At 41.8% G+C, this 72,089-nt stretch overlaps 1 protein-coding gene across 1 annotated transcript; it reads left to right on the forward strand.

Moving 5' to 3' along the window:
* Positions 1–5,637: 5,637 nt before the first annotated feature.
* Positions 5,638–51,412, forward strand: LOC130293205 (myocardin-like). Its single transcript, XM_056541707.1, has 15 exons — positions 5,638–5,692; positions 6,984–7,121; positions 23,604–23,669; positions 27,294–27,352; positions 30,156–30,231; positions 31,691–31,833; positions 33,408–33,557; positions 34,272–34,397; positions 40,638–40,891; positions 40,971–41,136; positions 42,670–43,329; positions 46,729–46,737; positions 47,850–47,978; positions 48,065–48,122; positions 50,943–51,412. The coding sequence occupies exons 1-15, from the start codon at positions 5,638–5,640 to the stop codon at positions 51,410–51,412; spliced, it is 2,559 nt and encodes an 852-aa protein (XP_056397682.1).
* Positions 51,413–72,089: the final 20,677 nt, after the last annotated feature.

A 72,089-nucleotide genomic window follows, 5' to 3' on the forward strand; every position in this document is an offset into this window, starting at 1 on the left:
CAGGGCGACAGTTTGGAGAGTGGTCTCTAAACTGTGGCCCTCCAGATGTTACAAAACTACAACTCCCAGCATGCCTTGACAGCTGTTTGCTGTCTTAGCATGCTGAGATTTGTAGTTTTGCAACATCTGGAGGGCCACAGTTTAGAGACCACTGTCAGTGATCTCCAGCCTGAACCCCTCTAAATCTTGCAAAACTACAACTCCCAGCATTCAGGAACAGCAAATGGCTGTCTCGGCATGCTGGAAGTTGTACTTGCGTGCCTCCAGCTGTTGCATAACTACATCTCCCAGCATTCCCTTTGGCAATCAGTACATGCTGAGAGTTGTAGTTCTGCAACAGCTGGAGGCACACTGATTGGGAAATACCGAGTTAGGTAATAGGTTCTATTACCTAACTCAGTATTTTCCAACCGGTGTGCCTCCAGCTGTTGCAAAACTACAACCCCCAGCATGCATGTTCTGTCAGTGCATGCTGGGAGTTGTAATTTTGCCCCCCCTCCCCCTCCCATGGGAATGTACAGGTTACATTCACCCTGGCGGCGGATTACAGTGAGTTCCCTGCTTCAAGTTTGAGCTGCAGCCGCAGCTCAAACTCCTAGCGGGAGACTCAGTGTAATCCGCCGTCAGTGTAAATGTAACCTAAAAACACTACACTAACATAAAATAAAAAAAACTACATATACACACGTACACTGCCCCCCCCCTACCACCCCCCTTCCCCCCAATAAAAATGAAAAACGTATCCTACAGCAGTGTTTCCAAAACGGAGCCTCCAGCTGTTGCAAAACAAAAACTCCCAGCATTTCCGGACAGCCATTGACTGTCAAAGCATGCTGGGAGTTTAGCAACAGCTGGAGGCACCCTGTTTGGGAATCACGGGTGTAGAATACCCCTATGTCCACCCCTATGCAAATCCCTAATTTAGGCCTCAAATGCGCATGGCGCTCTCACTTTGGAGCCCTGTCGTATTTCAAGGCAACAGTTTAGGGCCACATATGGGGTATCGCCGTACTCGGGAGAAATTACCTAACAAATTTTGGGGGATTTTTCTCCTTTTACCCCTTATGAAAAGGTAAAGTTGGGGTCTACACCAGCATGTTAGGGTAAAAAAAAAAACATTTTTGTACACTAACATACTGGTGTTGCCCCATACTTTAAAATTTCACAAGCGGTAAAAGAAAAAAAGCCTCCAAAATTTGTAACACAATTTCTCCTGAGTATGGAGATACGCCATATGTGGGTGCAAAGTGTTCTGGGGACGCACAACAAGGCTCAGAAGGGAGAGTGCACCATGTAAATTTGAGGTCTAAATTGGTGATTTGCACAGGGGTGGCTGATTTTACAGCAGTTCTGACATAAGTGCAAAACAATAAATACCTACATGTGACCCCATTTTGGAAACTACACCCCTCACGGAATGTAATAAGGGGTACAGTGAGCATTTACACCCCACAGGTGTCTGACAGATCTTTGAAACAGGGGTCTGTGAAAATGAAAAATAAAATTTTTAATTTGCACAGCCCACTGATCCAAAGATCCTTCAAATGCCAGTGGGGTGTAAATTCTCCCTGCACCTCTTATTACCTTCCATGAGGGGTGTATTTTTAAAAATGGGGTCACATGTGGGGGGGTCCACTGTTCTGGCACCACGGGGGGCTTTGGAAATGCACATGGCCAAATTCTCTCTCCAAAAGCTCAATGATGCTCCTTCTCTTCTGAGCATTGTAGTTCACCCCCATTGCACTTCACATCCACTTATGGGGTATTTCCATACTCAGAAGAGATGGGGTTACAAATTTTGGGGGGTATTTTCTGCTATTATTCCTTGTAAAAATGTAAAATTTGGGGGAAAACAAGAATTTTAGTGTAAAAAATATATATATTTTTTTACATATGCAAAAGTCGTGAAACACCTGTGGGGTATTAAGTTTCACTTTACCCCTTGTTACATTTCCCAAGGGGTCTAGTTTCCAAAATGGTATGCCATGTGTTTTTTTTTTCTGTCCTGGCACCATAGGGGCTTCCTAAATGCGGCATGCCCCCAGAGCAAAATTTGCTTCCAAAAAGCCAAATGCTACTCCTTCTCTTCTGAGACCTGTAGTGCGCCAGCAGAGCACTTTTCATCCCCATATTGGGTGTTTTCTGAATCGGGAGAAATTGGGCTTCAAATTTTGGGGGGTATTTTCTGCTATTACCTTTTTTTAAAAATGTAAAATTTTTGCTAAACCAAGCATTTTTTTAATTTTTTTTAATTTTTTTTACATATGCAAAAGTCGTGAAACACCTGTGGGGTATTAAGGTTCACTTTATCCCTTGTTACGTTCCTCAAGGGGTCTAGTTTCCAAAATGGTATGCCATGTGTTTTTTTTGCTGTCCTGGCACCATAGGGGCTTCCTAAATGCGACATGCCCCCCGAGCAAAATTTGCTCTCAAAAAGCCAAATATGACTCCTTCTCTTCTGAGCATTGTAGTTCGCCCGTAGTGCACTTCAGGTCAACTTATGGGGTACCTCCATACTCAGAAGAGATGGGGTTACACATTTTGGGGGGTATTTTCTGCTATTAACCCTTGTGAAAAATGTGAAATTTGGGGGGAAACACACATTTTAGTGAAAACATTTTTTTTTTTTTTTTTTTACATATGCAAAAGTCATGAAACACCTGTGGGGTATTAAGGCTCACTTAATTCCTTGTTATGTTCCTCAAGGGGTCTAGTTTCCAAAATGGTATGCCATGTGTTTTTTTTTTTGCTGTTTTGGCACCATACGGGCTTCCTAAATGCAACATGCCCCCCAAAAACCATTTCAGAAAAACATACTCTCCAAAATCCCCTTGTCGCTCCTTCGCTTCTGAGCCCTCTACTGCGCCCGCCGAACAATTTACATAGACATATGAGGTATGTGCTTACTCGAGAGAAATTGGGCTACAAATTCAAGTATAAATTTTATCCTTTTACCCCTTGTAAAAATTCAAAAATTGGGTCTACAAGAACATGCAAGTGTAAAAAATGAAGATTTTGAATTTTCTCCTTCACTTTGCTGCTTTTCCTGTGAAACACATAAAGGGTTAAAACACTTACTGAATGTCATTTTGAATACTTTGGGGGGGGGGGGGGTGCAGTTTTTGTAATGGGGTCATTTATGGGGTATTTCTAATATGAAGACCCTTCAAATCCACTTCAAACCTGAACTGGTCCATGAAAAATAGCGAGTTTGAAAATTTTGTGAAAAATTGTAAAATTGCTGCTGAACTTTGAAGCCCTCTGGTGTCTTCCAAAAGTAAAAACACATCAATTTTATGATGAAAATATAAAGTAGACATGTTGTATATGTGAATTCCCCCCAAAAAATATTTGCAATATCCATTTTCCTTACAAGCAGAGAGCTTCAAAGTTAGAAAAATGCAACATTTTCAATTTTTTCATAAAATTTGGGGATTTTTCACCAAGAAAGTTTGCAAGTTACCACAAAAATTTACCACTATGTTAAAGTAGAATATGTCACGAAAAAACTATCTCGGAATCAGATTGATAAGTAAAAGCATTCCAGAGTTATTAATGTTTAAAGTGACAGTGGTCAGATGTGCAAAAAAGGGCTGCGTCCTAGAGGTGAAAATGGGCTGTGTCCTTAAGGGGTTAAAAACTGCAGTGGCAGTTTTCCAAAAAACTGCCAGAAAAAAAAACAAGTGGAAACTTAGCCTAAGGCTAAATTTCTACTTGTTTTTTTTTTGTCCTGCGTTTTTTGGTTTGAGAAAAATGCAAGAAAAAACGCCTGAAAAAACGGCAGCGCAATTTACTGTGTCTGGCGTTTTTTCTTGCGTTTTTCATTTGTGTGGAAATTGCACCTTAGCAGTCTTTTTTAACGAAATGTATATATTTATAATTTTTTTAACAAAATTTATATATTTTATAACAAAAAATTGTATTATTTTTTAATAAAGTGTGTGTTTCACGCTTTTGGCTATTTTTTTTTAGGTAGTACTACTACTCCCAGCATGGAACAGACTGTTCCATGATGGGAGTAGTAGTACCTGTATTAATAGACATATCACCCCGGGTGTCAGTCGTTACACCCGATGCAATCGTCCTTAATATAGCAGAGATGCAGAGCGGCTCTATACAGCGTTCGCATCTTTGCACTATACTCCAGTCAGTGATGTGAATAGTGCCAGGATGCCTGATGAAGCTGCTGTAGCAGTGAAACGCGTTGCATGTTATGAGAATAAACTACCTCCACTTTTAACTTACCTGTCGATATCCTGTGTCCTGCGCCATCTGAAGCCTGCACCTACACTGAAGCCTTCTCCATTACATCCTTATTCAGTCGGCTGGCTGCGGACACCATTTTACCATGTGCTCACCATTGTTGTGTATGTGGCTACACAACTTCCCCAGGTGAGCTGCTATTTGCGTGTATACTATTACCCTACAGGTATTTCTTTTAATACACTATGGAGCACTGTATTTTCTCTTTTTTATACCTACATGGGTGTGTCCACTCTGCAGTATATTGTATGGGAATTAAGTTTGAATATTTTCGCTTGCCTCTCTAGGGTACATTCACATGGGTGGATTACCTGCGGAATTTCCACAGTGTGTTTACTGCAGAAAATCTGCAGTGGATTTTGCTACCATTGACTTTAATGGGTCAGCAGATTTGCAGATTTTTCTTTGGGCCCATTGAAGTGAATGGTAGTAAAATCGGCTGTGGATTTTCCGCAGCAAATACGCTGCGGAAATTCTGCATGTAATCCACCCGTGTGAACTTACCCTTTGCCTGGAATTTCTCTTTATGTGATTTACTCAAACTTCAGGCTAGTAAACTGATAAACACTTTTATTTCAATTCACTAAGCCTCCGTGTCACAATAAATTCTTTTTATCAGACCAAAAATCTGTGTAAATGTAGTTTTAATTGCTAGGGGCTTGTAGAGGGTGTGTGAGCCTATGAGTATTGTATGAAAGAAGAGCCCTGCTGATACAGCATTGCATGCCTGCTGCAGAATTGTGGAGTATTAAGTGTCAAAGCAGATGGCATTTTATCACACATGGAGGGGACAGTCAGGGAAAGGGGGCGGGCAAGAGGCCTTGCAGTACAGAGAGAACTTCTGTATCTCAAAGACAGTGAGAAGGGAGATCCTTTAACGAATGACCACATCCAGCAAATCTCCCTAAGCAAATATAATCTGGGAATCTCTCTGGACTCACTCCCTTCTCCTTTCATTATCTTTTCCTTCCTGCACATTTTCTGCTGACAGGTCACTGATTGCTTAAGGAGCCTTTGCAAAAAAAGACACAATCAAGAAAAGCCAAACAAGAAGTCAAACAATTTAAGCAATTGCTGAAAACAAAGCAGAACTCAAGCTTTTGAAAAGAAAAAAAAAGTTATGAAGGATTTGTGAGGGCTGCTAAAGAAAAAATAACTTTCCTAGCAATATTTATTTAACCTATTTTCCTAAATTTATTGAGTATATTATTTTATTGACATATTTATTTTTCAACTTTTAACCTTTTATTTATTTTTATTTTTCAACCTTGGATTTTTTTGCTTTGTTAAGTTTGTTGTTCGAAGGGAGCAATTACGTCTGTCTCCATACCTTTCATTCAGTCCATTGGGACAACTGGGATTTCACCACCAAAAATGACCTTGCTGGCATCAGAGCGCTCGCTGCTGATCAGAAGCAAATTCCGCTCAGGTAAGATGGTTTTGAAAACTCACTACCTGAAACACATTGTACAAATATAACTTCTCTTATTAGAGTTATTCTGCAATCTTTGTTTATACTATCTTATATGCAGATATTAAAGTGTATTATTTATGTTACTTGTCATTACTGTGCTATGAAGTTTAATTATTACTAAATGTGCAAGCATCTAAAATAATTGCTGTGCCTGCAGTATGTAAATTGTATATGATTTCATAGGTCATTGGCGAAAATTGTTTGCAGAAAACCATAGCTGGTAAATGTTTGCACCTAAAGTAATAGCTGTTTAGTATTATGGCACTGGGTTTAGTTGTATGTAAATAGAGAAGCATTTCTATAGCCCGTCCATCCATTCATTTATCTAGTTAAGCAGTCTGAGCAGATCCTACTATTCTAAGCATCACTGCTCATAGCATTTTGAAATAAAACTCACTGTTTAAGTTGAGTTTTTCCACGTTTTAAGATTTTTTTTAAATCAACAAAATGCTGCTAAAATGTGAGAAGGCCTTATATTCCACATACTGTATATAATAAATGACCCTCATTATAAAAACAAAACAAAAAAAATGTGTATGTTAAATGTTTAATTCATTTACTGTAAAAGAGCTTTTAGTTTCACAGAAGCAAATGTAGTTTGAGTTGATATAGTACATTAACAAATGATGCTTTAACAGCTGTTTTCTGTTGCTTATAGGAATGATGTCTTCCCCCCCCCCCCCCCCCCCCCCTCACCCCCTTAGCTGCAGTTGTCTGAGGCTAAGTTTCCACTTGGTTTTTTTTCTGTCAGTTTTTGGAAAACTTCCACTGCAGTTTTTGAGCAAAAGTCAGAAGTGGATCCATAAGGTAGGAGAAGTGTAAGTCCTTCCTTTATGTGTCCTATTCCTTTTGAATACATTTCTGGCTTATGCTCAAAAACTACAATGGCAGTTTTCCAAAAATTGCCAGAAAAAAAAACAAGTGGCAACCTAGCTTTATGTTTCTTTCCAATGAACCTGGGCTAAATGTAACATCATTCTACGGCTGTGCACTAACAATCCTTACTGAAACCAATCATATAATTCCACTTAGTTATTATACACTCAACACAGATATCATCATCGTCCATTGAGTGAATAGTTTAATGTTTAGGAATTTAAAGGCCTATTAAAATTACATGCTCTACAAACTGAATCTAAAACTGATTTGACCCTCCTAGTGAGTGTCTCAAAACAGATTTCCTTTATAGATGGGGGTCACACTAGCCTAATATAGACATATTTTTACATCTCTATTATGAACTTAGTGACATCACCGCTGTTTTTTGCTAGCAGCGGGAACCAGCTAGCAACAGCAGCGGTAACGTCACTAAGCTCCAAGTCGGCCCTGGAACAGAAGATACAGCGGAAGATTGCAGGAGAACCACAGCATGGAACTGGACCAGGTAAGTATCGTTGTGATCAGTGTCACCTGCTCTACCTATATGTACTGACAGGCAGGGCCATCGTTAAGTGATACAGACAGTACACCAGTAAGGGGCCTGGGCCCTGCTGTACCCCCCTGCAGCAACAGAAGCACAGAAGCAGGAGACCGCTGTGTCTCCTGCTTCTGGACGTACAGTACGCAAATTACGTATATAATGTATGTACAGGCTATAGCATTTTACGGCTCCTGTACATACATTACGCAAATAGCATATGCACGAACGTACATTGCGCAGCAGGCCACATGATGATGTCATTTCATCACGCAGCCTGCCGGAGAAGTCCCGCGCCGCTCCGGAGGCTGCTGACAGCCTGGCCTCAGTGCAGTGGATTTATTTTTTATTTTTTTAGAAAATCTACGTGGGGGCAATTTTTAACTATGTGGGGGCATTATTTACTAACTCGTGCATTTTTGGTACATTTGGAAAGAAGTTTTTTCAGTTTGGTGGAAGCCATTTTTAGGTATCTCCACAGATATTTAATTGGGTTCAAGTCTGGGCTCTGGTTTCAGCAACTCAAGGACATTCACAAATGTGTTCCTAAGCCACTCCTGTGTTTTGTTGGCAGTGTGCATCAGATAATGAGGCTGCCACACCATGATTTACACTGTCTCCCCCCCCAAAAAAAAAATAAAAAAATGTGCATTAGCTTATAAATGTTTTGTGGTGTTTTTTCCCTTTACAAGTCACGTGATTCTTTGATCATGTGATTCAGGGATTTCTATTGAAGAATGTATGGAATAATTTTAGAAAAAAAACATTTTCACTTGTATTTTTCTTTGTGCTCTTTTTTCAACTTTTAGCGATTTATTGGAGAAAAAACTCCACAAACTATATAAAAAAAAAATGCAAAAGCTATGAAAAAAACTGCCACTAACTCAGTGAAGGGAGGAAAGAAAACATAAAAATCAATGTAGGTATGGTGTTGTATATTTCCATATTGACTCCCAGCATAACATCTGGAAGTGGCATTTTTTCAGAATTTTTTTTGTAAAAAGTCGTGTTGTCCATGGCTATTTTTTTCCCCTTCCAAAAATGCCTTGTCTGAAACCACCATAAGACTAGGATTCCACTTTTCACAGAAAAAAACACCAGAGAAAAACGCCAGTGCAATTTCCTGCATCTGATGTTTTTTTCAGATGTTTTTGCATTTGAGTGGAAATTGCAAAGGATGTGATAGGGATGGAAAAAAATGTATTTAACGCCATTTTCAGTATTACTCCCAGCGTGGAACATACTGTTCCATGATGGGAGTAGTAGTACCTGATACTCCTGACACCCGATGTGATCGTCCATAATATAGCAGAGATTCGGAGCGGCTCTATACAGCTCTCTGCACTATACTCCGGGCCGGCCAGTGATGTGAATAGAAATTGGCAGCCAATCCCTGCTCTCAGAGGGAAAGATGAATGAGTGATGTTCTATTCATATCACTGGCCGGTCGGAGTATAGTGCAGAGATGCGGAGCACAGGAGAAAGCCTCTCCACATCTCTGCAACAGATAGGACAATCACATCAGGTGTCAGGAGTGACACCTGCTGTGATCTGTCCTTAACTGCAGGTACTACTACTCCCAAGATGGAGCACACTCTGCTCCATGCTGGGAGCTGTAGTACCTGCATTAATAGACAGATCGCAGCGAGTGTAACTTCTGACACCTGTTGCGATCTGTCTATTAATGCAGGTACTACAGCTCCCAGAATTGAGCAGAGTGTGCTCCATGTTGGGAGCAGTAGTATTTGCAGTTAAGGAAAGATTGCAACGAATACAGCAAAAAAAGAATAAAGAAAGCTGCAAAAAAGTGCACACCCAATCAGTATTGCATACCTATACAAAGGTCTTTATTGAGTACAAAAAACCACAAATATGAATAAAGTAAGACAGCATGGACATTTAAAAACAATTAAAATACTCAAACATAGAGCAAAACCACAACATGGAAAGGGGCCATGAACCCCCTGCCCAACCTGTCCTGCACAAATATTGAATATATAGCTACTACTCCAGGTTGCACATATGTGAGAAAAAATTCTAATACTGAGCCAAATAATATAAATGACTACCCAAATGCATGAGAAATAGTAACACAATAAATAATCATATTGACAAACCACAGACAGAGGAGAAGCTGGAAGCAGGTGCAGGACAGGACAGCCAGGACCCCACGCGTTACGTCACTCCACGGTGACTTCCTCAGGGGTCCACCCCCAGCAGCGGGACCCCCGGAATAACACTTTAATAGTTCCTGCAAGGAAGCATATACAGTTTATACCCTTACAATTTCTTCTTTCTTGCTTATTCTTTTACATTTTCTACAATCTTGTTATTTAATTAGTTTCCAATAATCTAATGCTAATAATCATTCCCTAAATAGTCATAAAACAGTGACACATACATTAAACTTATTTATGTGAGAAGATTGAATGTAAATATAATTGTATGTACAGTAGTAATGTAGATTGGGCTCACCCCTCTAAACATTTTGGTAAAGCTCTTTTCACATAGCATACCACTTTTTTGAGGTGTCCAGCATATATCTCTGCCATATAGCTATGACAGATGTCAGATTATGGGATCCGTCATATATAGATTTCCATGGTAGAAAAAAATGTACATTGTGGGCAGACTTTCATTAAAGTCAATGAGGCTTGAATTTTGGCAGAATTCTGTGTTCTTAGAAGACAAATTCTGCAGCAATTCCCCCGCAATGTTGCAATTCCATTCATCATGCTTTGCTGAATGGAATTTCTGTGGAATTGCAGAAATTCTGCCATGTGAACACAAACTGTGGCTGATAATTATGCAGAAATATAGAATCCCTTCCCCTTCATTCCCCTATACCCCTCCCCTTCACCTACTAAGGGGTGCTTTCTTATAACACTGAAACCAAAACTCATATTGATTGATATTTAAACTTACTTTAGATAAAACCAGATTTTTTTTTCATTTCTTGCAAATTCCTTTATAAGTTTTAGTTTAACCCCTTAAGGACCAATACAAATAAACCTGTACGCCCCTGAAAGACCAGGCCTGTTTTTTCAAATCGGGGATTTCTGTCTTTATTAGAGAATAACTCTGGTAACGTTTTGCCAATCACGATAATTCTGACATTGTTTTTTTGTCACAAGTTGTCCTTCATGTACATAGTAAAAGTAAGCCAATATCATTTGTAGTTTTTTTTTACAATGTAAAAAATCATGAATTTTTTTTTTTTTATTATGATTTTTTGCTATTTTAACACTAATAGGTTGCATTTATTTATGCTTTCTGACCAAATAGTTTATGAAACTTATACTTTCAGATGTCTACTTTATTTTGACGTCATTTTTTTGTTTTTAATTAACATTTAAATTAGTTAGAAGCCTAACAATTTAACTTGAAATTTAGAAAATTTAGAAAATGTGAAAAGTACATCTTTTTTTATGTGCTATGCAAGGTTTTCAGAAATTAAAAGGTAGTAGATCATAGGAACACCCCCCCCAAATGACCCCATTTTAAAAACTAGACCCCTCAAGGTATTCGCTAGGGGGTACAGTGAGTATTTTAACACCATTTTTTTTTGGCAGGAATTATTACAAAGTCAGTGTTAAAAAAATCGAAATTTGCAATTTTTCACAAATGCATCATTTGGGGGGCACATTTTTTGTACATCACTTCTGATATTGAAAGAAATGCACCCTATATTTTATTTAGCTGCTTATCCCATGTTCGGAAATACCCCCGCTTAGGCCATATATGGTTCCTTGGCCGCGTGGTAGGACTCAGAAGGAGAGGAGCGCCATTTGGCTTTCAGGGCAGAACAGTACCCCCACCCCCACAAGTGATCCCATTTATATACCGCACCCCTACAAGTTATTGGCTGGACCAGGGACCTCTCTGATTGGTCCTTGGTCGGCTGGCAGTATAACGTGTCTGTCTTTTACAGTTAAGGCTCCTGATGGATATATCCGCCATGTTGTGGGAATAAGCACCCGCTCATGGCGAATATATCCATCACTGCTGCGGCTGGGTAGCTCAGTGTGTCCGCTCATGACTGCCGGCGGGAAATCCGCCGCTATGAGTGGACACACAAAGCTACCCAGCCGCAGCAGGGAGCTCATTACCGTGACTGCTGCATAATGTGTAGGATCACATGGTGGACATCTGCAGCATATTACATGCTGCGGATGTCCGCCAATGCGATCCTACATATTATGCATTTTTTTATTAGATTCATTTAATAAATGTATTTTTAATATATATATATATTTATATATATATATTTTTTTTACACTTTTATAAAATTTTTATTTATTTTTACAATTTTATTTTATTTATTTATTTATTTTTACACTTTTATTTTATTTATTTATTTATTTTTACACTTTTTAATGCTTTGGAATACTTAGTATTCCAAAGCATTGCAGTTATATGCTACCTGCCAGTTTTCACTAGCAGGCAGCATATGAAGACGTGCCTCTGGCACGTCCTTTCAGGCAATGCCCAGGGCAGACCTGGGGGTCTTTGTAGGACCCCTGGCTGCCCAGGTATGCAGCAGCACCCCGCGATGCTCCGGGGTGCTGCAGGAGAGACAGAGGGAGCCCCCTCCCTCTGTCAGAACTCCTTACAGCGCACGGTCACTTCTGACCGCGGCTGTAAGGGTTAAACTGTCGGGAGTGAAGTGAACTTCACTCCCGGCAGTGCGGCAGGTCCCGGCCAGCCGCAGCCACACACAGCACCCCGCGATCGCGATGCGGGGTGCTGCTGAGGAGACAGAGGGAGCTCCCTCCCTCTGTCATAACACTTACAGCCTGTGGTAACTTCCGACCGCGGCTGTTTACCGCGGCAGTTTACTTCGGTCCTGGCAGTGCAGCAGGGTCCCGGCTGTGTGATACAGCCGAGTCCCTGCCGCGATCTCGCGGGTGCACTGGGCAGCACCCACGAGAATAATGGACGAGTATAGACGTCCAGGTGCGGGAACGGCCGCCAACCTGGACGTCTATACTCGTCCGTGGTCGTTATCGGGTTAAGCAAATTCCTCTAACCATACCCTATATTTGGGAGAAAAACCTCCTAGCATGTATGGATCTAAAAAGTGTCAACCAAGTTGTGTACAATAATAGCAAATGAGAGTTTGTCACACAAGGGGACTCAAAAGGCGTACATGTAAAATAGTAAATTACGCTTAATGCATTTTTGCATTCCATTCTTGGGCCTTAAACACCTGTAAAATTGCCAAAACAACAGTCATACACATTGTTTGAACATACCTAAGGGTGCCTGGTTCTAATCTATCCAAGGGTAGCATCTAAAAAAAATTTGATGGGAAACATTGTGGAGGAGTGGGGAAGCCGATTGAGTTTGAATTAGAAAATAAATAATACTTTTTTTTTCTTTTCCCTCTCTTCCCCCCCCCCCTCGCTTTATTCCTCCGCTCTATTATTTTCAGAAAATGGAAATCAACATGGTTCAATGGTTGTATGTTGTGTAGGGAAGAAAGGATTGGATTGAGTACTATATTGTATGGGTTATGCAGGGTCAGACAGGGCCCTTAGCCTAGATTTGGAGATTGTAATGGAGGAGGAGGGGATAGAGGTGAGGTATGTCAATTATTTCTATGGATGTTTTCTCTTATGCTTTAATAAAATATTAAAATTTAAGGACAGCATCCACATGTAGTTTGTATATTATGCCTGTAGTTGTATAGGTCTTTTGTGTGCACACAAAACTCGGTAACTAAGTACTGCAATGATTAAGATTTTTTTTTTTATGGAAGTAATTAACAAATTTTTTAACTTTCTTGAGTCAGTTGATATATAAAAAAAGTTTTTTTTAGTTTCTCTTAGTTAATTTGAGAGAAAGTTGGGGACAGGGTCTGATATTAGTAATAGATTGATAAAAGACATAGTCATAGCTAGATATTGATACTTATAGAATCAACTAAAACTTCAGTGCAAGGTACATAGCATCCTGAGCAGAAAAAGTCACCTATTTTCTACAGCTCAAAACTACTGCTGACAGGCTAATCTTTCTATATAGGGAAAACATATGTGATCTTTACAAGATATTTCCCTAAAATCTAAGCACCATTTGATCAATGAGATTAGGATGTCCAGATGAATTTAAATTCCCAGACTTTGTCAGCCTTGCTGTCTGTCTGTTTGGGAATTTGATACAGATGCAGAAATTTAACTGCTGTTTGTGGGTGTCAAATCAAATGACTTAAAATCACCAGCTGGTGCTAAAAACATTTGGATACCCTTTAAAGCAAATTGTCCATGTAATCCAAATGAGATAAAAGTCAAAGCATAGAAGGTTATCAGTATGCAATGACTTATGCAATTTTATTATGGAATCTGTACGGTTGTGGTGAGAGGAAATTGTAGAACTTTAGTCGACAAAGGTCTTTTTGGGTCACCAGTGTTTGTCATATTATTAGCAGAGAAGAATTTTCTGAATATATAGCAGCTTGTGCTATTATTAATTATTTGTACATAATAATTATTAATAATACTACTATCAATAATAATAATCTGCATATATACTTTTAACTGAATACATCTAGATATATAAAACTCAACGTGTGTGTGTGTGTGTGTGTGTGTGTGTATGTATGTATGTTCCACAAAAACGTCCAAATGGCTAAAGATATTAACATGAAACCCTCAGTCCAACGGTCAGGTGGAGATGGTTAATCAAATCCTAGAGACTTATCTTCGGTATTTTGTTTCAACTCACCAAGATGATTGGGTCGACCTTCTTCCCTGGGCTGAATTCTCATATAATCATAAGGATTCTGTGTCCACGAGGTCATCTCCCTTTTTTGTTGTCTAAGGACTCCATCCCCATCCTCCTCTTCCTCTCCCAGTATCCTCAGGTGTGCCTGCTGTTGATGAGCTCATCAGTGACTTCTCCACCATCTGGTAACAGACCCGACAGTCGTTATCTCAAGCTTCTTCACGCATGAAGGCGCAAGCGGATAAAAGTAGAAGACCTCCTCCATCCTTCTCTCCTGGTGACATGGTGTGGCTTTCATCCAAGTACATCCACTTCAAGATCCCCTGTTACAAGCTTAGGCCTCGCTACCTTGGTCCCTTCCAGATTCTACAAAAAAAATCAACCCTGTCTCCTACAAACTCCGAAATAAAAAAAGAACAAACGGATGCGCTCCGTAGTGTAACACCAAAGGTGATTTGGTAATGCTAAGTGTGAATTGCGCTTACCACATGAAGTTGTACTCCAACCAAGTACAATAATGGAACAGTGTGTATCATCAAAGGGTCTCTGCAGCTTCGTCCTGCTGAAATAGAATCACGATAAAAACAAGCAATCTCCAGGTAGCAGAGCGGGATCAATGGAAGCGCTGAGACCAGATAAGAATCTTATCTGGTCTCAGCGCTTCCATTGATCCCGCTCTGCTACCTGGAGATTGCTTGTTTTGATCGTGATCCTACAAACTCCGTCTACCTGCAACGTTACGTATTCCCAATTCCTTCCACGTCTCTCTCCTCAAGCCCCTTGTCATAAACCGGTTTTCTCAGAAGAATCTTTTCCCCACACCTGTCTCCGGCTCTTCTGACATCTTCAAGGTTAAAAAGATTCTTGCTACAAAAACTGTGAGAGGTAAATAATTTTTTGTGGTTGACTGGGAAGGTTACAGTCCTGAGGAGAGATCTTGGGAGCCTGAGGAGAATATCCTGGACCGTGACCTTCTCAGGAGTTTTCTGACTTGTAAAAGGAGGGGGAGACCAAAGGGGGGTGGATAATGTTACGTTATGCGCTCTTGCCACATACACTGGCCATGAGCGCATGGTCCTGTTACCTGCTGCTGCTCCCGGTGGGGCTGGGACTCACATCGTCACTCACCGTGGTGCTTCTCCTGCCCCAGCCTCTGCCTCTCTGCTCTGGCACGTGTGTCCCTGTCCCCTAGGGCATGTGTCCCTGTCCCCGGAGCTTTAAGATTTAAAGGGCCATTGTGCTCATTAGTGTAATTCCCCTGTGGCTCATTGATATATTTCTCCACCCTCCTCACTTCCCTGCTGGATCTTTATTGCATTGTGCCTGAGAGAAAGCATTCCTGAGAGTTGCCTTACCATGTTTCTGATCCTTTGCTCTGTGACTTGACCTTGCTCCTCTGCCACCTGCCTACTGACCTCCCACTATGTCCTGACTGTGCTACTTTGCCGCCTGCCTTGACCTTCTGCTATCCTGACTACAAGATGCCTTATCCCTCCTGTGCCTCACATCTCCTCAGCCGCGTGTGTGGTCGAGCCGTGACAGGGGTAGCGACCTGGGTGCCGCCTGCCACAGCAAGTCCATCCCGCTTTGCGGCAGGCTCTGGTGAAAACAAACGGCACCTTTAGACTCTCCTCCCAGGTACGGTCCGAGTCATCTGCCACACAAGTCCATGGATCCATATCCACCGGAGTTCCTGTCTTCTGAAACATGAGTGTTACACCTATGCCCCAGATAGGGGACAAGTGTCTGATCACAGTGGGTCTGAGTGCTGGGATTTCTGCAATCTCCTACTCGTAACCTTTGCTCTCCCAATGCACAGAGCTGTATAGACCACTGCACAGAGTGGTGGCCAACACGCCCCTTCCATGCATCTTTAGAGGAGATTCGGAGATACAGCACAGTGTATCTTAGGTTCTCCCATAGAGATGCATGGATCTGCATGACACCTGAACTCCTCCTCTTAGGGTGGTTTCACACCACGTTTTGTACTTACGGTTCCCGTATACGGCTGAGAGGAGGGGGCGGGGCTTAATCACGACGCCCGCACTCAGCTGTATGGGGGAACCGTATTTAATGCATGTCTATGAGCCAACCGGAGTGAACCGCAGCCTCCGGTCGGCTGCGTTTTCGTCCGTATGCGGTTTCCCGACCGCAGGCAAAAAACGTGGTCGACCGCGTTGTAAGCCAGTTTTCGACTGCGAGCGCCACGATTAAGCTTTGTCCCCCCCCCTCCTCCCAGCCGTATACGGGAACCGTAAGTACAAAATGTTGTGTGAAACCACCCTTATTGACATCATGACATAAAGGTTTGTCATGGTGTGTTATGGGATTAAAAGCAGATTAATGGTGTTCCAGCCTACTGAAAACCCTAACTTATGCCAAGAATTGCTGCCTGTTTAGACCATGTAGTAAATGGTGACTGGGTACCCCATCTGTGGAAGTTCAATAAAAGTTACTTATCAAATTTTTGCATTTCAGAGATTTCAGCCCAGGTTTATCAACCTGCCTGAGATAAAAGCTGTCTGCTTTGTCCATAGCAACCAAAGTTTAGCTTTTATTTAACCAGAGCAATTTGAGAAATGAAAGCTGAGCTGTGATTGGTTGCTATGGACTAATCAGATAGTTTTAGTACTTAGACACATTGATTAATCTAGGACATTGTGTGTGTGTTTTTTCTTTTTTTTAAGTAATCTGTCAGCTGTATTTCTTCCTAAGAGTTGCAGACATTATTGGGTATAAAAGTAATTGTATAAACTATACCTGTTCTAGATCTGATGATGGTTTCCAAATTTATAAAATCTACTTTTTATTACCCAGCCAAGTGTCAAGGAGGTGGAGCTGAGCTACTTAAGTGCCACCTCACTTACTCTACCTCCCAGACCCTTTTTGACTAATTAAGGAGGAACTGAGGTGAGGGCAAGCAAGAGGGAGTGCCAGGTAGGATACCTGTAAAGATTGCTTTATTACCCAAACAGCTATCCGACAGTGTCTACAGTTCCTAGCAGCAAATACAGCTGATATATTTTCTTTGGGCTGCAATGTATACACATTTCTGGCTCAAGTTATAATTCCAGGTCAAGTTAGTCTCCAACCTTTTTATAATAAGATTTCTAAAAGGGAGCAAGGCCTTAAAAAAATTTAAAGTCAGAGTTTTGTACTACAATACAGGGCTTGTACAAACATTTTCAACTGTATGTTAGAAAACTGGCTTACAACATTACTATACCACCCTGCTTGACATACTATCCTGAAAATGTAATATATATTGCTGCACCATTGTTTTACTAATTTCAGGCATTTCACAAGAGAAACACATAGGGGGAGATTTAAGAAAACCTCTGCAGAGGAAAAGTTAACCAGTTTCCCATAGCAACCAATCAGATCGCTTCTTTCATTTTTTTAAAGACCTCTGCAAAAAGGAAAAAAGAAGCAATCTGATTAGTTTCTATGGACATCTGGTCAACATTTCCTCTGCACAGGTTTTAATAAATCTCCCCCATAGAGCGTACAACATGTTGGGTTATTTTAGCCATTTACATATGACATTATAATATGTTGACATCCTGTACATTGACACCTTTCTTTTGGATCTTTAGTAGATTAGGCACATACAGTATCTAGAGTTATGTCCAGAAAACCAGACCCAGCAGGTCATGTATTAGTTGCAGACGAGTATTCGTTTCAAACCAGTTAATCCCAAGTGAATGCCAATCGTAAAATACAGTAACATACTGCAATGACTTGTGGCAGCACAAAATGTCTTCCTGGCACATCCTGACATGATGTAACACTGTATTCACCACAAACCAAGATACTAAAACAACCCACATACAAAAAAAAATGTTTAAATAATGAGCTGTATTACAGTACTTCTTAGCACATTGTTTTCCAAAAACCACAATGGAAATTCTGCAAAATTCTGGAGCTGTTTCTAAAGAACATGCATATTCGAATATGTATCCCTGACACTGAGCACATTCCTGTTCACAAGTATCGCTCTGGTCTTTACCACAACCTCACTGTCCCTGGTTGTCTAATGATGTCATATCTGAAAGGACAGTTGAAACTTGGGCCTGTCAGTCAACCTCCGGCACCTGTGCCATTAGATCTGTGTAAATCCTGACTTGGCTGCAACCAAACACTGCAATATTACCTCACTGTAGGTTTTCCTTTTTTAAGTTGCCTTTTTTCTTTCTCTCTGTGGAACCCGGATTAGGCTGGGTTCACATTGCATTTTTACCAATATGGGACTGTATACGGCGGGGCAGGGATGGGGAGCTAAAACCGGGGGGTGGGGGGCGCTCCCGTATCCCAGCCGTATGCAATGTAATGTATTTAAAGGGTACCTCTCATCAAATAAACTTTTGATATATTTTAGATTAATGAATGTTGAATAACTTTCCAATAGTATGTTAATGAAAAATATGCTTCTTTCTATTGTATTTTTCCCGATCAGTCCTGTCAGCAAACATTTCTGACTCATGCTGGAGTCCTAAACACTCAGAGCTGCCAGCCTGCTTTGTTCAGAGCCAAACAGGCTGTGAACAAAGCAGGCTGGCAGCTCTGAGTGTTCTCCTTTGTGAACAAAGCAGACTGGCAGCTCGTAGTGTTTAGGACTCCAGCATGAGTCTGAAATGCTTGCTGCCAGGACTGGTAGGGAGACCCCTAGTGCTCATTTCTTCAAAGTGGAAAATTAAATAGAAAGAAGCATATTTTTTAATAACATGCAATTGTAAAGTTATTCTGCATACATTAATCTATAATATATCAAATGTTTTTTTGATGAGAGGTACCCTTTAGTGAGCCGACCGGAGTGAAACACTGACTCTGCTCGGCTCATTTTTGCCCCGCATGCGGTTTTCCCACCGGACCTAAAACCGTGGTATACCACGGTTTTAGGTCCGGTGAGAAAACCGCATACGGGGCAAAAATGAGCCGACTGGATTCAGCGTTTCAAACAAACGCAAAAAACTAAAAATATATATTTATATTGCTCTTTTAAATGTATGTTCTGCATTTATTTATTACACATTTAACATAATTTTAAATGCCTAAAAATATAGTAAAGGCTTAATTTTAGTATCTCAGAAATCTGGGACCCCGATTTTTGTTTTAATGTACCAATTACTGTATAATGGTGTCTCATATGACAGGAGGGTATCTGTGTTCCCTAACCTAGGTTACACTAGGTTACTAGGTTCTACAGTTGTTCTGAAAAGTTATAGAATTGAGAAAGTCTGAACTGTTGCATAGTAGACTGGTTCTTTCAAAATACTGGTTTCACACAGTAGTACTTGGCTCATTATGTATCAGTAAGACAAAATACAAATACAAATACTGCTGTTAAATACTGAGCCAAATACTGCTGAGTGAAACCAGCCTAATATAAACAACTTTGATCACACAATGATCAAAATAAATCCTACACTTCCTAGGACCCTACACGGCACTTCCTAGGACCCTACACCCTTGAAGAATAAGAATGGATGTAAACAGTTATCTACTGTTCTTACATTTGTGAAGTGATTCAGTGTATTATTTGTTTTTCATTTGTTGTTTTGTAGGGGGAGAGAGAAAGAAAAGGGAGTGGGCGTCTGATCAAATTACTGGAATAAATAGAAGTCCCCGTCACTAAAAATCATTCAGCTGCTCAGCACAAACGCTGGCCAGGGACAACTGTGGGGGGCATGAAACTGCTGGAAATAGAACATTACCCAGTCTTAGTATGTCTCCTTGGTCTTCCATGTCATCCCTGAACTAAAGAAATATGTCGGCATGTAATTTAACACACTGGTGGCAATGTGTTCAGTTCAATAACCTGTATATGTTTTTTTATATTATGGAGTAGAACTTAAGAAAAAAAAATTATAATTTTATTTAATTGCCATAAAACTGATGACCATGAGACAACCATATGAGAACAGGTACTGCTAGCTGCAGTTTTTTCAATACTTGTTTGAAATGTAACATTACCTGCAGGTCAAAAAATTACTCATGGATAGGCCTCTAGAGATTGCAGACACAATCAGAAAAAGAAAAAAAAATACTAATTTTAATATAAAATGTTAAATTAGAGGGCAAGCAAAATAAGATTTTTTTCCTACTTGTCATAGTCAATCCAAAGGAAAAAATAGATAGTTACGATGTCCACATAAAACAAAAAATGGACTGCACTAGCCGCTCCTCAGTCAGCAAAAGCTTGTTATTCATTTCAATTCATTTGAGGGTGGAACAAGCGTCAGGTGTAGACAAAAAAAACTTCTGTCTCTGAATTCTTCTTTCCTCTGGCTACTGCCCAATCTGCATGGTTTTAATTCTATTGAAACAAAGGCCAAATTTTTGTTAACTAAGGAGTGGTGACTGTCATCCATTTATCTAGTACAACAAAAGGTCAATGACCTTGGTAAAATCAGGACATCAACTAGTTGCGCCCGGATTGATGTCCTGATTTTACAAAGGTCACTGACCTTTTGTTGTCCTGAATGTTACCGATTTTTCGCTGGAAATACTCGGAGGGACCTGGAGGCTGCACTTCTACGTTACATGTCTACTGAGGTGTTATGCCCTAAGCATAACCCTTTGAGGTAAGGTTCCAACCCGTTGCCCCCTCCTTTTTCTTCTACTTCTAAAACCTATCCTGGGTTCATCTGCACGAGGTGCGCACCGGTATTTTCTTTTTGTCTCCCTTTGCCACTTATCTAGTAGAGACGGAGCGATTCTCACATAGTAGAACTCCTTCTGGCTCACGGGGGGGGGCTGAGGGGTCCTTAAAGAGGTACTCCACTGCCCCAGCGTTCGGAATATTTTGATTCCAACGCTTGGAGACAGCAGCGGGGGTTGTGACATCACAACCATGCCCCTTGTGACATCACACCTCGCCCCCTCAATGCAAGTCTATGGGAGGGGGCATGACAACATTGAAGGGCATGGTGTGACATCACGAGGGGCGAGGCTGTGATGTCACAACCCCCGCCGCCTGCACCAAGCATTCTAAATGAACGCTGGCTGCTGCACAGAGATAACGGTGGTCTCTATCTGCGGAACCCCTGTGATCAGACATCTTATCCCCTATCCTTTGGATAGGAGATAAGAAGCCTAGAGGCCGAGTACCCTTTTAACTGGAAACCCCGTCTAAAAAAATAAAACCTTAACTGTGCTGGTGTTATCTTCATGATTTGAGCACAATGTTTTGAACTACACTTGTAAAGGCAACCTTTCACACTGAAAATGCAACCCAGGTCCTAAAACAGCAGACCCCAAGTTTTAAAATCAACCGAAGACATTAGCAATAAGAGTCAATACAACAAGTAATTTTTGTATAAACCTCTGCTCATTGTGGGCATACAAGTCCAGAAAGTGGTGCTATTAAAGGGGTACTATGGTGGAAAACAATTTTTTTTTTAATCAACTGGTTCCAGATTTGTAAATTACTTCTATTTAAAAATCTTAATCCTTCCAGCACTTATCAGATGCTGTATGCTCCAGAGGAAGTTCTTTTCTTTTCGAATTATTTTTTTGACTGACCATAGTGCTCTCTGCTGACACCTCTGTCCATGTCAGGAACTGTCCAGAATAGGAGCAAATCACCATACCATACCTCTTGTCACACTTTGTGCTTTGGCCGTAAGCATTGGCCGCGAGCGCATTGTCCCTGTGTCCCCGACTGCTGGGGGGGCTTCTGCTGCCTCCTCCACTGTGTCTCAGCTCCGGCGTATCTGTCCCGTCTCCTAGGGCATGCACACGCCAGAGCACTGAAAGTACGCCCATAATTAGTTGTACACCTGACACTACTCTATAATGTACCTGCACCTCACACATCCCCTGCCATATCTTCAGTGCCCCTAGCCTGAGATTAAGCATTCCATATTGCCTGTTTGCCTTACCCGTGTATCCAGACCTTCCCACTACATTATTTGACTTTGCACCTTTGCCGCCTGCCTTGACCGTCGGGGGTAGCGATCTGGGTGTCGCCTGCCTCGACGCTTTCCTCGTGTGGCACCTGTCTTCCAGCAACCACCACAACCTTCTATGTTGCCTCCCACAGTGAAGGCCATGCAGGTGGATCAGTCTCCCCTGACCCCACAGGAAAGAACTCGCCGACGAACCGAGTATCTATGCCTCTACTGCGCCAGTGCAGATCGTTTCCTAAAAGATTGTCCTCTACGTCCATAGTTACAGCGAAACGCTTGCACCTAGGGTTAGTGGGAGAGGCCTCACCTCTCCACTCTTAAATTTGACAGTCCAGCTTTTTCTACCCTCCAAAGAGATTGTATCTGTTCTTGCCTTCTTCCTGTATCTCGCTTATTAAACCCTTGTACATCTTTACAGTCAATGGAGAAAGACTGGAGGACCTTCTCAAAAAATGTCTGAACCTCAAAACGAGGGGGAGACCAAAGGGGGGGTGACTATCACACTTTGCACTCCGGCCATACGCACCGGCTGCGAGCGCATTGTCCCCGTGTCCCCGGCTGCTGGCAGGCTGGGATTCCCATCGTGGGACACGTCTGCATGCAAATCCCAGCCCGTCACTCACCTTGCTCTGCTACCGCCTCCTCCACTGTGTCTCAGCTCCAGCGCATGGGTCCCTGTCTCCTAGGGCGCGCGTGCCAGAGCCCTGAAATTTAAAGGGCCAGTACGCCCATAATTAGTTATACACCTGGTACTTCTCTATAAAGTCCCTGCACCTCTCACACTTCCCTGCTGGATCTTCAGTGCCCCTAACCTGAGATTAAGCATTCCATATTGCCTGTTTTCCTTACCCATGTATCCAGACCTTCCCGCTATGTTTTTTCACTTTGCACCTTTGCTGCCTGCCTTGACCTTCTTGACAACGCTACTGCCTTATGCTTTGGTACCTTGCCTTGCCCAGCTACCTGTGTGGTCAAACCGTGTCGGGGGGTAGCGACCTGGGTGTTGCCTGCCGCAGCAAGCCCATCCTGCTTTGTGGCAGGCTCTGAAGAAGACCAGCGGCACCTTAGACTCTGCTCCCCGATATAGTCCATATCATCATCCACACAGATTAGAGGATCCACATCCAGCTCCGTAACACTTTTACTGCTCTGGACAGTTCCTGACATGGACAGTGGTGACAGCACAGAGTACTGTTGTCAGACAGCATCTTATCTTCTATTCTTTTTGAATGTATTTTCTGTCTGACCACGGTGCTCTCTACTGACACCTCTGTCCATGTCACGAACTGTCCAGAGTAGGAGCAAATCCCCAGAGCAAACCTCTACTGCTCTGGACAGTTCCTGACATGGACAGCGGTGTCAGCAGAGAAAACTGTGGTCAGATAGAAAGGAAATCTAGGAGTATACAGCATCTGAGAAGTAATGGAAGGTTTAAGATTTTTATATAGAAGTAATGTACAAATCTGTTTAACTTTAAGGTACAAGTTGATTTAAAAAAAAATATATATATTTTCCACTGGAGTTTTTACATTAATGCTTTAAATGATTAAAAGCTATTTCTGTAGACACACTCATAAAGAAAGGCTTTCAATCAGTGAGTAGGACTGTCCACTGAACTCCTAAGCACAGAATGAGCAAATATTTAAATACATACATTTTTAATTATACAGAATATGTCGCAAAAATATTTTTATTAATCTTCTAGTTGCAAATGTAAAATGACTAGAGTTTGCGGTTCTTTAATAGCCATACAGTAATACATCATAACATGTTGTGATCTGATTTGCTGATAATGTTTATCAATATTTATTTTCAGTTCTTCAATTGCGAATGCAACATCGTCGCTCACAAGAACAAATGTCCGAACGGAACCTGATGCCATGTAAGTTTCTGGTGACCGGGTTAGCTGAAGAATTTACGGTCATATAAAACACCTTTTGACATGTTAGGCTGCTTTCACACTATAGAATTCTCAGTTTTAAAGATCCGTTATAATGACCAGTTAAGAAAACCATTAAAAACGTCCGTTAAACGGCTGTTACAAAATCCCATTATAGTCTAAGGGATTTCTACATTATCGGTTTTAACACGTTATTAATAGCGGAAGTTATTTTGTGATGGGAGAAAGTAATTGGAGAAATAATGCATGCTCTATTTATTACTTCATTAACCAAGGACTTTGGGATTTTGTAACGGCCGTTTTTAATGGTTTTGTTAACGGGTCATTATCACGGATCTTTAAAACAGAGAATTCTAGAGTGTGAAAGCAGCCTTAATCAGAAATGTGAAAAGTTGTTCATAGCACTTGGTCTCAGTCCCTAGACCCGCTGCAATCATGAGCTATTAACCACAGAAGCAGGCAGCATTGTGCTCGCTCCCCGACCAGAAGTGTATGCAGAGAAATGTACAGATCTCTAAGCTGGTGCGATCAGCAACTTTTGACATGTCTGATCTACACATCAAAAGATGTTTTTAATGACAGTTACACTTTAAATATAAGAAATATATATAATACATTAATTTATCTGAATACTGATAAAACAATAAAGGCCATAGATATTGAAGGACCTTTTTTTAACACTATGTTTACACACTGACACTTCACAAACAGATCAAAATTTGGCCATATTTTTAATAGTGAATTTTATTGAGCTCAGAGGAAAAACTGCTGGTAATTTTCATTCAGTAAAATTTAAAGTCAGGGGGGGACATGTATCATTATTTGTTTATGGTAGAAGCAGTTTACCCATTTTGCCGAATTCTAAATTATGCGCAGATGTGCTAAATTTATCAATCAAGCCCAATGAGATTCATAAATTGCAGGCAAATATAGTAATCTCCTCATACTTTCACTCTTTGAAAACTGAAATCGATGATTTAGAGCATCTTGCTACGTTCAGTCCAAGATGGCTTATATTTGCGTTAAAAATATGGTCATTGCGCAAGATTTCTGCAGGTAAATAAAATGTACGCAGTTAATAAATTTGTGCTTACTAAGTATGTCACTCCAAGGTACACCGAAACATACACATCTGGAGGAAATGCTCCACCAGAATGCACGCAAAAAAAGACGCAAAAAACAGCTTGTGTTTTATCCAATGTCCATTTCCAGGCTGTTTTAGTCGACAAGAACTGATAACACAATAGAGTCTATGTATCAATATCTACACATGCTCTGGTAGACTTGTATAATGTAGAATAAGGTTTATTGGAGAACAAGGATTATGTATAATAATGACAACATACCTATGACTATGGTATATCATAACAATAGACAATGGCTATGCATACTATGACATTTGACTATGCATATTATGAAATTTTACTATGCATAACAACACTTTATACATTACTAAGACATAACACTGGCAGATTGGGTTGCCTGAGGTTTTCTGCCCAATGCCTTGGCTACTGGGGTCCCTTGGCATTACACACTTCTCCCCAGAACACTAGTTATTTTTATGCTAGACATTTTCTTATGCTAGACATTTTCTTTAGATTACATTTGACATTTTGTTACCTTTGACTTTTTAATATGTGCTTTTGTGGGTAACAGAAATACCTTCTGGCCAGCGAAGTATCCTGAGCAGGAGGACACAAGAAATATCACATTTGACATTTTAGACATATTAGACATTTGTATGGAATGTATGGTTGTGAGTTTACAGTCCTACTTTATGTGAAACATGACTTTGTGTACTTATGACTATGTTTAGTACTCGATTTTACTGTTGACTGTACATGATGTTGGTGATGGGGTGAAATGTTGCTTCTCCTGATTATTTCAGGACAACTCCTACAAGAAAACTACCAGACATCAGAAACATGGTACACTATGACTTTTTGGTGTACAACAAATTATATAAATTTTATTATACTAGAACAATTTTAGTGCAGGACCAAAATTATTTCCCTTGTGCATAACGGTGAGCAAATAATATTTCTATGGCATATTTATACAAATGTCCATGTATTGCTCCGTAGTCCAGATACACTATAGAGGTCAGGTTCCTGAGAATCATGGCCGTAGTCGGGCACAACACTTATGAGATTGGTTACCAGAAAACTTTCTGGACTAATTCGTCAGGTACTGTTCTTAAACGTTGCTGTAGAAACCTGTAACATCAAAAATTGTACTTGCACACAAAAGTCAGTGATACGACCAAGTCTGATGAAGTTACTGTACAGGAGTAGACAAATAGAAAATTTTTCACAAAGTGTTATATAAATGCCTGTTAATATTGTATACATTATATGTTAAGATAACCTTAAGTTAGGGCACATGAGTGGTGAGCCTGATTTGCAGAGACATATACTGCTCAAAATAAATAAATAAATGGAACACTTAAACAACACAATGTAACTCCAAGTCAATCACACTTTTGGGAAATCACACTGTCCACTCAGGAAGCAACACTGATTGACAATCAATTTCACATGCTGTTGTGCAAATGGAACAGACAACAGGTGGAAATTATAGGCAATTAGCAAGACACCTCCAATAAAGGAGTGGTTCCTTGTTGATATTTTGGTCAATTATAAATGCTGGCAGTGCTTTCAATCTAGTGGTAGCATGAGACTGAGTCTACAATCCACACAAGTGGCTCAGGTAGTGCAGCTCATTCAGGATGGCACATCAATGCGAGCTGAGCAAGAAGGTTTGCTATGTCTGTTAGCTTAGTGTCCAGAGCATGGAGGTGCTACCATGAGACAGGCCAGTACATCAGGAGACATGAAGGAGGCCGTAGGAGGGCAACAACCCAGCAGCAGGACCACTACCTCTGCCTTTGTGCAAGGAGGAGCACTGTCAGAGCCCTGCAAAATGACCTCTCAAATGTGCATGTGTCCACTCAAATGGTCAGCAACAGACTCCATGAGGGTGGTATGAGGGCCTGACGTCCACAGGTGGGGGTTGTGCTTACAGCCCAACACCATGCAGGATGTTTGGCATTTGCCAGAGAACACCAAGATTGGCAAATTTGCCACCGGTGCCCTGTGCTCTTCATCTAGGATGTGTTCCCTTTATTTTGAGCAGTGTCCTTGTTTTATGCCTCCTGTGAGATATTGTAGCATGTTTTAAATGTGAAAAATTTTACAGTGACTGTAGTTATATAAATGGGATATAAAATCCCCAAGCCTTAAATATGTTACCTAGAGAGATTATATACTTGATCATGGTCCACATCAAAATAGTAAAAAAAAATAAAAATGTTTTTTTTAAACGTTATGGTGAATAGTGGTGTTGCTGTTTCTGCTTTGCATCTGTCCTGCCTATAAGTAGCATATACCTACATACTCTGTCACGGGTGTAGGCCCTATTAAAAAGGAGGATTGTAACATCCAGATGTTATTTATTCATACATTTCTGGAAACAGCACACTGCAGATACACCAGCATTGTTATTTTATGCAGAAAACAAGTAATTGCTAAGTAAGTAGAAATGTCAGAACGGGATGGTCCACTTTTTCTAATGAAACAACTAACACATTTTTTATTATCCTCCTAGCGGTCAATAAAACACATACAAATTTCCCAGAGCAAAATGCAACTTTGGGACAAAGTAAAGTAAGTATCCTATTTTTTTTCTCTTTGTTCTATAAATGTTGGAAGCCTATTATTTAAAATAATTTTTTCTTGTATGTCTTTGTAAGTCAATTACTGTGCAATTTAAAACATGTGAAACATTAGTCCTACCTCAAAGTGATATATATGGCGGGATCAAATTGTGGGAAATTTGTGTCCGCTTTTGCTTAAGAAATATGCTCTATTTAAGTTTGTGGGAAAGTGGTTGTCTGTGCACACAGTACATTTAAAAAAACAAACAAGCATATTTTTTACATCTACTTACATGCACAGTGGCATAGCTAGGGTTGGTGTTACCCGGTGCGGTAGAAAATGGTGTCACCCCATACACCCCCCTCCAAAGTAAGTTTTTAGCCTGTTTATAGCCAGTGGTGTAGCGCATTGTGAAAAATTCCAGTATAATAATCAAATATACCAATTGCCACAGAATGAGAAAGCACTTAAGAAGTTTTCACCATTTAAAACTACAGCTCCCAGAATGACTTAAGTAGTGGTAAGGTTATGCTGGGAGTTGTAGTTTCACTCATCATAACTGTAGAACTTACAAGTGACTCCAGCTCTGATAGGACGTAGTGAGGAGAATACACAATGATATCAGTGACTACAGGTAACGTCTTCTCTATAGTCTTTCCTTATCTAATTTAGAAGGAACATACCGCTATGACTTGTTCCAGCTAAATCTTCTCTCTGCAGAATGTGACGCCCAGATAGCTCCTCATTATGTCAGCGGATTCTGATCCTCTATTTGAAAACAATTATTATTATAAACCTGCCAGACACTGTATCCTCTAAATATAATACTACCATACACTGCACTGTTTGAATATAAACCTTCCACACAGCATACCCTCTGGATATAAATCTGCCACATACTGCACACTCTGAATACAAATCTGGTGGGGGGGGGGTGCTGCTGGTGGATAGCGAGGGTGCTATTTCCAGGGGTGGTGGGGAAGCATTAGGTGGGTAGCAGTTCCCCCACATTAGGTAGCAGTTTCCCCACATTAGGTAGCATAGTTTCCCCAAATTAGGTAGCAGATTCCCTACATTAGGTAGCAGTTTCCCCAACATAGGTAGCAGTTTCCACACATTAGTTAGCATAGTTTCCCCACATTAGTTAGCATAGTTTCCCCACATTAGTTAGCATAGTTTCCCCACATTAGGTAGCATAGATTCCCCACATTAGGTAGCAGGTTCCCCACATTAGGTAGCATAGTCCCCCACCCCCAACACACACACACACAGACAGACACACACAGACACACTCACCTGGCCTGCCCAGTGCTTCTCCTCTCCGTCCCTCATCAGACCCGGGCTGGCCGCCAGAGACGGGGAGTTGGCTAGAGTAATAGGGGTTCTAATGAACAGGTGGGTGCTATCGATGTTCTATCGGATGGGGGGGCAGGGGTTGAGGTGGTGCTGAGCGGCATGGTGTCACCCCATCAGGCTGGTGTCACCCGATGCGGCCCGCACCCCCATCGCTACGCCACTGCTAGCATGTCACTTTTTTTTACAGATTAAAAAAAATTCATCTGTTTTTTAGATACTGTGGCCCACATTTATCATTGTAGTGTAAGTGAAACATTTTTTACACTTTTTTTTTTGTGTGTGCTGTTAATGTGTAGGAACACCAAATTTATTAAATGGTCAAAGAGCATTTGATAAATTTTGTGCAGGTCACATTTTCTGAAAGTTCTCTCTTCACATACATCAAAAAGCTAAGCTAATCAGGGCTGGTGTAATTTTAGAGACTTTTCAGTGGCTTTGCACCTTTTTTGCTCCTTTTCACAAAAAGGCGCAGTTGATAAAACCCTTCTATATCATGTGTATTGCCAAAATCAGTGGATTGCAACTCAAAATCAGCAGCAATGTGTAAACCAAAAGGCGCAAAAAAAGGTGCAAAAAACCCTGCTTGCTCCTTTTTTTTTGCCCCTTTTTAGACACAAAAAACAGTCTAAAGACAATGATAAATGTGGGCCTGTGTGCACAGACAACTACTTTCGAGTATACTGACACCAAGTACCTTCACTGACAAAAATATTCCACGATTTTATGAACACATTTTTTTTTTATTTCAAACATGCCTGAAAATACACTGTGTGAACATAGCCTAAGAAAGGCAAAACAAATGACCAGACTGAGTCCTTACAATTTGAGCCATAGTAATGTTACAGTGAATGATGCTAAACAGAATATTATACCAATACTCTCAGGACATTTGAGTTTTATTTCTTCTTCTAGTTATGTTTAATAACACAAAATACAGAATCAGTCCCAAAGTAATAATCATGATCTAAAAATGTTGATTAAGAATTGGTTTGTCTATAGAATTAGAATTATTGGTACTGCTGAATTTAATTTCAATTCAGAATACTAAGATATCTTTTCACACACGAAAACACTGTCAATAATAAATTACGCAATCTTATTGTTTGTTCATCCATCAGGCTGGAAACACTAGTGAATATGAACAAGTGGTGGTCTCATATTTTGATAATGTGTAATGATAACAACAGAGTATATGATGCAAATGGGGACATGCACAGATTCCCCCAGAATAATTCTCACTGCTCAGCCTAGTGGAACCCTGTTTAATGCTACTTGTACATTTCATAGGAATTCTAGGAATCACTTTTCCACATAGAAATTAATTCCCAGCATTATAGATATGTAACACTGTATGATTCTTAATGACCAGCGTCCCATATGTCCAGCATTATTTAAAGATACCGTTTTTTCTATTCATTATCTCATAGAATTACACTTACAGTAATTTGCTTTACAGCCTGAGGATTTCATGAAGTGTAAGACTCAGAACAAACTCCACAAAGTGACTGCTGTGAAGATGCCTTTTTCTGAAGGTTGGATTTATTTTTAACACATTTGGGAGATGGGTGTGTGATGTCATGTTTACTGATCTCTGAAGGTAGAGAACATGGTTGTGCTGCAGAGAGAAACAAAAAACAAACAACGAAAAACAACTAGATGAGTCTCATGGGCTATAAACCTCCCCCTCCCAAAACAAGTAAGAATTTCAGAAAATCTTTTACCCTTGTCAGATTATTTTTTCATTTTGACAGCTGGGTCATGTGATCACCACCCAGAACACCAGAAAATGACTTGCTTTCATGTGCAACAGGATGTGGCCTCCCATAAATTGCTGACTTCCTGTGAACTACATAAATACATAATTACCTATTGATTCCCTCCTGGCAGCTTCCAGACCCTTCCTCCTCACCACCCATCTCTGCCCTCCATCTGTTTGCCCCCCATGCATAGAAGAGATAATTTCTGCCTTAGTTAAGAAACCATAAGTGCAGTGATATAGAAACAGAATCCATACACAGAATAGGTGCAGAGTATTACAACTCCCCTGACTCACACTGTCTTTTTCTGTGTGCAGATTGTCTAGTGTATCTTATGACATGCAGATATACATTGCTTCCTTGCCTCTTTGTTATAAGAGAAGATTATGCTTATACAAGAATTTAAAACTTTTGTTCTAAAGCTACCCAGACCCTTAAACAAAACAAAGTGCAGACTGTGCTGACACCTAGGACATAGTATTACCTTTCTTCAAGACAGGGATGTGTAATATATTTGTGAGCATTCTTTTGAAACATACAATAAGCTGCAGTGCTCAGATCCACACCCAGCTTGTGCCTCTGAAGCAACAGATGAGAAACCAGAATTGATCCAAAAGCTGATTTATTCCTACAAGCAGTAAATGCACAACACACTTGAATAATCCAGTGCTTAGATGTTGTGAGTACTGGATAATTTAAGTGTGTTGTGCATTTACTTCTTGTGGGAATAAAGCAGTTTTTGGACACAAAGTGCTGGATTGATTGTGGTTTCTCATAATTTTTTCATTTGGAGGAAAATAACTTTTAGGGAAGTTTTACTGGATGCTGGATTTCTCCTTATTTTGGCTTCCCCTTCATCAACATCTTCTCCCTCCATTGGGTGAACTTGATGTTTATATGTCTTTTTTCAACAATACTATGCACAAGGCATAGCCTAGAGCCTACATTATTCTTTCATAAATGCTTATTCTACACTGCGTATGCAAAAATAAATAAATACATAAACAAATGCAATAAAATTCAGAGAGCTTTTTCAAACTGAGCATACTAAGGCCCAATGAACTGATCATGCATGTTGTACTACAAATAATTCCTCATTATTTAAAGTTTCACTTAAAGATTGCTTTTCTGCATGATAATTATAAGGAACAATGGGTTTTCCATTCATTTGTACAATTTACTGGATATCGTGTGACCACAATAAATGTATACTATATCATATATTATGTTATAGATAGTGCAAATGAATCTGATGAGCTTAAAGAGAAAAAAGCCCGCTTGGCTGAAGATTTGAATGAAAAAATTTTACATCGTCCTGGACCTTTAGAACTTGTAAAGAAAAATATCCTCCCTCTGGCAAATGGGATAAAAAATGGAGTAAAAGGTTAGAAGAGCTTTTTATTTTATTTTTTTATTGATTTCAGTGGACAGATCACGGTCCAATTACAGTCACAAATATAGTTTGTTTTGTGGGACTCAAGAGTACAGATATGTATCAAGGCCCCTTTTAAACTCTTTTTAGTGTAGACATAGGGGATACTTCCTTATTATTGACTGACTAATGCTTTGTTCAGTGGTAATATTATTTCTTGGTTTTGTGCATCCATGCCCCTTTTGATGCTCCCTATAATTGTATGTGTCTTGGCAGCAGCTGCCTGACACTGGTTGCTACAGTTAAATGTATTGTCAACTAAAACTCTTAAGTCCTTTCCATGTCAACTTTACCCAAGTTTTCCCATATGGTTTTCCATGGCATGATTTTTTTCTCCAAACCTCATCTGCCACTTCTGCTTCCAATCTATTCAGATCCATTTATAACAATGTACTGTCCTCTATTGTGTTAACAGCTTTAAACAGTTTGGTATCATCTGCAAAAATCAATACTTCCCTACAATCCCTCTACAAGGTCATATATTATAGAATTATAGTTATAGTAAGTAGGGCCAAAAACTGACCCCAGTGGTACCACATGAGCAACAGTTACCCAATTAGACTAGACTTTGTATCATTAATAAGCACCCTCTGTTTCCTATAATTGAGCCTGTTACTTACTGACATCTCATAGTATGTACGGTACCATAGTACTAGCAAAACGTCAGTTTGATGAATCAATGCAATAGATATGTATTTTAAATGATTGTTTACCAAGTTTCCTAGGGGGACTAAAAAAAGTGACTTGTAGTATAGGTACTGAGAGGGGAATACATGTGAGGGGGGGGGGGTTCAGGATGGGTTTAAACAGTACAAATAAAGGTTTATCTATCACATCACTTGATTTCCTAAAAAACATACTGGTGAATTGTACGTGGACTCTGTTATTTGTCTAATGGAGAATTTACTTTACCTGGTATTTTCTCTCTGAATACAGTAAAAACTTTTTGGGGTTAGTGTTACTCTGTTTAGGAAAAATGTTTCCCTGTCTCCAGCTTTGCTGCCTTATCAGTTTTCTACATACAATATTTTATTTTTTCCACATAGCTTTTTTTTCAATGTTTCTTGACTGTCTTCCTGTTTTAATAGTTTACATGCTTTCTTTTTGTTATTTATTGCCACCTGATTGACCTTTGTCTTCCTGAAGTTCAGTGTTTTTCTGACTCCTTGACAAAGCACCTTATTGAAAGAAGGGTTGAAATTCTTAATAGCATTAATGCAGCTACACCATGACTTATTTACTTCTATTGGAGAGTGTTCTGGACATTGTCTGTGATCTATGCTTGACTATCAGAGCAACACAATATTGCTTGAGTAGCAATATTTCTTCTGTCAAGGGAAAGTATCCAATATGTATGGTTATCTTAACAGAGATGAGAATTTAGTTGACAATGTGATTATTTAGTTCTCACTTGAATACCATATGAACTAGTATCTATATACATTTATGAGAACAAAAATAAATAAAACTAAGAACAGAATTTCCCCTAGATAAAAAATACTTTTGCTTTTTAGACCAGATCCAGATCTCTTCATCTTCTGACACTTTTTCCTTTGATGATGACATCACCAGCTCTTCTTCCTCATCTACTTCCTTTTCACCTCGCTTTGCTCCTTCTCCTGGTCTTTCAGTTAACATGTCCCCAACACCCACAAACAATGCATTTCAGGTATGACTGTACTTTGAAACAGAAACAATGGTACTTTGAACGTGTGTTATAATATAAATTTTCTAGTGAATTATTATATTTACTGTTTAGCTATGTTGTCTGCTGTTGAAAAGCTTCCTCATTTTATAAAGCTTGGAAATCATTAAAGGGGTTATCCAGGAAAAACTTTTTTATATATATATATATATCAACTGGCTCCAGAAAGTTAAAAAGATTTGTAAATTACTTCCATTAAAAAATCTTAATCCTTTCAGTACTTATGAGCTGCGGAAGTTGAGTTGTTTTTTTCTGTCTAAGTACTCTCTGATGACACCTTTCTTGGGAAGTGTCCAGAGTAGAAGCAAATCCCTATAGCAAAACTCTTCTACTCTGTGCAGTCCCTGAGACAAGCAAAGATGGCAGCAGAGAGCACTGTTGCCAGACAGAAAAGAACAACTCAACTTCAGCATCTGATAATTATTGGAGGGATTAAGATTTTTTAATGGAAGTAATTAACAGATCTGTTTAACTTTCTGGAGCCAGTCGATTATATATATATATATATATATATATATATATATATATATATATATATAATATATAACTTTTTTTCCCCCTGGAATAGCCCTTTAAAGATGTCTATAAATGTTATCATTTTATATGTAATACACTGACAAATATTACTATGGTCTCACAGAAGTGCTTATCAATAGTATGACTGTTATTATTTTCTAGTTGGATCTTCCTCAAATAATTGAGGTGAACCAGCCAATTGCAGGAAATGTTGTAGAAGCTGACCCATTGGCAACCAATAGGCCAGCCATCCATCATTCAGCACAGACTTCATCTGGAATTCCTAAGGTATTTTTTTCATACAGATAAATTATAAGATTGAGATTATGAATAGCAGCATGTGATATATTTTAATATTCTATAAAATATGATTATACAATTAAAAGGATACATATAAAATTATTAGGAAAGACATTTAAAAGATGAATGAATTATCAGGTATCAGTCTAGAGGCCTTGTGCTTTACCAAACGACAAATTGTTCCACTGCTGTTTTTGCCCAACTGAATTTTATTTAATTTGATAGGCAAAGACTTTGTTTGCACACAGTTTAATATTACAGCTATAATTGTTATGGCCATAAAATAAAGTGCAATGGACTTCTTTTGGGCCGTTTATGTGCCAAAATATAGTATGTCCATGTTTTTGCACATCATTTTGGGTGCTTTTGGGCATGGAAAAAAGCCTTGTTTGCAAACAGACATTCTTTGGGCTATAGCGTTTGCTGTAGCCCAAAAACATCTGAAAATAGGGCCATAAAAAGTTATTTACAAAAGTATCACACAGTTGTTTTTAGTAAACTTACATACTTTTTAGTATGCAAAGCCTTCTGTTACTGAATTACCAATTAGCTCTCCTTTAGTTTTTAAATGAAAAGCTACAGTATACAGTGGGTAAAAAAAGAATTTAGTCAGCCACCAATTGTGCAAGTTTTTCCACTTAAAAAGATGTGAGAGACCTGCAATTTTCATCATAGATATACCTCAACTATGTGAGACAATGAGAAAAAAAATTCCATAAAATCACATTGTCTGATTTTTAATTTATTTGCAAATTATGGTGGGAAATAAGTATTTGGTCAATAACAAAATCTCAAGTCTTCACAAGGTTTTCACACACTAGGCCTCATTTACTAAGCTGAAACTGACCAGTTTTTGTCTGGCTATTTCGGCGCAGAGTGTCTGAGACATATCTGCGCCAGTCTGCGACAGTGTGCGCCAATGTGCGCCTGAAAGATCCAACAAACCCGAAATTGCACTGTGAAAAGCCGAAAAGGGGGCATGGTCTGTCACAAAGGGAGCGTGGTAGGCCCGAAAATGGGTGTGGTTTCACAACCCAACCGATTTAATATTGAATTCACAGAAAATCCTGTGGATAAATGGCTGGAAATATCCACCTAGAAAAAGACGGTCAGAAAATGTTCCTGACTTTTCCCAATAGTAAATAGAAAGGAATCCTACAAGTCTGAAACAACTTTTCCCACTAGTAAAAACCCGACCCTCTTAGTAAACGAGGCCCACTGTTGCTGGTATTTTGGCCCATTCCTCCATGTAGAGCTCCTCTAGAACAGTGATGTTTTGGGGCTGTCGCTGGGCAACACAGACTTTCAACTCCCTCCAAAGGTTTTCCATGGGTTTGAGATCTGTAGACTGGCTAGGACACTCCAGGACCTTGAAATGCTTCTTACAAAGCCACTCCTTTGTTGCCCAGGCGGTGTGTTTGGGATCATTGCCATCCTGAAAGACCCAGACACGTTTCATCTTCAATGCCCTTGCTGATGGAAGGAGGTTTTCACTTAAAATCTCACGATACATGGCCCCATTCATTATTTCCTTTACAAAGATCAGTCGTCCTAGTCCTTTTGCTGAAAAACAGCCTAAAGCGTGAGGTTTCCACCCCCATGCTTCACAGTAGTAGGTGTACTTTGGATGCAACTCAGCATTCTTTCTCCTCCAAACTCGACAAGTTGAGTTTTTACCAAAAAGTTCTACTTTGATTTCATCTGACCATATGACATTCTCCCAATCCTCTTCTGGATAATCGAAATGCTCTCTAGCAAACTGCAGATGGGCCTGGACATATACTGGCTTAAGCAGGGGGACACATCTGGCACTGCTTGTCCCTAGCGGCATAGTGTGTTACTGATGATAGCCTTTGTTATTTTGGTCTCAGCTCTCTGCAGGTCATACACTAGGTCCCCTGTGTGGTTCTGGGATTTTTGCTCACCGTTCTTGTGATCATTTTGACACCACAGGGTGAGATCTTGCGTGGAGCCCCAGATCGAGGGAGATTATCAGTGGCCTTGTATGTCGTCCATTTTCTAATACTCCCACAGTAGATTTCATCACACCAAGCTACTTGCCTATTTCAGATTCAGTCTTCCCAGCCTGGTGCAGGTCTACAGTTTTGTTTCTGGTGTCCTTCGACAGCTCTTTGGTATTGGCCATAGTGGAGTTTGGAGTGTGACTGTTTGAGGTTGTGGACAGGTGTCTTTTATACTGATAACAAGTTCAAACAGGTGCCATTAATACAGGTAACGAGTGGAGGACAGAGGAGACTCTTAAAGAAGAAGTTACAAGTCTGTGAGAGCCAGAAATCTTGCTTGTTTGTAGGTGACCAAATACTTATTTAACTGAGGAATTTACCAATTAATTCATTAGAAATCCTACAATTTGATTTCCTGTATTCTTTACCCCATTCTGTCTCTCATAGTTGAAGTATACCTATGATGAGAATTACAGACCTCTCTCATCTTTTTAAGTGGGAGAACTTGCACAACTGGTGGCTGACTAAATACATCCCCCCCCCCACTGTTTAGTTATTTAAAGGGAATCTGTCGTCAATTTTAAGCTGACTGGACCAGGAGTCACTAGGACAGCTCCAGCAAATTTTCTCTACTTCTCTAACCTTGTTCTTTCTATTATATAGGGAGAGATTAGTCAGGGCTGACAGGGCAGGCAGAAGCCACTGGCTTGCTGACTTGTCGTTCCAGAAACATGAAAGTGATGACACTTTCCCTTGAAAGAGAATCCGTCCAGTTAATTATATTGGCCCATCTAAGAGTAGCATATGATAGAAAGAGAGAAGCTGAGCTCCATGATATATAGATTTATGTAGTTTAGAAGAGTAAAAAGCTAGAGTACCTCCTGACTAAGATGAGACAGGATGAGACAGTAATCGAATGAGTCCTGATTATCCCACCCACATTGGGTAATTGACAGATTTTCCTGTATCAGTGTGTTCACAAATTAAACTGTCAATTATTTTTGTTGTAGAGTAAGAAGGGACTCACTGATTCTCCTAGATGTCCAGCTTGGATTTGCTATTCTAAGAAATATCCTCTAAACCATATAGACATAAATATTATGAAGCTAAGTGTCACGATTCGGCTTCCAGGTAGTGGATCCTCTGTGCCAGAGAGGGATTGGCGTGGACCGTGCTAGTGGACCGGTTCTAAGCCACTACTGGTTTTCACCAGAGCCCGCCGCAAAGCGGGATGGTCTTGCTGCGGCGGTAGTGACCAGGTCGTATCCACTAGCAACGGCTCAACCTCTCTGACTGCTGAAGATAGGCGCGGTACAAGGGAGTAGGCAGAAGCAAGGTCAGACGTAGCAGAAGGTCGGGGGCAGGCGGCAAGGTTCGTAGTCAGGATGGGTAGCAGAAGTTCAGGTACACAGGCTTTGGACACACTAAACGCTTTCACTGGCACTAAGGCAACAAGATCCGGCAAGGGAGTGCAAGGGAGGAGACTAGATAAAGGCAGGGAGCAGGTGGGAGCCAATTAAGCTAATTGGGCCAGGCACCAATCATTGGTGCACTGGCCCTTTAAGTCTCAGAGAGCTGGCGCGCGCGCGCCCTAGAGAGCGGAGCCGCGCGCGCCAGCACATGACAGCAGGGGACCGGGACGGGTAAGTGACCTGGGATGCGATTCGCGAGCGGGCGCGTCCCGCTGTGCGAATCGCATCCCCAACGGCCAGAACAGTGCAGCGCTCCCGGTCAGCGGGACTGACCGGGGCGCTGCAGGGAGAAAGACGCCGTGAGCGCTCCGGGGAGGAGCGGGGACCCGGAGCGCTAGGCGTAACAGTACCCCCCCCCTTAGGTCTCCCCTTCTCTTTGTCCGGTAACTGCCTCCCCTGGGATGAGGACACCGGGAAAGAATGGAGGGTTTCCTCAACGGCAGGCAGTACAGCAGGAGTGGGAATGGGGAGGGAGGGCAGAGGGCGAGGCCTGGCACGGGGCAGTGTGACACCAGGACGGGGGCCATGGGGAGGCACAGAGGCTTGCCTGATGGGACTGGGAGGGGGGGAGAGGCACTTCCTGTGGCAGGCAGAGTCCCAGTTCCTGATCTCCCCGGTGGTCCAATCAATGGTGGGGGAATGAAGCCGGAGCCAAGGCAGACCGAGGAGGACCTCAGAGGTACAGTTGGGGAGAATGAAGAACTCAATCCTTTCGTGGTGGGGTCCGATAGACATCAGGAGGGGTTCTGTGCGGTAACGCACGGTGCAGTCCAATCTGGCTCCGTTGACCGCGGAAATGTAGAGCGGTTTGACGAGACGGGTCACCGGGATGCTGAATCTATTAACAAAGGACTCCAACATAAAATTCCCGGAGGCACCAGAGTCCAAGCAGGCCACGGCTGAGATGGAGGAGTTGGCTGTAGGGGAAATCCGCACGGGCACCGTGAGACGTGGAGAAGAAGACTTAAAAGATGCCACACCCACGTGAGCTGGGTGCGAGCGTGCGTTTCCCAGGCGTGGAGGACGGATAGGGCAATCCACCAAGAAATGCTCAGTACTGGCACAGTACAGACAGAGATTTTCTTCTCTACGGCGATTCCTCTCTTCCTGGGTCAGGCGAGACCGATCCACTTGCATGGCCTCCTCGGCGGGAGGCCCAGGCGAAGACTGCAAAGGATGCTGTGGGAGAGGTGCCCAGAGATCTAAGTCTTTTTCCTGGCGGAGCTCTTGGTGTCGCTCAGAAAAACGCATGTCAATGCGGGTAGTCAAATGGATGAGTTCTTGGAGGTTGGCAGGAATCTCTCGTGCGGCCAGCACATCCTTGATGCGACTGGATAGGCCTTTTTTAAAGGTCGCGCAGAGAGCCTCATTATTCCAGGATAGTTCAGAAGCAAAAGTACGGAATTGTATGGCGTACTCGCCAACGGAAGAATTACCCTGGACCAGGTTCAGCAAGGCAGTCTCAGCAGAAGAGGCTCGGGCAGGTTCCTCAAAGACACTTCGGACTTCAGCAAAGAAGGACTGGACTGTGGTTGTGGCAGGATCATTGCGGTCCCAGAGCGGTGTGGCCCAAGACAAGGCCTTTCCTGAAAGAAGACTTACTACGAACGCCACCTTAGACCGTTCTGTAGGAAACAAGTCCGACAACATCTCCATATGCAGGGAACACTGAGACAAAAATCCACGGCAGAGTCTGGAGTCCCCATCAAATTTGTCCGGCAGGGACAAGCGGAGGTTAGGAGCGGCCACTCGCTGCGGAGGAGGTGCAGGAGCTGGCGGAGGAGATGGTTGCTGCTGTAGCAGAGGCAGAATTTGCTGTAACATGGCGGTCAACTGCGACAGCTGCTGTCCTTGTTGGGCAATCTGCTGCGATTGCTGAGCGACCACCGTGGGAAGATCAGCGAGACTTGGCAGCGGCACCTCAGCGGGATCCATGGCCGGATCTACTGTCACGATTCGGCTTCCAGGTAGTGGATCCTCTGTGCCAGAGAGGGATTGGCGTGGACCGTGCTAGTGGACCGGTTCTAAGCCACTACTGGTTTTCACCAGAGCCCGCCGCAAAGCGGGATGGTCTTGCTGCGGCGGTAGTGACCAGGTCGTATCCACTAGCAACGGCTCAACCTCTCTGACTGCTGAAGATAGGCGCGGTACAAGGGAGTAGGCAGAAGCAAGGTCAGACGTAGCAGAAGGTCGGGGGCAGGCGGCAAGGTTCGTAGTCAGGATGGGTAGCAGAAGTTCAGGTACACAGGCTTTGGACACACTAAACGCTTTCACTGGCACTAAGGCAACAAGATCCGGCAAGGGAGTGCAAGGGAGGAGACTAGATAAAGGCAGGGAGCAGGTGGGAGCCAATTAAGCTAATTGGGCCAGGCACCAATCATTGGTGCACTGGCCCTTTAAGTCTCAGAGAGCTGGCGCGCGCGCGCCCTAGAGAGCGGAGCCGCGCGCGCCAGCACATGACAGCAGGGGACCGGGACGGGTAAGTGACCTGGGATGCGATTCGCGAGCGGGCGCGTCCCGCTGTGCGAATCGCATCCCCAACGGCCAGAACAGTGCAGCGCTCCCGGTCAGCGGGACTGACCGGGGCGCTGCAGGGAGAAAGACGCCGTGAGCGCTCCGGGGAGGAGCGGGGACCCGGAGCGCTAGGCGTAACACTAAGCTTCTCTCCATCAGATTTTGAAGTGTTAATACCCTAACAGTTTCTTTCCAACTTGGTTAGCTAATTCATGTTTTATAAAATAATTACATTCTTGCATTGCACTGTACAGACTACTTTGTTTTGGTTCATTAAGGTTCCGGCTAAGTCGTCTGACATGGGAAAGAGCCAAAGGCAAAAAAAGCCCAAAGATTCTAAACCCAAGGTAAAGAAACTTAAGTACCATCAATACATTCCACCAGACCAGAAGGCAGACAGGTCTCCAGTTGCAATGGATGCAGCGTATTCTCGTTTGCTACAACAGCAACAGATTTTCCTCCAGCTGCAGATACTCAACCAACAACAAAACCAAACGTTTTGTGTTCAAGCCGTTCACCCTCTGACAACAAGGTATTTAATAACTTAAATAAGGAGTCAGAATGCCCATTTACATACACTACAATTAAATTAATTTACCAATGTATTTTAGTATTTCTGCAGATCAGGTGATAAGCTTTACAGGAACCACACAACCTGGGGCACCAACCATAAATCTCTCATCTGCTTCTGGCACAGCCATGACGCCAATGCCCAATTCACAGACAAACTCTCCTCTGAAACCAGAGATGTTGCCATCAAATTTGGATGATCTCACAGTAAGTATAAACACAATGGAGCAGCTTTACCAATGTACTAATGCAAAAGTGTGTAAAACACTTTAGAAATGTGCTGCTAACCCCTTCCTCACTAAGCAGCCATTTGTCTAGTATTGTGCAAAAAGGGTATAATTCTAAATCTAGTCCAAAGTTTACACAGGGGTGTCTATGCAGACAAGGGTGGTCCAATAGATCTGGACCCATCAGAAGAAATGTGGACCTTTAATCCATGCACTCTAGTAGTAGTGCTAGTGCCATATGCAGACAGTGAATGGATCAAATCTGCTTAACTGGAACCCTTAATGAAGAGGCAAATCACTAATGAAGTTATGTACCTGATCATAGAGAGAATTGTGCAGCAGTAGCTACTGCCCTCTCTCCTCCCTGCATGCATCTCTATTATTGGTGCAGGGAGGAAACAGAAAACAAACCATCAGCAATTAATCTAAGCTTACAAATCTAAGATCTTTATGCATAATAATATGCATGTTTTTTTAATGTAAAATACCATTTGATCTATGTATTACTTTGCTCACTCTGCTTGCATTTCTCTTGAAGCCTGAAGGGCATTTCTTAAGGACTATGACAAATGTGCTTCTTTCCTCCCCCCTCCCTTTCCCCTGCCATGAGGTCTGCAAACATTTTTACATTTGCAAGGCTTTGTGCCTAAAGTGCATTTTATGCACTAAAATAATCATTTTCACATTTGTAAAACTAAAACTTTGTGCCCAAAGTGCATGCTTTTTATAACCCTAAAGTAGCCAACTTATATGGTGCAAATACAGAAGAAATAAGTTCATAAAATGACCAAAAAGAAATATTTTTTAATATAAATAATAATTTAGTACCTTGTATTGCTTGTCAGTAGACAAGCACACCCCCAGTTAAAAAAAATTCTTGTTGTTAGGAACAAAAAGTCTTGGATACCAGAATTTGTTTGGAAAATTTAACAGAGACAGAGATAAAGATAAAATTCACATCCTTAGCAAAACATTTTTAAGAAATTATAGTAGGAAAATGCTTAGTTTTTAAGGAAGTATTAAATGAAAAAAGTTGTTTTTTAATGACAGTAACATTTTAAGCAAATCAGGAAGAACAGCATAAGAATAAATCTTTTTGGCACAGTTTTATGGAATGGGGAAAAGTGGAGCTTTCTGTGAGTTTGGGGCATAAGGAGCACATCTGCATGAGATGGGGGAATATGGAGCAGTTTGAGAGCCATGAAAACATACAGAGAAGCCTGTGACACACATTGGCATAAGGAGCAGTCTGTAAGAAATGGGTGCAGATTGACTTGTCTGTGAGACATGGGAAGCATATGAAGCTGTCTGTGAGTCATGAGGCATACAGATCTGTCTGTGAGTGATATGGGCATCAGGAGCTTCCTGTCAATGATGGGAAAAAATAGAGCTATCTATACACTGGGGAAATAAGGAGCTTCGTGTAAGAAGGGGCAAATGAGTCTGTGATATGGAGGAATTTGAAACAGTCAGAATATTACCTAAAATGTGTTTGTATTTTTAATTTTCTTAGGTTTCAGAATTACGCCAACATCTACGCAAAAGAGGTCTACCAGTGTCAGGAACAAAGCCAGCTTTACTAGAACGCCTTAGGCCATACCAAATCCCTCGTACAAAGACCATTCCAGCCCCTATTCAAAGTGCCGGCTTTTTAACTCCAGTCATTGATCTGCCTTCACTACAAAATCAGTCAACATGTGAGACTACTCCCACTGCACTTTGCACATTTCGGAATTCCCCATCACCAACTTATGCTGAGGGTCTTCATGACACATCTGAAACAGTTTGTAATGTTAAAGAGAGTTCGGATACACAGACACCAATTCAAGACAAAGACATGACATTTCAGGGGATTGATGATGACCAAGTTCTTATTGAAAAGCAGAAAGTTATTGAAAACCTGACATGGAAATTACTCCAAGAACAAAAACAAGCAGAAGACCTTAGAGTAGAATTAGAAATGCACAAACGATTAAAAAACAGAAGAAAGAATGACAAGTTGAATAGCAGAATATCTATTAAAACAGAAATAGACGAATCTGTGACAGTTTCTTGTGCTAAAGCACAAACCGAAGATGCACAATATCTATATAGTCTGAATAGTGACCGGCCTGAATTAGCACCACCTGTGCAGGAGCAACTTATGAGCCCAAAAGTTAATGAAAACTTTATGGTAAGTAGTTGTGCTCATATAGGAAAAAATGACATAGTTATATAAATTAAATTATAGTAAGCACAAAAGAAAATAAAAGATCATATACATGCAGTGGGGCAAAAAAAGTACTTAGCCACCAATTGTGCAAGTTCTCCTACTTAAAAATTTGAGAGAGGCCTGTAATTTTCATCATAGGTATACCTCAACTATGAGAGACATAATGAGAAAAAAAAGTCCATAACATTTTTCAAGAATTTATTTACAAATTATGGTGGAAAATAAGTATTTGGTCACCTACAAACAAGCAAGATTTCTGGCTCTCACAGACCTGTAACTTCTTTAAGAGTCTCCTCTGTCCTCCACTCGTTACCTGTATTAATGGCACCTGTTTCAACGTGTTATCAGTATAAAAGACACCTGTCCACAACCTCAAACAGTCACACTCCAAGCTCCACATGGACAAGACCAAAGAGCTGTTAAAGGACACAAGAAATAAAACTGTAGACCTGCACCAGGCTGGGAAGACTGAATCTGCAATAGGCAAGCAGCTTGGTGTGAAGAAATCTACTGTGGGAACAATTATCAGAAAATGGAAGACATACAAGACCACTAATAATCTCCCTCGATCTGGGGCTCAATGCAAGATCTCACCCCGTGGTGTCAAAATGATCACAAGAACGGTGAGCAAAAATTCCAGAACCACACGGGGTCCTAGTGAATGACCTGCAGACAGCTGAGACCAAAGTAACAAAGGCTACCATCAGTAACCCACTACGCCGCCAGGGACTCAAATCATGCTGTGCCAGATGTGTCCCCCTGCTTAAGCCAGTACATGACTGGGCCCGTTTGGAAGGTTCCAGAAGAGGATTGGGAGGATTGTCATATGGTCAGATGAAATCAAAGTAGACCTTTTTGGTAAAAACTCAACTTGTTGTGTTTGGAGAAGAAAGAATGCTGAGTTGCATCCAAAGAACCCCATAACTACTGTGAAGCATGGGGGTGGAAACATCATGCTTTGGAGCTGTTTTTCAGGAAAGGGACGAGGCCGATTGATCCGTGTAAAGGAAAGAATGATTGGGGCCATGTATCGTGAGATTTTTGAGTGAAAACCTCCTTCCATCAGCAAGGGCATTGAAGCTGAAACGTGGCTGGGTCTTTCAGCATGACAATGATCCCAAACACACTGCACAGGCAACAAAGGAGTGGCTTCGTAAGAAGCATTTCAAGGTCCTGGAGTGGCCTAGCCAGTCTCCAGATCTCAACCCCATAGAAAACCTTTGGAGGGAGATGAAAGTCTGTGTTGTCCAGCTATAGCCCCAAAACATCACTGTTCTAGAGGAGATTGTTTGGGCCAAAATACCAGCAACAGTGTGTGAAAACCTTGTGAAGACTTAAAGAAACCATTTGACCTCTGTCATTGCCAACAAAGGGTATATAACAAAATAGTGAGATGGACTTTTGTTATTGGCCAAATACTTATTGTCCACCATAATTAGCAAATTAATTCTTTAAAAATCAGACAATGTGATTTTATGTATTTTTTTCTCCTTATGTCTCTCATAGTTGAGGTATACCTATGATGAAAATTACAGGCATCTCATCTTTTTAAGTGTGAGAGCTTGCACAATTGGTGGCTGACTAAATACTTTTTTGTCCCACTGTACAGAACATTTTTCGGTAGACTAGTGGTGTAAACTGTATTGGTGTTAAATGCTAAATTTTCATGATCAGGCTTTTAATATAGTCGTCCTTTTCACTACAAGTATGTGCTTGAATTCCAACTTAATATTTTACTGTAAACATTTGCTATTCCAGTTTTTAACCCCTTAAGGACCGGGGGTTTTTCCGTTTTTGCATTTTCGTTTTTTGCTCCTTGCCATTAAAAAATCATAACTCTTTCAAATTTACACATAAAAATCCATATGATGGCTTATTTTTTGCGCCACCAATTCTACTTTGTAATGACGTCAGTCATTTTGCCCAAAAATCTATGGTGAAGCGGGAAAAAAATCATTGTGCGACAAAATTGAAAAAAAAAAAGCTGTTTTGTAACTTTTGGGGGCTTCCGTTTCTACGTAGTACATTTTTTGGTAAAAATGACACCTGATATGTATTCTGTAGGTCCATACGATTAAAATGATACCCTACTTATATAGGTTTAATTTTGTCGGACTTCTGGAAAAAATCATAACTACATGCAGGAAAATTCATACATTTAAAATTGTCATCTTCTGACCCCTATAAAATGAGGGCTCATTTTTTGCGCCGTGATCTGAAGTTTTTAATGGTACCATTTTTGCATTGATAGGACTTATTGATCACTTTTTATTCATTTTTAAATGATATAAAAAGTGACCAAAAATGCACTATTTTGGACTTTGGAATTTTTTTGCGCGCACGCCATTGACCGAGCGGTTTAATTAATGATATATTTTTATAATTCGGACATTTCCGCACGCGGTGATACCATATATGTTTATTTTTATTTACACTGTGTTTTTGTTTTTTATTGGAAAAGGGGGTGATTCAAACTTTTAATAGGGGAGGAGTTAAATGATCTTTATTCACTTTTTTTTTCTCTTTTTTTTTTGCAGTGTTATAGGTCCCATAGGGACCTATAACACTGCACACACTGATCTTCTATGTTGATCACTGGTTTCTCATAAGAAACCAGTGATCAACGATTCTGCCGCATGACTGCTCATGCCTGGATCTCAGGCACTGAGCAGTCATTCGGCGATCGGACAGCGAGGAGACAGGAAGGGGCCCTCCCGCTGTCCTGTCAGCTGTTCGGGATGCCACGATTAGCCGCGGCTATCCCGAACAGCACGACTGAGCTAGTCGGGAACTTTCACTTTCACTTTTAGCCGCGCGGCTCAGCTCTGAGCGCGCGGCTAAAGGGTTAATAGCGCGCGGCGCCGTGATCGGCGCTGCGCGCTATTAGAGGCGGGTCCCGGCTTCACTATGACGCCGGGCCCGCCGTGATATGACGCAGGGTTACTGTGTAACCCCGCGTTATATCAGAAGAGCAGGACCAAGGACGTACCGGTACGTCCTTGGTCCTTAAGGGGTTAATCTATTGCAGTGCACAGCACAAGGGCAGAGTGTCCAGTGATAAACAGGAGTCCCAACTTCTGTGGTGTGATGTGCCAATAGTGGAATGTGCCAGAATATCAGATTGGTGTACCACTGACAATGTCAGATTTGCCATAGATATATTAGAATATTCCTCAAAAGGATTTCTAAATAACACAAGCTAGTAATTTTAAAGCCCCAGCATTAAACAAGCCCTTTTGTCTGGTAGTTAGCCAGGGCTTTTAGCTGCAAATGCAGACCACTGCAGGTATAATAATTTTAAAGCACCAGCACCCAGCTAGTTAATACCGTATTTATCGGCGTATAACATGCACTTTTTAGTCTATGTGCGTGTTATACGCCGATAAGCCGCTGCAGTTCAATGATTTAAAGCGGGCGCTTTAAATCAATGAACTGCAGTGGCTTTGCAGGTGCAGAGACAGCAAGCGCTGCCGGCTTCTCTGCCCCTGCCTGCCCTGGGGTCTAGAGCCCTGCTGCCGGTCCTTCTCTCCCTCTGGCTATCGGCGCCGCTGCCCGTTCTGTCCCCCTGACTATCGGTGCCGGCGCCCCATTGCTGGCGCCGATAGCCAGAGGGAGAGAAGCGGCGCCAACAGCCAGGGGGAGAGAAGGGGCAGCGACACCCATTGCCGGCGCCGCTGCCCTGTTGCCTCCACCCATCCTCGGTTGCATAATTACCTGTTGCCGGGGTCGGGTCCACGCTGCTTCAGGCCTCCGGTCGTCAGTGCGCCGCGCCGTGCAGTGCATAGCAACGACGCAGGGGACGCACACGGGAGGCCTGAAGCAGTGCGGACCCGACCCCGGCAACAGGTAATTATGCAACCGGGGATGGGGGGAGGCAATGGGGTAGCTGCCCCTTCTCTCCCCCTGGCTGTCGGCGCCGCTTCTCTTCCCCTGGCTATCGGCGCCGGCAATGGGGCGCCGGCACCGATAGTCAGGGGGACAGAACAGGCAGCGGCACCGATAGCCAGGGGGAGAGAAGGGCCGGCAGCAGGGCTCTAGACCCCAGGAAAGGCAGGGGGAGAGAAGCGGGCAGCGACATCCTCTCTCCCCCTGAATTTCCTGGGGGTGTATCAGGGTATACACGCGCACACACGCACCCTCATTTTAACATGGATATTTGGGTAAAAAACTTTTTTTACTCAAATATCTTTGGTAAAATGAGGGGGTGTGTTATAGGCCGGTGCGTGGTATACCCCGATAAATACGGTAGTTTTAATAAGTCCCACTAAAACTATTAAGATAAAGTAAAAAATTCTCCAAAAACTACCTCTTCGAAAAGACCACCCACTTAGTCAGATCAAACTCCCTCTGAAAGATTTTTAGCTCCCCAAGATATTATGCATACTGACCAGGAGACCACTCCCTAGTAAACCATTTTTTAATGCAATTTTGGCTGGTTGTCTCAAATATGTTTTAATGTATTACCCTTCAATGCTTTGCAGCCTACCACATGTGAAGTAATTGGCCAGGACTTTGAGCTTCCCATGCAGATCACTGCAAGTCCAGAAAGTCCTGTACAGAAGCCTCGGTCCTTTGAGGAGGAACTTCAGGAGGCCATACAGAAAGCACAGGTATATTGAACAATCTGCATTTTTGTATCAAATAAATATTTTAGTGATATTAAGCAAATATCAGATATATTTTTCTTTCTTTGTAGATGGCTATTTCTCAGTCAATTGATGACATCTTAGAAGATGAGCCACTATTACGTACAGGTATGAAATGTATGTAATAATCTGTAAAACATTTAGCACATTTCTTTATCATCTGCTATGAACTTCTTTAAGCAAAGTAATATTAAATGGAAAAAACTGACCCCACCTCATAAAGCTGTTTTGAGATCACATCAGAAATAATGTGTTCAGTCCTGGAGACCTCATGTACAAAAAAAGACAGTGATAACATAGAACGGATCTAATAAAGGGTTACAAAAATGGTGGAAGATCGTAAAACTAAATTTGTCATCAGAAAATGATCTATTGTTTAAATTAAGTTTTTCTATTGAGCAAAATGGGGGAGATTTATCGAAACTTGTTCAAACTAAAAGTTGACCAGGTGCCCATAGCAACCAATCAGATAATTTCTTTTATTTTTCAGTGGTCTTTTTTTTTTATGAAATATGTGATCTGATTGGTTGTATGGGCAACATGTCAACTTTTCCTCTACACAGGTTTTCAGAAATCTCCCCATTGTTTACAAATTCGTTTTTCATTGTCATTTTCAATTTTACTATTCATGTTCAAAAACAATCCTGAAATATTGCAGATTTCATTCTAAAAAACTAAGATGACAATCCTTTCTCTGTACTGATCAATTTGCAGCAGTTTCCTCCTTAACCTTACAATGAAAGGTGACACAAGTACAGTACAGACCAAAAGTTTGGAAACACCTTCTCATTCAGAGTTTTCTTTAGTTTCATGACTATGAAAATTGTAGATTCACATTGAAGGCATTAAAACTAGGAATTAACACATGTAGAATTATATACATAACAAAAAAAAGTGTGAAACAGAAAATATGTCATATTCTAGGTTCTTCACCTTTAGCCACAGTAGCCACCTTTTGCTTTGCTTACTGCTATGCACACTCTTGGCATTCTCTTGTTGAGATTGAAGGGGTAGTCACCTGAAATGGTTTTCACTTCACAGGTGTGCTGGTGTGGAGGAGGAGGTGTGCTGGTGTGGGGGTGCTTTGCTGGTGACACTTTTGGGGATTTATTCAAAATTGAAGGCATATTGAACCAGCATGGCAACCACAGCATCTTGCAGCGGCATGCTATTCCATTCGGTTTGCGTTTAGATGGACCATCATTTATTTTTCAACAGGACAATGACCCCAAACACACCTCCAGGCTGTGTAAGGGCTATTTGACCAAGAAGGAGAGTGATGGGGTGCTGCGCCAGATGACCTGGCCTCCACCGTCACCGGACCTGAACCCAATCGAGATGGTTTGGGGTGAGCTGGAGCGCAGAGTGAAGGCAAAAAGGGCCAACAAGCGCTAAGCATCTCTGGGAACTCCTTCAAGACTGTTGGAAGATCATTTCAGGTGACTACCTCTTGAAGTTCATCAAGAGAATGCCAAGAGTGTGCAAAGCAGTAATCAAAGCAAAAGGTGGCTAGAACCTAGAGTATGACATATTTTCACACTTTTTTGTTATGTATATAATTCCACATGTGTTAATTCATAGTTTTGATGCCTTCAGTGTGAATCTACAATTTTCATAGTCATGAAAATAAATGAGTGACTGAATGAGAAGGTGTGTCCAAACTTTTGGTCTGTACTGTATATACAGTAGATAGGAAGTTATTCACTGAAATTAAAGCTCAGAGCTCAGTATTTCCCTTCCTGTCAAATGACATCTATATAGATCACAGAATATGCTCAGTATCTTGTTCTAATCAGTAAATAAAAAATTAAAAAATCTAGATGACACCTATACTCTGTCAGGTCTATTTGCTGCTCAGAGCTGCAGACACTATTAGATAGAGTTAGGATATTAAAAGTACCTTTCTTGGAGCTGGTTGCCAAGCTGATAAAATCTCCTTATTATGTCCCACCAAAAGTCAAGAAAGCAGAGGCTGGCTGGTCAAGTGGCGTGGTACACCTCACAACACCTCCTTGACTGATAGATTTCCTTAAAGTTGTTCATAACTGATTTCAACAGATCCAAAGGGGGAGGAGGGAGCGCTCCATAGTGAAATATAATCAAGTAAATGGGATAAACACTAAGGAAAGGTTTGCACCCCCGTTCGCTGTACACACCGTCCACAACAATGGAAAAGCATGTAGAAACAATTGGATCCTGCTGCAGCCCTCCTGCCCAGGCAGACACTCTACTCTACGAAGTAGAGAAAGCTTCAATGGAAGTAAGCAGGGTGACAAACACCGAATCGATCAAACCAGGATAAATATACGATGGAAAACTTTAACGAACCAGCATGCAATGCGTTCCCGACTCAGACTGCTTCATCAGGCAGGCTTTCCTTTATCCTGGTTTGATCCATTTGGCTCCTGTCACCCTGCTTACTTCCACTGAAGCTTTCTCAACCTTGTACTCAACACTTCCAAACACAGGTAGTTACCAAAGGTGTAATGGCAATAAAAACTGTGTTTAAAATACTGATTTAATACTATATTATAATTTCCTACTATTTTATTACTTATTTGTTAACTAAAATAATTGATTATTGATATTCAAAGTAGTAAAAAGGTAATATAATTTATTATAAATTGAAAAAACGATGATATTAAAGACATTTTTAATTAGAAACTTCCCTTCCTGAAAGGTTGTTATGATAAGGTGCAGGTAGTTGTTATAGAAACTTCTGGTACAAAAAAAACCCCAGTAAGGTTAAAATTTCTATGCAGAAACTTAAAATCAAAAGTGAACATACCTTAATAGGTTTTAATTATTTTTTAAAGAAATAAAGTAAAAAGAAATAACATTTTAAATATATATGTATACATGCTGTTGCATCCTTAAACTTTGAACCCTTATGTTATGTGTAAGTCATTGTCTTTTTTCATTTTGCAGATGAATTAATGCATGTTGATACAGTCTCAATGGAAGATATACATTCTGACAATTATCATCAAAATACATCACCTGCAACCCAAAATGGTAACTTCGTGAAACAGTGTTACATTGATGCTCAGCCACCCTCAATTATGCCCAATTCTGGCATCCTAGAATTTCCTGTGTCTGGGAATTACGATTTCCTTTCTGGTCAAGATAGTCTTTCAACTGTCTTTTCTCAAGATCATCTCGAAATGCCATCTTCACCAGATCACCTAGAAAACAATATGTCTCCGGCATCATCTTCGTCGTCTTCATCTAGTGCTGCTTTTGATCCAGCAGACTGGCTAGAAGCACTAACATCAGGATCTACTTCCAATTTTGGTCCTAATAGTCCTGTTGGTTCTAGTATTTTCTCTACTGACATTTTTGACTCACCAGACTTAAGTATCAACAGAATGATTGATTTAATGGTGGAGCAGTGGTAACTTAACAATCCTAAAGAACGCTAGACAAAACGTAATCTCACCCTGATATTACTAATAAAAGAAAGATAATCTTTCTTTTACCAGAAGCTTTTGCTAGCCGTGGCAAAAGGGTGGAATGTGTGGTCAAATCTCAGGACATACGATAGATGAGAATGTGATGGCATTGGTCACAGCTGCTTCCTGTCTGGGCTGCACAAACGCTAAGCAGAAATGTTTAGTGATAAAAAGGATTTACTGATGCATATAGGTTTATCTACAAAACATTGCTGTATATTTTATACATTTTAATGCAGGGAATAAATAACTTCTGTACCTCCATTTATTTTTGGAAAATATGTATCTACAATTAAACCTTAATAGAATCATAGCTGTTTAACTCAAGAAAATCTAATCATCTACTTTCAAAGGACTTCACAAGTAAATTTCACTATTGCTGACTCCCTGGGAGCCTGTATTTTTGTATGCAGACTTAATATAGTTGCAAGCATTCTTGATTATAATGGTTAAACTTAAAGGGGTTGTGCGCTGCCCTAATTTTCGGAGCTCCGCTCACAGCGTCCGGAAGTTCATTACTCCGAACGCTGTGTTCGGGCTTCCATGTTCGCGGCCCCCCCCTCGTGACGTCTTGCCCACCCCCTTGTGACGTCACACCCGCCCCCTCTACCAAAGTCTATGGGAAGGGGCATGACAGCGGTCACGCCCCCTTCCCATAGACTTTTGTTGAGGGGGCGGGCGAGATGTCACGAGGGTGGCGGGTGAGACGTCGCGAGGGGCCGGTCGTGACATCACGCCTGGCGGCCGCGAACACTGATGCCCGCACACAGCGCTCGGAGTAATGAACTTCCGGACGCTGTGAGCGGAGCTCCGAACTGCAGGGCAGCGCACAACCCTTTTAATAGATGTAAAGAAATAAATCAGCTGATGGTATGGGATTTCAATTTCATGTCAAATTGAACCAGATCTAATAGGCGTTTCTTTACCTCTCATGTCCTATCATTATTGCCTCAAACAGTAATAGTGGTAACATAGTAACATAGTTTGAAAGGTTGAAAAAAAGACAATAGTCCATTGAGTTTAACCTAAGACCCTACTGTGTTGATCCAGAGGAAGGCAAAAGAACCCCATGAGGCTGATGCCAGTTACCCCATGGTGTTGTATAATACATTGAGAAAAAAAAGTGTCTAAAAACTGAGTACCTACTTGCAAAATTATTAACAACTACTTAAAAGAGAACATTTTTCGGAAGATACTTTTGCTACCAAAGGTGGCAAATGTATCTGTTGAAGCACTTGAATAATGTCTTTGTGCTGTGATTCAGCAAGTTATATAATATAACTTTACTGGATTTTATAAAAAAAAAATATAAAAATAATACACATCAGTATGACAGGAGCTAATTGGGGCCTTCTGTTACATCCCACTATTTAGGGCACATAAAGTATGGAGGTCGAAACATTGTCACAAGAGCCCCAATAACAAAATTAACCATTGTGTGCTGGCTTGATGGTGTAGTATTAGGTAGGATGTTATGTTACAATAAGATTATAGGAAAATTTGGCACATAGGCATATTGTGCTACTGTATACTATGATTAGGCTTTGTTTTTCTTATAATTGTCTTTCAAAGATTATTACCATTCATGAAATATGCATATACGTATGCTTATAATAGTCTTTATATAACACCAACATATTCCATGCCCATTTACAATCAGCAGTAAACCAGTAATATGAGAAAAAATATCAAAATCAGCAAACAATAAAATGGAGAGGACCCTACCTGTAAGAGCATAAAAGTAGACTCATACTGTAAGGTTATCTCAATTTGTAATGTGCATAGAAAATGATGTAGATTTGACAGAAATGGAAAGCAGATAAATGTGATAACAAGCAGAATGGCAACATAATAGGAGACAAATATTTCAATAAAATAAAAAATAGACAAAAGGAAATACTGATATTAGTGAAGGGACACTAGCAGATGCTCATATAATAAAAGCACTGTAAAAGTGAAATTAAGTGAAAAAATTTCATAATAATATGAATATTAGACACATATATGTATAAGAATTATGGGTTGGTTCTTGAAGTAAATGTCAGCATTTTAACATCATGTCATTTTGTATTTGTTGATATACCTTTCTAGCAACAAAGCTAAGATATAGTAAAAAATTACACTGAATTCTGGCCTTATTTAGATTTAAAAAAACAAACATTAAATTAAATGTCTGTTGCTAACTTTAACAGGTATTTTCTTTCCTTCAGTATAGCAGATGACCTTTCTTTACAAAACAAAGTATGCTTTATTGTGATCTTTAATATGTATTTAATTTTTATGGTAGATATTACACAAGGCACAATAGTTATTTTTTTTTTTTTTTTTTTTAAGAAATCATAAGCTAAATTGTTATTGTACAAATGGAAAATAATGTGAAATATGCTAATTTCATTATTTAACTTGTTCCTTTTAAGCTGGCCTAACAATTATAAGCATTTATCAAAGTATGATGTCACTGTGGTCAGAAGTAGTGTCAGATGAAACTATAAAACATGTGGCCGAACCCAAGCTGACAGCTTCGCCATCGCATGCTTTAGTCTACATAAATTAGTGCTGTTTTTAAAATATCTAGTAAAGTCCAGGATGACAGAGGCAAATCTCCTAGGACCAAGCAAGCAAAGCACTTTAAATGTACCACTAATTTATGCAGACTAAAGCAATCTATGACCAAGTGATTTGGTTTGGGTTTCGCTGCATTTACTGTAGTTTTCCTTAACATTAGTCACAAAAATAATAGTTTAAAGGGGTACTCTGCCGAAAAACATCTTATCCCCTATCCAAAGGAAAGGGGATAAGATGTCTAATTGGGGAGGTCCAATCGCTGGGGACACCATGATCTCTGGCGCGGCACCCCAGTCATCTGTGCATGGAGCAAACTCTGCTCCATGCCGGATGATTGGTAATTGACTACAGCTGCCACGCCCCCTCAATTCATGTCTATGTAGAAGGCATGACAGCTACGTACTTGCAGTCATGCCCCATCCCATAGACATGAATGGAGGGGTGTGGTGTGACGTCAAGATTGCGGAAGCTTCCATGTTCCGGATGTCACCGCTTCCTGCCCCGAGATCGCAGACGGGACCCCCGCGATCAGACATCTTATAAGATGTTTTTCAGTGGAGTACCCCTTTAACCCCTTAAGGACCGGAGGTTTTTCCGTTTTTGCATTTTCGTTTTTTGCTCCTTGCCTTTAAAAAATCATAACTCTTTCAAATTTACACCTAAAAATCCATATGATGGCTTATTTTTTGCGCCACCAATTCTACTTTGTAATGACATCAGTCATTTTGCCCAAAAATCTATGGTGAAGCGGGAAAAAAAATCATTGTGCGACAAAATTTTAAAAAAAACGCTGTTTTGTAACTTTTGGGGGCTTCCGTTTCTACGTAGTACATTTTTCGGTAAAAATGACACCTGATATGTATTCTGTAAGTCCATATGATTAAAATGATACCCTACTTATATAGGTTTGATTTTGTCGGACTTCTGGAAAAAATCATAACTACATGCAGGAAAATTAATACGTTTAAAATTGTCATCTTCTGACCCCTATAACTTTTTTATTTTTCCGTGTATGGGGCGGTATGAGGGCTCATTTTTTGTGCCGTGATCTGAAGTTTTTAACGGTACCATTTTTGCATTGATAGGACTTATTGATCGCTTTTTATTCATTTTTTCATGATATAAAAAGTGACCAAAAATGCACTATTTTGGACTTTGGAATTTTTTTGCGCGCACGCCATTGACCGTGCGGTTTAATTAATGATATATTTTTATAATTCGGACATTTCCGCACGCGGCGATACCATTTATGTTTATTTTTATTTTTATTTACACTGTGTTTTTTCTTTTATGGGAAAAGGGGGGTGATTCAAACTTTTAATAGGGAAGGGGTTAAATGATGTTTATTCACTTTTTTTTTGCACTTTTTTTTTGCAGTGTTATAGGTCCCATAGGGACCTATAACACTGCACACACTGATCTTTTACATTGATCACTGGTTTCTCATAAGAAACCAGTGATCGATGATTCTGCCGCATGACTGCTCATGCCTGGATCTCAGGCACTGAGCAGTCATTCGGCGATCGGACAGCGAGGAGGCAGGTAGGGGCCCTCCCGCTGTCCTGTCAGCTGTTCGGGATGCCGCGATTTCACCGCGGCTATCCCGAACAGCCCACTGAGCTAGCCGGCATGCTTTCGGTTTCACTTTAGACGCGGCGTTCAACTTTGAACGCCGCGTCTAAAGGGTTAATAGCGCGCGGCACAGCGATCAATGCCGCGCGCTATTAGCCACGGGTCCCGGCCGTTGTTAGAGGCCGGGCCCGACCCGCTATGACGCGGGGCCACGCCGTGGCCCCGCGTCATAGATCGGGAGTGGACACATGACGTTCCAGTACGTCATGTGTCCTTAAGGGGTTAAAGGGATTTTCAAGGCAGAGAGGGTCATTTCATACGATACTTGGGCTGCAGTGTAAAAAAACAAAGTGTTGTATTAACCCAGCCCACTCCCCCTCCCCTGCTGTATTCACAAGCACATTGGGGGAGATTTATCAAAAACTCTCCAGAGGAAAAGTTGCTGAGTTGTCCATAGCAGCCAATCAGATCACTTCTTTCGTTTTTCAGAGGCCTTTTGAAAAAATGAAAGAAGCGATCAGATTGGTTGCAATGGGCAACTCAGCAACTTTTCCTCTGAACAGGTTTTGATAAATCTCCCACATTGTTTCCTCTACAGTTCTTTTTCTTCCTTCCTGTAACTTTCCATACATACAGGAACTGCTTGCTCAGCCAATCACTGTGCTACACAGGCAATTCCAGTCCATACAAAAAAATTACAGGATGGAGGAAAAGAGGACAGCAGTGGATACCAGGTGCTCTGAAACATGGAAGCGACAGGGGAGTTGGCCAAGTAAGTGTACTGCAGCCCAAGCCTCTTATGAAAAGTCCATCTCTGCCTGGAAAAGAAGCCTTTAAAAAAGCCAAATTCCTTTTGGAGTGACAGTTCCTTGGAATCAAGAGCCACATTCCAATAATATGACCTTCAAAGATTGTGTATAGGGCTATGTTCACAAGTACAGTTTGTGTTGTGGATATCTGCTCTGGACACAAAAGCAAAGCACTGACAAAGCTAGCTTGTGTTAAGCCAGCCTCATCAAATTGTTATGTAAACTTGACAAATACAGTGGAAGCTCTCCAAAAAAAACATCTCTTTAAGAAGACCAAACCCTTATCCAAACCAGATTTTATGGGACAGATTTTCAGTCCACAATACATAATGAATAGTGTAAATTTTCTTTGAGAAGATCATCCCCATAGAAAACCACTTTTTAATTCAATTTGGATGGTCTTCTCAAAGAGTTTTCATTGTATAACAATTTTGTAGAATAAATAGAATTAAAAAATGACAATAGAAATTGATGCTTAAGATAAGAAATATGCAATTGGCCATTAAGAGTCTCTTACAATGCCATACATTGTATTATTATTACTATAAGTGCTAAACTTTTTTGGGGTATTGAGCTGCTGTCAGTCATGTACATGAACACAGATATACATGGGCCAACTATCATGTCTAAATACTGATACCAGAAATAAAGGGAACCACTGGTGAGCATTGTTGGTCCACTTAGTCAACTTGGTCCACTAAGGCATGGTCATAATGCCTTTTGTATAACTAAATGCTAAATAAAAGTGCTGTGAATTTATTTAGAAATTATGTTACATTTTTGTTAAACTATTAATAAATGTATAGTTAAATTTTATCTCCCTTTATCAAAAATAACAGACTACATATTCAAATACCGTATTTATCGGCGTATAACATACATTTTTTAGGCTAACATTTTTAGCCCTGCTGCCACCGCTTCTCTCCCCCTGGCTATCGGCGCTGCTGCCCCATTGCCTCCCCCATCCCCGGTTTTATAATTACCTGGGGTCGGGTCCATGCTGCTTCTGGCTTCGATCCACGGTGCTTCTGGCTCCGGCGTGGCGTCTATGCGTCGTTGCTATGCGCTGCGAGGCGCAATGACGAGTGACGCAACGTCACTCGTCATTGCATAGCAGCGCATATCAACGACGCATAGAAGCCACACCGGAGTCAGAAGCACCGTGGATCAGAGCCAGAAGCAGCACGGCTTTTTTTACCCAAACACCCTTGGTAAAATGAGGGTGCGTGTTATTGGCCGGTGCGTGGTATACCACGATAAATACGGTATATACAATAATTTAATGTACAGTATATGGCATTTTATCAGTGGTACTGTAACATCACGTTACTACCATTTTCTGAAATCACTGCAATTTTATTGTAACATTTTTACCATGATTTCATTCATTTTCTGTAAAAATGGGGCCAATGTGCGTGTGGTACCTCTAACAAAACTCCACGCGTAAACACAACCTATATTGTATTTTCTCCACTATGATTTTAACATTTCATACAGAAGATTATGTACAATGAAAGGTTAAAGGGTACTTCCAATGCCATCTTTATTTTTGCAAAATGACCTTCGGCAAAATAGTGATTTTGCAATGGGTCTCTCACTGGGTCTTAGCACTGGTTCAGGTGCTGAAGATGGGTGCTGTAGAGACAGAGTGGGAAGCCTCATCTCCTACTGCATAGTTATATACAGCAGGGAGAATAGCACCTCGTTCAGGCATTTGGGCACCAGTGGAGCAGCGTGTCACGACCCCTCTATATAACTCTATGGGATAGCTGAAGATAGCCGAACAGCTTTCCAATAGAGATATATGGAGGGGGGATGGTGGCCCCCGCCTCTGGCAGGGGTCATGATGTGAAGCTCCACGGGAGAGCAGGGGCTCCAAACAGGAGCAGGTAAGCATGCAGGTAAGTATATTAATAAATATAGGATTTAGTTATTATACTACAACCAAAAAATATATATGCCGCAAGCTCCCACAATATAGTATTGCGCTGACTGTGAGTTGATTTGAAAGAGAGGAACTGTAAGAGTGCTGTAAATCTGAGAGTTTGAAAGCATGAGTTTGAGATCGCTGCGAGTGTTACTTTGCTTACACTGTAGAGACTTTAACTCAGAATGTCTACTGAGAATTTAATTATAATATTTACTGTCTGTTTTTTGCTGTAAATATGTTAAATCCCCCAAACTTGATGGCCTCTATGTTGGAAAATGCAGTCCGGTGTACATTCTGTTCAATGTATCCAATCATTGAACAACAGTTTGAGGGTGCATATTGTTGTGCGAGATATGTGCTAGTTGTACGTTTGGAAGCCCAGATCCTGGATCTAGAGAAGTGACTGGCAACATTGAGAAGCATTGACAACTTGGAGAGGAGTCCCTGCTCACTGAGCAAGCACTCTCTGGGGGAGAGGTGGGGGAGGAAAGTGGGACGGAGGTGCAGGATAGTCAGGCAGCTAGCTGGGTTACAGTTAGAAAACGGGGTAGAGGGAAAAGTGTCAGGGAGGCTAGTCCTAAACTGGCACACCCCAACAAGTTTGCCCGGTTGGCAGATGAGGGGGATACCATTTTAGAGCTAGCAGTACTGCAGCAAGATGCAGGGCAGGCCGGACTGGTACTGGTAGTGGGGGACTCTATTATTAGGGGGAAAGACAGGGCGATCTGTCACAAAGACCGGGATCGCCGAACAGTGTGTTGTCTTCCTGGCGCTCGAGTTCGGCACATCGTGGATTGGGTTGACAGGTTGCTGGGTTGTGCTGGAGAGGATCCAGCAGTCATGGTACATATTGGCAACAATGACAAAGTAAGTGGTAGGTGGAGTGTCCTAAAAAATGATTTCACGGACTTAAGCCGCAAGCTTAAGGCAAGAACCCCCAAGGAAATATTTTCTGAAATATTACCTGTACCACGAGCCACACCAGAGAGGCAGCGGGAGATTAGGGAGGTGAACAAGTGGCTCAGAAGCTGGTGTAGGAAGGAGGGGTTTGGGTTCATGGAGTACTGTGCCTACTTCGCTGTCGGTTACCGGCTCTACCGTAGGGACGGGCTGCACCTCAATGGGGAGGGTGCAGCAGCGATTCGAACTAGGGATTGGGGGAGGGAACTTACAACATAGAGGGAGAAGATAGTGTAAATAGAGAGGGGGGACTTATCAATGTACCTGGGGGTGGAGCGGAGGGAGGGATTAGAATAGTTAATAGAGATAGGCTTCATGGGAAGAAAAAACATACACCATTGAATTGCATGATGACTAATGCCAGAAGTCTGACCAATAAAACTGACGAACTGGAGTGGTTGACGTCTGAAGAAAATTATAAAATAGTGGGTATAACAGAGACTTGGTTGTATGACAGCTGTGACTGGGTGGTCATAATGGAAGAGGCAGAAGATCAGTTACTGAGGCAAATAAACAAGGCAGCAAATCAAAATGACGTGATAATAATGGGGGACTTTAACTATCCTGATATAAATTGGGAGACTGAGTCCTGTGAATCTCATAAAGGAAACAGGTTTCTGACTATAGCTAAAGACAATTATCTATCCCAAATGGTGCAGGGCCCGACCAGAGGGGGCACCCTACTGGACTTAATATTAACCAACAGGCCTAACAGAGTAACTAATGTGCAAGTAGAATTATACCTAGGAAATAGTAATCATAATATAATACATTATAACTTGATCTTCAATAAGGGAATCTCTCGAGGGGCCTTAAAAACAATGAACTTTAGGAAGGCAAAGTTCAATCAACTCCGAAAAGCCCTTAACAAAATAAAATGGAATAATGTCCTCAAAAACAAGAATACTGACACTAAATGGGAGACTTTTAAAAAATATCTTAAATTCTCACTCTAAGATGTATATATCTTATGGGAAGAAAAGGGCAGAAATAAAAGAAAACCAATATGGATGAACAAGAATGTTAAGCGGGCAATAAATGTCAAAAATAAAGCATTTAAACTACTAAAACAGGGCTGCATTGAAGAAGCATTAAAAAGCTATAGAAAAAAATGTAAAAAAAAAAACAGATAAAAACTGCAAAAATAGAGACAAAAAGACTCATTGCCAAAGAGAGTAAAAATAACCACAAAATGTTCTTTAACTATATAAATAGAAAAAAGGTCAAAAATGAAAGTGTGGACCCTTTAAAAAATGATGAGGAAGAAATTATAAACAGGGATCAGAAAAAAGCAAATATATTAAACAAATTCTTCTCCACTGTATTCACCGTGGAAATTGAAATGCCAGGTGAAATACAGAGAGATAAGTTAAACTACCCAGTACAGGTCACCTGTCTTAACCAGGAAGAAGTACAGTGCCGCCTACAAAAAATCAAAATAGACAAATCACCAGGTCCAGATGGCATTCACCCTCGTGTTCTAAAGGAATTAGGTGATGTGATAGACAGACCCCAATTTTTAATATTCAGGAATTCTATACTAACAGGGACTGTTCCCAGGGACTGGCGCATGGCAAATGTGGTACCAATATTTAAAAAAGGATCAAAAGGGGACCCCAGGAATTATAGACCTGTTAGTTTAACCTCCGTTGTATGTAAATTGTTGTATTGTTTTCTAAGAGATGCTATTTTGTAGTATCTTCATAAAACTAAATGTATGACTCCATATCAGCATGGCTTTATGAGGGATTGGTCCTGTCAAATTAACCTGATCAGCTTTTAAGAGGAAGTGAGCTCCAGACTGGACCAGGGGCAATCGCTGGATGTCGTATATCTGGATTTTTCCAGATCATTTGATACGGTGCCACATAAAGGGTTGGTGCATAATGAGAAGGATGGGGCTGGGGGAGAATGTGTGCAAGTGGGTAAGTAAATGGCTCAGTGATAGGAAACAGAGGGTGGTTATTAATGGTACTTATTCTAATTGGGTGACTGTTACCAGTGGGGTACTACAGGGCTCCGTCTTGGGTCCTGTTCTATTTATTATATTTATTAATGACATTGTAGAGGGGTTGAATAGTAAAGTAGCAATCTTTGCAGATGATACTAAACTCTGTAAAGCGGTAAACACTATACAGGACAGTGCACTGTTACAAATGGATCTGGATAGGTTGAAGGTTTGGGCTGGGAAGTGGCAGATGAGGTTCAACACTGATAAATGTAAGGTAATGCACATGGGGAAGAAAAATCTGGGCTGGTATTATGTATTAAATGGGAGCACACTTGGGACGACTGACATGGAAAAGGATTTAGGAGTCTTAGTTAATAGTAAATGTAGCTGTAGTGACCAGTGTCGGGTAGCTGCGGTCAAGGCAAATAAAATCATGGGGTGCATTAATAGGGGCAAAGTGATACCCGCTGTGATCTGTTCTTACCTGCAAGTACTACTACTCCCAACATGGAGCACACTCTGCTCCATGCTGGGAGCTGTAGTATCTGCATTAATAGACAGATCGCAGCGAGTGTAACTTCTGACACCCGATGCGATCTGTCTATTAATGCCAGTACTACAGCTCCCAGCTCCATGTGTGCTCCATGTTGGGAGTAGTAGTACCTGCAGTTACAGAAAGATCACAGTGGATGTCACTCCTGAAACCCCCTGTTATCCTCCTGTATAATGTAAAGATGTGGCCGGATGCTCTTCTATGGTCAACATGCTGGGAGCTGTAATACCTGCATTAACAGACAGATCGCATAGGGTGTCAGAAGTTACACTCGCTGTGATCTGTCTATTAATGCAAATACTGCAGCTCCCAGCATGGAGCAGAGTGTGCTCCATGTTGGAAGTAGTAGTACTTGCAGGTAAGAACATATCACAGGGGTATCACTACTGACACCTGCTGTGATTGTCCTTTCTATTGCAGAGATGGAGCGGATGTATACAGCACTCGCATCTCCGCTCTATACTCCTGCCACTCACTCATTCATATTTTCCTCAGAGCTGCAACCATCCGGCCAATCACAACTCTGGGTGGAAAATATGATGAGTGATGTTCTATTCAAATCACTGGCCGGAGTATAGTGCAGAAATGCGAGCGCTGTATAGAGCCGCTCCGCTTGTCTGCTATAATATGGACAATCGCATCGGGTGTCACGACTAACACCCAGGGCGATATGTCTATTTGTGTAGGTACTACTATTCCCAGCATGGAACAGTCTGTTCCATGCTGGGAGTAGTAGTACTACAGTGGCGAACGCGAACAATCTATGTTTGCCGGGAACTATTCGCCGGCGAACTTTTCGAGACATCACTACTGGTTATGTATACTAGATTTATAGGGACAGAACGTTGATCCGGGGATTTATTCTGAATGCCATATTTGGAGTCGGGAAGGAATTTTTACCTCTAGTATGAGGGTTTTTTGCCTTCCTCTGGATCAACTCAGTAGGGACTCATTAGGGTTATAGGTTGAACTTGATGGACTCTGGTCTTTTTTCAACCTCATGAACTATGTTACTATGTTACTAGGTGACTGAGCATAGGGCTAGTGGTTCTGTTGTGGCTATGATACACTGCAAATAATAAAAAGCTATAGTCTAGATGTCTAAGCAAGCAGTTAAAAGACCACAGTGTAATAGCGAACGTAAATTAAATGATGATCAGGATATTAAAGTGTCCCTGTAGTTTATCAAGTTTTAATATGCCACAGAGACATATCAAAAGTTTTGATCAGTTTGAGTCTGAGCGTTCAGATCATTAGAATGAGCCGGGAGAAGTGCAAGCGCAAGGGTTTTAAAAATTACATTTAACCCATTAAAGGGGTACTCTGGTGCTAAACATTTTATCCCCTATCAAAAGTATAGGGGATAAGATGTTAGATCGTGGGGATCCCTCCGCTGGGGACCCCACAATCTCTCCTGCAACACTGCTGTTTTTCAACTGCAAAGAGAGAGGATCACTCTGTGGCTGATGACAGGTGATGCAGGGGATGGGGTATCGTGATATCACGGCTCCGCCCCATCGTGATGTCATGGTTCCACCCCCTTGTGACACCATGCCTCGCTCCCTCAATGCAAGTCTATGGGAGGGGGCATGACGGCCACCAGGCCCCTTCCCATAGACTTGCATTGCAGGGGTGGGGCGTGACAATATGATGGGCAGAGCCATGACATCACGATACTCCATCCCCTGCACTGCCCATCATCACCCACAGAACGATCCTGACTTGTGGGCGGTCCCCGCGATCGAACATCTTTTCCCCTATCCTTTTGATAGGGGATAAGATGCTTAGCACCGGAGTACCACTTTAAGTACTCATCCCATTTGGGCCTTAAGGACTCATAAGGATTAATATTACTCTGGGATGCTTTTAACCATCATATTGATTCTGAGATATTTTTTTTGTGACATATTCTACTTTATGTTAGTGGTAAATATTCGTCTTTACTTGCATCATTTCTTTTAGAGATGAGCGAACTTTTCAAAAATTTGATTGGGCCGATTCGCCGAATTTTCCAAAAAAGTTTGTTTCAATCAGAATTTGTTTGCGGCGAATCTATATTAAAAAAGGCTATTTCTAGCCTACAGAGAGCCTCAATAAGGGTATAGTACACTTTGCTTTGCACATATGGAGTGTGCTGGGGTAGTGAAATAATACTGTTATTCAGAATAACATGCAGATTACCGGCATCGCTTTTAGAATCACTGCCGCAGAGCGGCACAATGACAGAGCCTGGAGGTGGCATCAGTGTGAGGAGACCATATAGGGGCTGAATGACACAGCGTGGAGGTTTTGGCAGCAGGAGGAGACCATATAGCGGCAGGATGTCGGTGTCCCTGCACGGTGCTTGCGATGACGTCACTCACCGCGCGCACCTCCGCCAGGAAGTCCCTGCAGGCAGATGTAAGTAGTAGTTTAGTGATGGGGCAAGACTGGTTGCCCCGCTATATGTGCTTCGTGTCCCATGCAGCAGTGTTTGCCAAAGTGTGTGAAGTCTTCCACATTTAGCCCTGCTTGCCCGAAGCAGGGCTATATGCCTGAAGAAATCACCTGCCCGGTGCCCGGAACTGCATGTGTCGTGCATGGGGCGATAGAAATGGGGCGATAGAAATTCTGGTGCAGGCTGCAAAATTTAGTTCCACGGGCCGCAAATGGCCCGTGCACTATTAGTTTGGGACCCCTGCTATAAGCAGTAGTTGTGCATATGTATAATCAAACTGTGTTTAAGACTTGCGGTCATACTCAATATCTATTTACTCCTGTCAAGTGACTAATTAGTTGCACGTATGTCTAAATAGTTGAATTTTATCTCATAAGAGTATGCAAAATTGTTCTTCAACAGCAAGGACCCTGCTGAAGGAGACTTTTACTTTGAATACATTACATTTTATATATCTAGATCAATTGTATCATGCCATATGTCATAGATCTTGAGCGCTAGTTGCTTCTGTTGTTTCTATCATAAAATTTAGATGGTGTGAGATATAGCTCCAAAAGGACACGTCTTCCACTTCATTAGCAAAGCAAACAGCAACTTCTTCATGCAAACTGGCTCCTTGCCAGGTTTATTTACACAGGTTGAGGGATAAACAAAAGACAGGAACCAAACAAAATCATAGGCCTGTTGGGCCAATAATTAAACATTAGTCATTACCTCACTAACAACTGGAGAGCTTCTCTCTGCCAGCTTACACAACACATGGCATCCTGCAACCTTCACTCACTGTTCACACTTGTCTTTATTACAGACTTTACTCACTGTTCACACTTAACTTTGTTATCAACCTTTTGCTGTCAGCCCGTCTGCCTGTCTTGTAGACCAAAGAAAGAGAACCCTCCCTTCTTGAATGAGCTTAAAGGGGTACTCCGCCCCTATACATCTTATCCTCTATCCAAAGGACAGGGGATAAGATGTCTGATCGCGGGGGTTCTCGCTCCGTGTTGATGACTCACAATACAGGGGATAGAGTATCGTGACATCACGGCTCCACCCTCACATGACATCATGTCCTGCCCCCTCATGTCCTGCCCCCTCATGATGACTGCCATGCCCCTCCCATAGATTTGCATTGAGGGAGCAGGGCGTGACGTCACGAGGGGCAGGGCCGTGACGTCACAATTCTCCTGCCCCTGTATCATGGGTCATCATCACAGAGCGATCTTCGCTCCGTGCAGCTGATGACAAGAGGGTGCTGCAGGAGAGATTGCGGGGGTCCCCAGCGATCAGACATCTTATCCTCTATCCTTTGGATAGAGGATAAGATGTCTATGGGTGGAGTACCCCTTTAAATCACTTCTCCCTCTGCTACTCTGACTAATTTTATAACAGGTGAGGGACTTTGCTAGCTCAGCTAGGAGTTAGGATTGAGAAAATCACCCTTTCATTGCCCTTAATCCTGTAGTAAAATGAAAACTTAGAAAAAACTATGAACAAAAATGAATAAAATATATTTAACATAAAACCTGATTTAAACAATAGGTCATTTTCTGATGACACATTCCTTTTAAGGAAAAACTTATGGAGTTAACTTGTAATTTGCATTTCTAAAACTAATACCAGCACAAGTTCAGCCTGTGAGATAGTGAAGAATACCAGCGCTAAAGACATTGCACACACCAGGGAAAGGTGGCTCCGGCTCGCACATAGTGCGGGATACTGATGCCATCTTAGGCACTAGACAGACAAGGAGAGCGCTCCTAGTGTGATAGCGTAATGTCAAAGAAAAGATAATAGACAAGAAAACTTGCTCACCAAGTATAGTTGTACTGCGACAGCGGTTTAAACTGTTGTGTACAAATACCTTATATGTCTCTACCCTCAACATGCCTGATGAAGCTGGTTATCCAGCGAAACGCGTTGCATGCCGGGTAAATAAACCATTTTACCTTTGAAGTCCTGTGCGCTGCCTCTATCCTGGTTTGTTCCCTGGAGGGATCCGCTTAATATCTTAGGCACTAAGAATAAGATCTACAACACTGAAGCACTGGAATTAGAAGTACAGCTAAGGTACAAACATATCACAAGTGCAGAGGAGAGGCAACCCACCCTGCACATGACTGTACAGGCGCCATCATTGCCCACAGTAAAGCAATGAGAGGGTTGTTATAGAGCTTGAAGCACAATACATAAAAAGGGGATAAGAAACAGGCAAGCACTAAGGAGGAATTAAATATTCTGGGACTATCCTATCCTAAATCATAAGGCTAGGTTCACACTGCGGAATCTCCAGGCCGAAAATTTCCGCCCAGAGACAGGACCACGTGGACACTGCAGTCTCCAATAGACTTCAATGTGTTGTGCTAGTTTTTCTGCCTGAAGAATGAGCAAACTGGATTTTCCGTTCACAAATTCCGCTTTACAAATTCCAAAGTGTGAATTTGTGAACGGAAACCCATTCACTTTACTATATACTTTAGTAAGCAAAATTTCTGCCTGCAATTTCAAAGCGGAATTGCAGGCAGAAATTCCGTAATGTTAACCTAGCCTAAGAGGTGCCGTAACATACAGATAAAATAGATCCATCTACCCCCTTCTTCCTTCTAAAAGAAATATTTCGTATGATTGAATACATTGGGGGGCACTCATCATTGTAGGTGTAAGTGAAGCATTTTTTTTGTGTGCTGATAATGTGTAGAAGCACCAAATTTATGAAATGGTCGCAGGGCATTTGATAAATTTTGTGCAGGTCACATTTTCAGAAATTTTACTCTTCACATAAACCAAAAAGTTAAGCTAAGTCTTGGCTGGTGTAGTTTAGAGACATTTTGGTGGTTTTGTACCTTTTTTGTGCCTTTTCACAAAAAGGCACAGTTCATATCCATCAATATCATGCGTATTGCAAACATCTGTGGATTACAACTCAAAATCAGCAGAAACGTGTAAACCAAAAGGTGCAAAAAAGGTGCAAAAAAAGGACACTTGTGCCAAAATAGCGCCAAATATAGACAGAAAAAAAGGGTAAACACAATGATAAATGCCGGCCTATGTGCTGGGAAATTCTCCATAGTAATACATAGATAGCGAGCTTTAAAGATCAATTATTCTTAGACTGCAGATCTCTTCTGACACCTACTGGACATACTTAACTATGCAGTCTTTGTCTGAATTTGATTTGCCTTGTACATGTACCATCAATCCCTTACAGTTGGCCACATACCAAGAGAATCTACTAAAATACCATACTACCTGCACCATCTCACAAGATCAAGAAAGCCATAATATAACACACACAAATCCCAGCCTTGCAGAAGGATGAAACGCAGACATGTGGGCGACTCTATCATGGCCGGCAAAAATCTTTCCTGATCAAGAGACGTACTCAAATAAAAAAAATAATGGACACACAACAGTAACACCCCAGAGTGGTGCCGAGATTATGAAAAACTCTGCTAAAGAGAAGAGAACCCCTAGAGATATTCCTTAAAGGGGCATTTCAGGCAAAAACATTTTTTTTATATATCAACTGGCTCCGGAAAGTTAAACAGATTTGTAAATTACTTCTATTAAAAAATCTTAATCCTTCCAATAGTTATTAGCTTCTGAAGTTTTCTGTCTAACTGCTCAATGATGATGTCACGTCCCGGGAGCTGTGCATGATGGGAAAATATCCCCATAGGAGCTGCTCAGCTCCTGGGACGTGAGTCATCAGAAAGCAGTTAGACAGAAAACAGCAACTAAACTTCAGAAGCTAATAACTATTGGAAGTATTAAGATTTTTTAATAGAAGTAATTCACAAATCTATTTAACTTTCCGGAGCCAGTTGATATATAAAAGAAAGTTTTGGCCTGGAATACCCCTTTAACATACCAAAGGACCTTTATCCTCTACCTCCACATGGGATTTAGGGTACCATGAAAACTACTCCTTACCTTTCCACAAAAGGTAGAAGCAGGCACAATCGACATGGTCCCTACACTCTTCATGATCCAAAATGAATGACAACCCTCTAGACAACAAAGTAGGCCAACAAAGATGTTTGCACCATCTTCCCACAAAAGACTTTGAAGGTTTTTTCTTAATAAAGTAAAAGATACTTTCCATGTGGTAATAGCAGAAGTTCGCCAAGATCTACATAATATATCACAAAGAATAGTATCATTGGAGGATGACCAGATGACACTCACAAATATATTTTCTCTATAATCTATGAGACAGCACAACATGCTAGCATATGTGAGTATCAAAGTCATCTCAAAGACCTAAAACAGAGGTTGTTGTCACAATACACGCGTAAGAGGATGCCTGAAGCAACATATGAGGAGGATCTGATAATTACCGTATTTATCGGGATATACCACGCACCGGCCTATAACACGCACCCTCATTTTACCAAGGATATTTGGGTAAAAAAAGTTTTTTACCCAAATATTCATGGTAAAATGAGGGTGCGTGTGTGTGCATGCGTATACACCGATACACCCCAGGAAAGGCAGGGGGAGAGAGGCAGTCGCTGCCCGCTTCTCTCCCCCTGCCTTTCCTGGGGTCTAGAGCCCTGCTGCCGCCGCTTCTCTCCCGCTGGCTATCGGCGCTGCTGCCCGTTCTCTCCCCCTGACTATCGGTGCCGGCGCCCCATTGCCGGTGCCGATAGCCAGGGGGAGAGAAGGGGCAGTGGCACCCATTGCCGATGCCGCTGCCCCGTTGCCTCCCCCATCCCCGGTTGCATAATTACCTGTTGCCGGGGTCGGGTCCGCACTGCTTCAGGCCTCCAGTGTGCGTCCCATGCGTCATTGCTATGCACTGCACGGCGCGGCGCAATGACAAGTGACTGTCTGTATTACACATACGGGGGATTGGCTACCTCCATGTTGGCCTTGCACCCCACCTACCTCTATTATGTGTGTATATAAGGTGTCTTGGATGTTCCAGATCCTGCCATGCTTACTGAACTGTTCACACAGAGGCATATTCACAGTGTAGGGTCCGTCCCAATGAGGCCACCTTATCGCGGCGGGACTGTCCAAGCTATTTGACCGCCGGCGGAGACAAATTGCCTCACTATCGGCGGAGACAAATTGCCTCACTATTGACCGCCGGCGGAGACAAAAAGCTAAGTGCCTCACTATCTCATAGTTTCACATTTGCATCTATTACACCATAGCTGTATAGCTCTCCATGTTTTAACTGCATGTTCATGTTTCACCTATATCCTTGTGCTGGCAGTGTGCTGCTGCATTCTTCTGTTGCTGTATGTATATATATATATATATATATATATATATGGTATTTTTGTATTGGCTTTATGCATATAATGGTACTGTCACGCCGAGCGCTCTGGGTCACGCTGCCTCCCCGGAGCGCCCACAGTGTTCCTCTGCATGCAGCGCTCCGGTCAGCACCGCTGACCGCGAGCGCTGCTCCCATGTCACCGGAGGGGACGCGATCCGGATGTGCCCGGTCTCGGATCGCGCCCCATGTTTCTCACCTGCCCCGTCCTCCTGCTCAGTCCCGGCGCGCGGCCCGCTCTCTAGGGCGCGTGCGCACCGGGTCTCTCAGATTTAAAGGGCCAGTGCACCATTGATTGGTGCCTGGCCCAATTAGTTCCAAGCACTCCCTACGTTATAAAAGTCCACTTCCCCTTCCTGTACCTGCTGGATCTTGTTGCCTTGTGCCAGTGAAAGCGTTCCCGTGTGTCCATTGCCTGTGTATCCAGACCCTTGCCGTTGCCCTTGACTACAAACCGTTGCCGCCTGTCCCGACCTACGTCTGACCTTGCCTTTGCCTAATACTTGTGTACCGCGCCTGACTCAGCAGTCAGTGAGGTTGAGTCGCTATCGGGTGGAACGACCTGGGGGTTACCTGCGGCAGCAAGTCCATCCTGCTTTGCGGCGGGCTCTGGTGAAAACCAGTAACCTCTTAGATTCCGTTCCCCTGGTATGGCCCACGCCATCACCTCACTGACACAGAGGATCCACCACCTGTGTCCTCCCTGCATACCAGTCCGGGTCCTGACAGTAGATCCGTCCATGGATCCCGCCGAGGTCCCGCTGCCCAGTGTCGCTGACCTAACCTCCGTGGTCGCCCAGCAATCTCAGCAGATCGCGCTACAAGAACAACAGCTGACTCAGTTGACTGCTATGATACAACAGCTTCTGCCTCAACATCAGCAACCATCTCCTCCACCAGCTCCTGCATCACCTCCGCAGCGAGTGGCCACTTCCAGACTTCGCTTGTCCCTACCTGACAAGTTTGATGGGGACTCTAAATTGTGCCGTGGGTTCCTGTCCCAGTGTTCCCTGCACCTGGAGATGATGTCAGACCAATTCCCTACAGAATGGTCTAAGGTGGCGTTCATGGTCAGCCTGCTATCTGGAAAGGCCTTGTCCTGGGCCACACAGCTTTGGGACCGCAACGATCCTGCCACTGCTACTATCCAGTCCTTCTTCTCAGAAGTATGCAGTGTCTTCAAGCAGCCAGCCTGGGCTTCTTCAGCCGAGACAGCCCTATTGAACCTTGTCCAAGGGAGTTCTTCTGTGGACGAGTACGCCATCCAGTTCCGCACCCTCGCCTCTGAGCTATCCTGGAATAATGAGGCCTTCTGCGCGACCTTCAAGAAAGGCTTATCCAGTTACATCAAAGATGTGCTGGCCGCACGAGAAATTCCTGCTACCCTGTCTGAACTCATCCATTTGGCCACCCGCATTGACATGCGTTTCACCGAAAGACGCCAGGAGCTTCGTCAGGAAAAGGATCTTGTTCGCACCAGGCAGTTTCCTCCCCTAGCACCTCTCTTCCAGCGTCCTTTGCAATCTGTTCCTGTGCCTCCCAAGTGCAAGTTCCTGTGCCTCCCAAGGGCCATGCAATTGGATCGGTCTCGCCTGACCCTACAAGAGAGGACTCGTCGTAGGAATAAAAACCTGTGCCTATACTGTGCAAGCACCGAACATTTCCTAAAGGACTGTCCTATTCGTCCTCTGCGTCAGGGAAACGCGCGCACCTAGTTAATGTAGGAGAGGCATTGCTAGGTGTGAATTCTTCCTCTCCAAGACTGACTATACCTGTGCCGATTGCTACGTCCGCTAATACTTCCTTCTCCGCTGTGGCCTTCTTGGACTCTGGTTCAGCAGGAAGTTTCATTGAAGCCTCCCTCATCAACAAGTTCAATATTCCAGTTACCCGTCTTGTCAAACCTCTCTTAATTTCATCCATCAATGGAGAAAGGCTGGTCTGCGCTGTGCGTTACCGCACTCAACTTCTGCTCATGAGTGTGGGAATTCCCCATCACGAACACATTTAATTTTTTGTGCTGCCCAACTGTACTTCTGAAATTCTTCTGGGCTTGCCTTGCCTTGGCAGGCGGAGGAAGCCTTTAAACACCTAAAAGCTGCCTTCTCTTCTGCTCCAGTGCTGTCCAAGCCAGATTCTTTGAAGCCCTTCTACCTTGAGGTTGACGCCTCCTCCGTTGGTGCCGGAGCCGTCCTTCTTCAAAAAACCACTAAAGGAAAAAATATCACTTGCGGATTTTTCTCCAAGACCTTCTCTCCCACTGAAAAAAACTATTCCATTGGAGACTGTGAATTATTGGCCATTAAATTGGCACTTGAGGAATGGAGACATCTTCTAGAAGGATCCTTGCATCCCATCACCATCTATACTGATCATAAAAATTTGTCTTATCTTCAGTCCGCCCAGCGGTTAAATCCTCGCCAGACTAGATGGTCATTGTTCTTTGCCCGCTTCAATTTTCAAATTCATTTTCGTCCTGCAGACAAGAATGTCAGAGCTGATGCTCTATCACATGCCACCGATGCCTCGGAATCTGAAATTCTTCCTCAACACATCATACCT

This window comes from Hyla sarda, chromosome 10 (genome assembly GCF_029499605.1).
Source record: "Hyla sarda isolate aHylSar1 chromosome 10, aHylSar1.hap1, whole genome shotgun sequence".
Lineage (NCBI taxonomy): Eukaryota > Metazoa > Chordata > Amphibia > Anura > Hylidae > Hyla > Hyla sarda.

Excerpts from the sequence above, each read along its gene's own strand:
- LOC130293205 (XM_056541707.1), top strand. The coding sequence starts at position 5,638 with ATGACCTTGCTGGCATCAGAGCGCTCGCTGCTGATCAGAAGCAAATTC. Across the intron at positions 5,693-6,983 it reads CAGAAGCAAATTCCGCTCAG|TGACATCACCGCTGTTTTTT; the intron begins GTAAGATGGTTT and ends TTATGAACTTAG. Across the intron at positions 40,892-40,970 it reads GTTCACCCTCTGACAACAAG|TATTTCTGCAGATCAGGTGA; the intron begins GTATTTAATAAC and ends AATGTATTTTAG.